We start from the raw sequence: 72,089 nt of genomic DNA on the forward strand, positions 1-72,089 counted from the left end.
TGCAAATGAAAATGAACTTGTACCACAATCTCATAAATCAAGAGTTTTAAGCGAAGGTATAACTCAAATTGGGACTGAACCTTACCTTTTATGTGGTTCTTCTCAATTGAGCAATCTGCCACAATGTGGTGAAAGTGGGGGACGAGATAAGTTGAGTGAACAAATCCAAGAAAATTTGAGAGAGGATGAATCTTGTTCATATGCTAATCAACTAACTCTTTCTTGTTTTAGTCTTTTATCTCCTTTCATGCAGAAAATTGAGGATGAACTTTGTGTAAAGGATGATGACAACTCACTTGAAGAAGACAATCTCATGGGTCAAGGTTTTAAAGTGTGGGATAACCCATTGTGGGATGATACTAAACATGAGTTTACTGTACATTTTTGTCCACTTTGGGATTCCAATGAAGGAAGCAAAGGTGATGAAGTTTCCAATAAAGACATTGAGACACATGAAGCTTTTGGTGCCGTAGATATTGAGAAAGTTGAGCTAGGTGCAGAATGTAGTAGCTCAAGTGTGGAAAAGGACAAGTGCTCACATGTTTTCAACTTCACAATATCTTTATCTTGTTTTCTAGATCCTTATTTGCAGGTTCATTCCAAGCCACTTCACAAGAAAATAACTTTTGATCCATATCATGACCATGGTATATTGAATGGTGAGGTTAAGTTGCTTAGAAAAAGCAAATATGGTATGTTTTCTAGGTATTCATATGCTTTTGGTCTGGCTAATGATCCTCTACTGTTTAAAGAGCTTATGAATTGTGTTTTTAGTTCTTGTGTTGGAAATTACATTGTTCTATTAGACGATGAAATGCTTGGATATTTAAAAGGGGTGTTTGTGCATAAAAGAACTAAGTGGGTTAAGTGGTTGCATGGTCACTACCTTGTGTTGTTTTTACCAAATGCTTGTTTTGTTTCCTTTGTTTGCTCCCTACTTATTGTGATCATCATGTTGGTTGCAGATCAATGTCAAGATTCGAGGACGAATCTTCTTTAAGAGGGGAGAATGATAGCAACCATAGAGGCTCAAATGCATTAACGAGCAAAAAAGGTCACCACCAAGATTCGGGATGAATCTTCTATAAGAGGGGGAGAATGATAGCAACCAAGGAAGCTTAATTTTCGTTGAAGACAAAAAAATATCAAGATGCTTTAATGGGCTTCATTTGGTAATGAAAACATGTCTTGTAATGGAGGAATAGCTCCAGCCCAAAGTAGATCTTTTGGGAAAGTCTTAATACTAATTGAAGGCCCAAATTGAAGACCAAGATGAGTTGGATTATGGCCCAAAACATGCCCAAAGAAGGAACAAGTTCAGCAGCCTATACTTATGTTTCTAGAAGATCATTTAATGCTATGTTGACTACATTTAATGTTTTTATTGAACAAAGTGTTGGTGGTCTTCCATGCACATTGAAACAAATGTTTGGTGGTCTTCTATGCACATTGGAACAAATGTTTGGTGGTCTTCTATGCACATTGGAACAAAGAATTGGTGGTCTTCTATGCAGCTTGGAAATTGCACCTTAATTAATTTAGTTTGACCAACTTTATTTTCTTTAGGGTGGCAACCACCATTTCTCCTATATAAAGGGGTGTTTTCTCTTTCATTGTAACTAAGTTTGAATATTAATAATATTAGCCTTGTGCTTGTGAAGACCTTTGAGGTTCTCTTTTGGGTTATGCCCTTTTTGTTCTACCTTGAACCGCAACTCGGATTCTTCGATGGTAAGATTCCTTGTTTGAGTTCCCTCCCTCCATTTCTTCTTCTTCTTAATTGATTCAACTCCTTCTTTCACTATTAAACAACGTTTTAAGTATCAAATACTTGAACTTGTGTTCTTCTTTCTCAAGAATCAATCCTTCCCCCTTTCTAATTTTCAATTCTAAAGTCTTCCGGTGACCGCGTTGTTATGAGAAAAAATATGGAAAGTTGTGAGAATTTCTGAGTATATTTAAATGTAGACCATGATCAGTTCTGATGAAAAAGAATGAAGGCAACAAAATCAAGGGATAATTATCCAATACTTTAATACATCTTAGTTGTATTTTGAAGACCCAACTTTTCATAGCATTGAAATAGTATAAGTAACCTTTGGGTGTCATTAAAAGCCTATGAATGTTGAGGGACAATTTACATCACGGTTCAACCCAAGACAATTTCTTTCCCTCAAAACATAAAGTACAGCTATGAATCTGCGTTTGTATGTCAGCTGCCTACTAGAATACATTTTACTTCGTACGTATACAGAAGAGAAAAAAATAATAAGAAAAGTTTGTCTTATATATATGCTATTTTTTACGTGATTAATTTTTCTTCTTGTAAGTCTGTATTCACTTCACTATTGTGATATATGGAAATTCTTTTTAAAGAACTGTCGGTAATACAAGTCAATATCATGGAGAGATGGCCCTTTATTGCAAACCCAAAAATGAACAAAAACATTGAAAAGAGAAGGTAACCCAAATTTGAAGAAGATTATAGAAACAATAAGAATTAGCGACGGACAAATTTTGTAGTTAAACTTCAAAATTCATTGATAATTCTAATTAGCGACTAATTATAAAAAACAGTTATTAGTTATGAGAAATTTAGCGACGAAATTCGTAGATAATTCAATTTTTTTTATAGTGATAGGAATCGTTTTATTTTGAAACATATTAAGTTCATATGGTAACATATGTTAAAAATTTGTCGAACAAATTGAGTTATCGTGACAATATTTTTTAATTTCAAAAAAGACTCCTTTTGATCATGAGGTTGATCGAATCTGCCTCAACAAAACAATACTGTAAATTTTATACCCCGATTATTTCATCTACTATGTCAAAACAATCTACTCTATTTGGTAAAAATTCATCCATATCAGTGTTTACATCGAATCAATGAATATATCACATGTGTTTGAATATATAATTATCATTGAACTATAATTAGTTAATTTATATGTTTACTTCATTAATCACTTAATCATGATAAGTTAAATTGATTTGGTATAAATAGCAACAAGTGGGAAAAGAGAAATGAGTAGGAAAATGATGGGGGATGGGGTCAGTTCCAGGAAAATAGGATAAGAAGATAGGAAGGTGAGGAAAACCAGAGACGCAGTTCTAAGGGCGCCCATAGTCCAGTCCCCCCTTCTCTAAAACCATTCCACTAAACCGGGAGACTGGTTTTCTTTTTGACTTTACCCATCTCCCACGCGCTTCATTCTTCTCTTTTCTCACCCTCCTCGTTAATCATTGATTTAGGGAGATCCTCTACTTCTTCCTCTACACACTCTCAAATTTGATTCTCTTTTCAAATTTATATGAAAATTAAATTTCAAAACTACTTAAGTTGATTGAACCATTCATGATTCAACTAAAATGAGTTTATAAAAATTGCAAGTAATTGCTACTACGATTCTCTTTAACAACTACTAGATAGCTACTATATAAATCAAATAAACAAGACTAAGGTAGCCTTCTAAATAACTTATTATCTTAACAACTGAACCAAACAAAAAGTGAACATATCAATTAAAGTTGCTTGACTATTTGTAACATAAACATGAAATTAAAAGGGACTACCTTGCTTGCTTGCATGTAAAATATATATAAAAGAAAATGTAAAAAATGAGTTATTATTACCCTTGGCCAGTTGGCCTCACATATTTTGTCGAGGAAGAATCATGCGAAATTCTCTTTCCCTTACTGATTTCTTAGGCCTTAATTTACTACTACATTTTCCCAAAGACTTACTTAAATATGTAAAAGGTGGATGATGAGTAATTTGTTTTTTTTTTCTAGTTAAAAGTAGGGGTGGGCGTTCGGTTTTTCGGTTCGGTTTTTTCAAAGTTCTGTTCGATTTTTCGGTTTCGATTTTTTTAAAGTGGACACCGAACATCGCACCGAATTAGTTCGGTTCGGTTCGATTTTTTGAAGTTCGGTTCGGTTTCGATTTTTCTAATTCGGTTTTTTTTTAGCAATTACACATCTCTCCATTTATTTTCATTTTTCCTTCTTGATTGATTCGAGTTACAGAGGTTTACGCTAGACTAAATGTTTGAAGGTTTGATGACTTTAGAATCCAACCATAGTGATCATCCACACATACAAGATAATATCTTCTATATACAAAATATAATGTATTATACAACGTATAATAAAATCATACGAGGTATATAAAATTTTATATAGTGTATAATCATATTATGTGAGTTATATCTAATTTATTATAATAGGTGAAATAAATTATATGAATATTATTCTATGTATAAATTTTTTATTATACTATATATAATAAAAATCAACACTCAAATTATTATTATACTTGTGTTCAATATCCTGTAGTGTTAAACGAAAATTGAGATTTTATTTTTTATGGAACAATGAAAGAAGTTGAGAATAAGGAGGAAGTAGAAAAGGTAAGAAAAAAACGTTGGAAAAAAATCTTGCAGAATAAGGAGGAAGTATGAAATTGTATAAAAGCAGTTATACTGTGAACAACAAATAGGTATTGGAGTTATTCACGTCTGAAGGGTTTCCTTATATACAACAATTTGATTTACTATAAAACACTTAACCTGCCATGTAATGTTTAATAACATTTAGTTGCTAAGAGTATGTAAATATTATAATATTATTGCCTACTTATGTTTTTTTCCCAAAAACAATTGTATGCATGTAGTAAATCTTCAAAACTTCGGTTAAACCGAAATACCGAAGAACCGTTGACCAGGAACTGAACACCGAACCGAAACACCGAATTTGTTATAAAAAAAATCGAAACCGAACCGAAAAACCGAAAAAACTGAAACCGAAAACCGAATTAATTCGGTTCGGTCAGGTTTTTCGATTTTCGATGTTTATGCCCAGCTCTAGTTAAAAGAAATTTTATTTTATTTTAGGCATATAAAAATGATACGAACAAGTGAACAATGCAGAGAATCATACACACGATAACCACCTAGTAGTAATTAGTTAGGGCTCGTTTGGTACAAAAGATAAGGATAAATAATTCAGAAATTATATTTGTGATGAGATTATCCCATATTTAATTGGAATAAAATCATGATATAATTAATCCCGAGATTAGTTATCCCAAAATTGTAATGTTATTTTATTTCTATGGGAGAGTAGAGTAATTAATCTCTGAATAAATGCTTATTCTCGGATAACTTGTTTCCATTCAAACGACTGTGGAGCGCGTGAAATGAACATGTGGTAAAAGAAGGAGTATGTGGCGAGCCGCCATGGGTCTGGGGCCTTTGGACTGGCATTACACGTGTTACTATGATACAACTCCTGGTTTTGAACCAACTTGCATGTCATTCTCCGCCTTATTAGGCCTTCAGATTGTGACAGAACTTTCTTTGTTTTTTCTCATTCAATTGACCAAAGTACCCTCAACATTAACATTCGTAGGTATATTTGATGTCTCTGTGCAATATATAACAGGAACAGGTTGAGATAGAATACAATTCTATTTTGGAACATCACAATTCACATAAACAAGATAAATAACATATAAGCATCCTAATTGCAAAAAAAATCTGATGATTAATGAAAGAGATCTTAAACTCTGATTCCTTAGTACACCAAATTATAGTTGATCAACAAAGGGGCAGGGGTAAAATGGAGAATGAAGAAGTAGGTGAATGAGCTTTCCCAAATACTAGAATCAGCCAAATGATTTGAAATTTCCCAGGATACCACTATTTAAAAACCACTTGCTGGCGCCCCTTATAAACTCCCTTTCACATGGAAACCCCTCCTCCATATATAACTCTTTCACTTGCAACTCCAAAAAACCAGTAAAACTTTCTCATATTTAAAATAAAAAAAAAAAATCAGAGAGTGATAATTAGCTATGCGTTTAAGCTGTAATGGTTGCCGGGTTCTCCGGAAAGGCTGCAATGAAAAATGCTCAATTAAACCTTGCCTTCAATGGATCAAATCACCTGAAGCCCAATCCAACGCCACCCTCTTCCTCGCTAAATTTTACGGCCGTGCTGGTCTCCTTAATCTCATCAACTCTGGCCCTAATCATTTGCGTCCTGGTAAATTAATTTCCATACTTTTCAAAATTTTCTACTAAATGTACTACTCGCTCCGTCTCAATTTATTTAAGTGACACTCTTTCTTTTCTAGTTAATTCAGATTTTTTTTTATATTTAATAATAATTTAATTTTAATTTTTCTATTTTATCCTTTTAATGAAATGATTTATAGACAGGTATTGAAATTTTAAGCTTAATTTAGACCATAGAAATGATAAAATTTATACCATGAATGAAGTAAGATGTAAATTTTATCTCAAGTTTAATCTTGAATTATTTGGATTGTTTTATTCCACTTTTCGAGATGGGATAAATTAATCCCTACATTATGCGATTTCATCTCATAAAATTTCAAATCATTCAAGAAAGCAAGATTTGAGATTTAAAATTATGATTTTTATATATAAAATTTGACTCATAAATTTATATTTTGTAAAAAAATTATAAATTGATAGATATATTTACTAGCTATTTATATAAAAAATTAAAAGGTTTATAAATTGATAATATATTTATACTAAAGTTATTTTTACTAATCATGTTGAAGGATTATATTAAAGAGTACTTACATTATAATTCATGTTCAATTTATATTTTATTAAATTAAAATTTAATCAATTGATATTCTATTTTTTTTGAAATAGAAATTTTTTCTAATAACTTATTAATTCTCATTTGATAAAAGATAATATAAGAATTAGAAATTTTTTGATGATTATTCACAATTTATAGAGTTTTTATCTTTATAAGAAATAATACAATTTTAGAAATTCAAATTATATGTTCAATTCCAAACGGTTCCTATATTTCCGGGTTGATTTAGTCGACGTACCAAGGGATCCTAAGTTTTAAAAGTACAGCTTCTTCACATAAATTGAGACAGTAGAATATATTCTTCTCTATATGTGTTAACGTAGTTTGTTTACTTATTTGCAGCTATCTTCAGATCCTTATTGTACGAAGCATGTGGACGTATTGTAAATCCAATTTACGGTTCAGCTGGTTTGTTAACATCTGGCAACTGGCAACTCTGTCAAGCCGCTGTTGAGGCCGTTCTAACCGGCGCGCCGATCGCTAAACTTTCACCCGACTCAGCTGCAAATACCACAAGCCCTTCACTCAAAGCATGTGATATTCGCCACGTGTCAAAGGAAAACGATTCTGGTTCGGATCTACATAAGGTTAAGACCCGAACCCGGTTCAAGCGCGTGAGGAAACAATCGCCTGAGGTTGATGATGCGGCTCGGGTTATGTGGAGTTGGTCTCATAAGGATGACGATGTTGTCGAATCGCCGAGCCGAGATTCGGGTCTGAGCCAACAAGGAGAAAGTGGTGATGCTGAAAGTGGCGGCTCGGTGGAAACTGTTGAAGCCGAGCCGGTAAAGCTGGGTGAGGATGTTGGATTGGACTTAACGCTGGGGTTGTATAGCCGTTGATGAAGAAAATGATTGACTTGGATGAGGACACGTGTATAATGGGACTGTAGATTAGCTTGAGCTTGTTTTGACGGGGTTTATATTAAAGATTAAGACAATCCTATGTGAGCCCCAAGTTTTTGTGAGGTGGTTTTTAGTTTATTAGAGTTTTATTTACATTTACTCCTAGTAGGTTTGTATTTTTGTTAATTCTTTTTGCGGGAAAGAGGTGCACGTGGAATGTGAATGTTAGATACAGAGAAGTGAATATACAGATCTGAAGTTGTGACTGCCCTTTCGTTGTTTCGAGCTATTTATGTTTTTCTCATTTTATTTTTATTTTTATAACAAACTGATACTCTTTTAAATTCAAATACAATTACTCCTAATTTATACTTACGTTACCACACAAATCTTATGTTATCTAAACACTTGGCACCTTTAAGTTGAGTAACTTTTAAAGGTTTTATTGCCATATTTATTTTATCTTATTTCGTGCCAATTCATGCTCTTTCTAATCGTTTTAATTTACATACTGGTACTTTGGGCTGTTTCTATTCTTCACACGAGTTCTTGTTAATTGAAGTAGGAATGACCTGACATTCAGTCAAGATAATATTTTGAATAAACTAAATAGGTACCAAGTGATGTGAAGGCAAGATTAATATAGGGAGTAGAAATTTTATACACCATTGAGAGGTTCGAATATAGCTGTTTCTTATGTACCTTAGGAAGTTTAGAATAATGTTTAGGTGTGTTTTCAATAGCTAGCTAGCTTTCACTTTCTTGGTAGTTGGTTTATTAGTTAATTAGAGACCTTCACAAATTTTCTGATCAATCTACTTTCTTTTCGAAATTTCTGATCAATCATCAGTATCATGCAACAAATCACAAATATTCTGACATTATCTAACCTTTAATAGAGTTAGGTAACTAAACAAATACGACTTGTCATTTTTAACATATATGTGGACAGCGTTCTCTGTAGGCAATTAAGAATACTTAATTAATCTTTGCTTTACCCAAATAGCTCGTATCAAACTATCAATATTTTTTCCCCTTACATTTGTTTTTTGGCAAATCACTAATATGTTAATGTAATTGGTTCTTAATTGTTTCTCATGGAACTTCTTTCCAATAATTATAAACAAGTTTGCCGCCTTCTGAATTTTCTGATTAAACCTTATTCTTGGTTTAGTGTACGAATTTTTGTCCAATGCAAATCTGGTAATACTTGAAGACTGTACCCAGATTATTGCGTAGTTAACTCTATTTTGTATGTCGACTGGTTTCTCCTCTAGTCTAGTTAAATCTGTATAGTGACTTTGGATTTAGCACAAAGTTTCTTTGTCAAACGTGTAGGTTCAACGATACTATATTCCAGAAAGAAATGTGATCACAACTCGATGAGCTCTCAACATGTTTCCTATCCCATCCAATTGTAGTAAAGACTGGGTTCTGCAGAACCCACTGAGTTGGGCTTTGAATGTGCATTTGTATGTGTTAATCCATCCAAAAATCTAAATGTTTCGGTGGCAAATGCCTCGAGAAATACTGACAAGGCCCAAAAACACCTCACATGCACAAGAACAAACCCATAGTAAATGCTTTTGTGAAAGTTGTTCCATTCAGTTCCAACTAACTATGGGACTTTTGTAACACTCCTTCCGGATCAAAAAGAGTGTCCGCTTAGCCTTTTGTTCTTGATTTAAAAAGAGTGTTCACTTATCAAATCAAGAAAGAATTAACCTTATTTTTTCAGATTTGCCTCTATTAAGTGTTATGTGATCAAATCTCAATACCTATTTAATTAGGAGCAGTATAATCAAATTACCTCTTTTTGTCTAGGAGTTACTATTTTTTTAAGAGGTGTGCAAATGGCTAAGTGAACACTTTTTTTTATCCGGAGGGAGTACAACACAGGCACTTCAATAAAGCAGAGCACAAAGGTTTACAAAGAGCAAGTCCTTAGTTGATGGATTCTTTCTTCTTGTTCTCTTTTTAATTTAATACCCAATTAATGTGGACCGAAAGAACTACAAAGGCTAAATATGGGAAAATATGAAGCATAAACGATTGAAAAACTAGAGAAGAAAGCAAAAGAAATTTATAATAGTAATAAGTAATCGGGCAACACACCCTCTTTATTTGGGACAAGGAAAACTGAAAGTGTCAAAATTGACCGCAAGAGCAGATACTTAAAGAGGCCTAGAGTGGCAATTAGTTGGAGTATTTGGCCTCAGGTTAATTAATTTGTGTTCCCCAAAAGCGCACGACTCATTGCTGATGTCTCTTCCAGGTTCCAACGTCTTGAAATGAAATGCGACCACAATCATTCTCCTTCCTAGTATAAGAGAAAATTGAATTAGTTATTCTTTCATGTTTAACAAGAATACGAGACATATTTAAATTGAGGAAATAGGTTTGTGAGAAAGGATTTTAAGACTGTTGGGGAGATAATACATACATATACCTCTAAATACTAACGCCGTCAAGCAGAATATACACAACAATTAATCAATACAAGATAAAAGATAGTGCGTATTAACTACGACAAAGGAATTTGGGAGTTGTACGTGATATCATATGTGAATTATGGTGTTTAACTAGGACTGTATGACATATAAGGAGGAGCTCCCTTCAGTCCAATAAGTGGATCAAGTTAGCGGAAGTAGTTGCTCCCCTGTCATGCAACTGGTTATTCTTAACAATTGCACGCTAGTTAAGTTTAACCAACATGCATGACATGGCAGCTCTTGCCGCTCCTCGATCCTCGTTGTTGGACTGAAAGGAGCTCCTCGCTAGATCTACACACTCTTGACTTACTCCAAAATATAGATGAGTAAGACTTCTCTAAAAATTTCTCAGTTCTTTTTTGTGTAGGACTTCCAAGTCTTCCTCCCTACTATTTATATAGCAGTAAACTAAAAACAATCCCTCTTCCACATGAACGCGTAGTTAAAATCGTGGGTAGCTAGGTGTAGAATCTTTCAGCTACCTAGTACCTATAGCAATAGGCAATAGGATGCCGCTTCTAATCATTTTTTGGAGTTTGAGATCATGCTTCATGGAAGAGGTGTCTGTGTATTGCCTAATGGAAACTTTGAAGAAGCTGCTCAATTCATGCCTTGCCAAATTACTACAGTGATCATAGAGACAATTCATCACACATCTGGACAAAAAAATGAATCATTTATTAACTCGGCTTTATGTGACGTGATCAAAGCTCTCACTGTCGTTTGCTTTTGTCACATGATGTGATTCTACATGGGAAAAAAAGCTGCTGCAGTACATTAGTAACTCATTAAAAAAAATCTTTGACTAAATCTAGCCGTACTAATATTGCTCTAGTAATAATGCTTGAGAGGATCGGAGTCATGCATTCCACTTTTTCTAGATGAACATGTTTAAAATTTGGGAGCATACATAGTTTATCCCTGATTTTGAGATTGAATCCTCGTGATATACATGTTCAGGGCAATCTTTTACATATTTAACTTTTTGAAAGTGTATCTAATACACATTTGCTAGGGGTCTTCATGGATCTGTATTCCTCTAAAAGGAAACCATACCAACCATACCAATTCAGTAGGTTTTTTTAAATATTGGAATCAAACTAAGCTAATTAAGTCGGTTTTTCATTTCTTCGGTTTTTGGCGGGTTTTTTTTAAATATATGATAATATACTTCAAAGTACATATTAGATTGACTATACACCATCATAACACTACCAAATAAAGTACTCTTTAAAAAAAGAAGGAACTATATATGTAATCAATTTATATAGTATGTAGCTTCCTCGAAAAAATCTTATGCTTTGTCCAAGAATTTAGCCATTTTCAAGGACCTTAACAAAAATTATTACAATGATTTTTTTTTGTTTGTGAAAAAATTAAAGAGTTGCGACTTACCAAGATATCTTGACGATAATTGAATTAAACAAATGATGAATATCAAAGGATTCAAAGACAAGTTATTTTGAGCAAGAAATAGATTCTTGGTGAATTATCAAAATAAAGACTACAAATCAAATTAAAAAGTAAAGGCAGAGAATTTGATTAATATAAAGACAAATACCTAGATTATGAACCAAAACTGAAAAAGATTAATATGTAGCGTAGAAATTTATATAAAAATATACATACATATTTCGGTTCTTTTGGTTATTTTTTACTTAAAATCAAATCAAAACTAGGGTTGAACGTTCGGTTTTCGGTTCGGTTTTATCAAACTTCGGTTTGGCTATTTCGGGTTCGATTTTTTGAAGGTGGACACCGAATACCGAACCAAACTAGTTCGGTTTGGTTCTTTCGGTTTCGGTTTTTTAAAGTTCGGTTCGGTTCGGTTTCGGTTTTTTCAATTCGATTTTTTTGATATGATATTAGAAGTGATTCCATTGACACTAATTCGTATTCTTAAAAGCAATAAAACATAAAACTGATAAATTAAAATTAAAATCAAACAAACAGGATACACAAGAACAGAACTATAATCATGATATAGGATTACTAGGTGTTATATACATACCGTAAGAATAATTAAGAAAACACATAAAGGACATACATTAATCCTAAAGACACATCCTAGTTACCTTCCTTTGTTAAGGATATTTGATTTTTTTAACTGAAGTGGAAAATTAGGGATACAAATGCAAAAGAGGACTTGTTACAATTGGGTTTTTTCTGGCTTTAAACTTAATGGGCCTGGACTATTTTAATTTTCTTGGGTAATGTATTAAATTTCAGTGCGCATTCGGTTTTTCGGTTCGGTTTTATCAAACTTCGTTCGGCTATTTCGGTTTCGGTTTTTTGACGGTGGACACCAAACACCGAACCAAACTAGTTCGGTTCAGTTCGGTTTGTTGAAGTTTCGGTTCGGTTCGGTTCGGTTTTCCGGTTTTCAGTATTTATGCCCAGCCCTAATCAAAACTAAATTTTGTCGATTTTTAAAGTTCAAATCAAACCAGGCAAAATAAGTGTCGATTTTTTCTCTAATTTTTCGGTTTTTCGTGAATAGCCCCTACATGCCACTTTAGTTAGTTGGTATGCGCTTGATTTACATCCAAAAGAGGCGAGTCAACAATCAAGTTTTTGTGTCTGCAGTTTTATATGGACGCCACCTATTCAATCTTTCCCATTTTTATTTTTTTATTTTTAATGATCGTTTCTTCTTTCCATCTTCAACCTGCCTTATATTAGGCTCTCATGTTATATTTTCAACTCTCTAGTTGTGGCGTGTCGGGGAGTGGAGATTTCTAGATTGATTGTGTATGGCCAATATGATCTCCTTATATGGCATTGCATATTATCACCTCATTCGCCGTCCAGTAGTGACAATTGTTTTTTTAATTGGTACCACTCCCGCCCTTTGGTTTGGCATTGGTGCACAACATTATAAATCCCTAACTTTTAGGTCTTTTTAAAATTTTCAAATTGATTCAATTGTGAAATAACAAATGTATATCTCCGGACGACAAACCAAAAGTATGACACAACAATCTGAGGTCGTACACACGTACAATTATATTACTCCATGAGTAATTTGTTTCCTTCGTGACTAAATCGTCCTTCCCCTTTTTGGACTGGCAGGTAAGAATGTTTAAGAATTTCTACAATGTACGTTGATATCAATTCCAAGGGGATTTTTTTATTTGTCTTTCATCAAACGTTTCAGGATTCGAATTCTCCCCTTTTCCTGAGGTTGTGACTTTACCTTATTTTGGATTACTTGTTCACCAGACGTGATCAGTTTTCTTGGATTTTTCTTATCTTTACTTCACAGATTCAATACAGTATGTAGATCTTACCATGTACCATGCTTGGTTCAATTTTATTTCTTATCGCTTGTCTGATTTCATTTCATGAGCCCTCATAAGGAACAGAAAATTGGTCTAAATTATGATAATTGACGAAAATATTTGAGTGCGAAAACATCCTATCAATTGAAATGAGGGTTAAAAAAAAAAAAAAAAAAAAATAGGACCCTATTATTTCTACATGTTCTATACATTAATCATTTCTCGTCTTTTGAATCTTGATTTCTTCTTTTTACTGAAGATTACACACTCACTTAACAAAGGCTAGTTGGGTGCCCTAGTTGAGTCCGTTGCTTAAGTGTTGCTTGTGTTAGATGACTCAGAGTTTGATTCCTAAATCTAGTATCACTTTTAATTTTTTTCTAGTGGTGTCCTCACCTTTAAATTCTTAATCCGACCCTAAAAATAAGGGAGGATTGGATTACAAGATATCCCATTTCACATATAGTTAAGTTATTTGAATGTGACACAAAAATTATATTTTATCGTTATAGTGGATAAAATTCAATTTATTTAATATAAAAATGAATAAGTTTAATTATTTTAATATGACAATAATATTCTTCAACTTTACTATTCTAGTATTGGATATTCACTGACCCTACGTGATAAACGGATACTAATAAATTATAATTACGTGATATAACGACTTAATTCCATTAATTACGTATTTTAGCAATACTTTTTCAATTATTTACAAAAAATAGCTAGATTTTCATTTTATAACAAATGTTTACTTATGTATGTACGTATGTATGACACCAGTCTATTTATATAACCGTATGCACTTACGACGGCTAGTGTATGTACGCATGCATGTATGACTGTCTGTATGCATGTATGCCCACTACTGTATGTGTGTATTTATGATAGGCTTAAGTCATGACCCTCGAACTTGTTCGTGAAATTCATTTGGACCCTTCAATTGAGATTCCTACCACCTGAACCCTCCAAAATCACTTTTACTGTGCCAATTAAACACAAAATAAGAAAATTTTGTTTCACGGCTCTTAAGCGCGTGAATGTATGTAATAACAGATTTTTCCTTTTTTTTTTCTTTTCATTTTTGTAAAACCCAAGTCTCTTCTCTTCCCGAAGTACAAACCCTAATATGGTATTTCCGATGCCTACCACCAGTGACTAACAACCATAATATAGTTTTCTGATGCCTACCACCGGTGGCTAACAACCATGAGAAAGATGAAAACAGGAAGATCTAAGCCCACTGATCAGCCCTCAAATAGGGAGAGCGGCGTAAGCCCACTGATGCCTCTGTCGCTGGTGACTAACAACGTGTCGGCTGCGTGGCCCAATTCTCTCCTTCTTCTCCAAAATAAAATTTCTTCGCCAACCCACCGTCTTAATCAGTGCAACCATTTGAATCTTTCACCATGACCAAATTTCGATTAGATTTTTATATATCATTTCTTTATGTTTTCGTGGATAGTATTGTGAACCAGTAACATTGCTTCTTCCTCTAAATGCTTTGTCTTTAGAGAAGGAGTCAAATTTGGGTCCTTGAATTAGACGGGAAAATAATTTTTATAGCGAACCTTCATATTTTCCGATGAAATCCTTGTAAAATGATGGTTTTTCCGGTGATGACATGCAATGGATTGGTGAGGGGAAATTGAGGTAAAATTGGTACTACTAAGGATTTGGGAAATTGGGTTAAAATCGGCAATAGCTACAGTGATGTTAGTTGCATGGGTTGCGAGGTAGGAGTAAACAGAGGTGATGTTGAAGAAGAGGAGATGGGTGGTAGTAGCGCTGTTCATGGTTCGATTTGGGTCGGAGATTGATTAAACTCATAACCCAGCCAATTTAGTCGGTGTTCAAATGTCTAAAACTAAACCAAATCAAATAAAATAAAAATCACCAGTTTTATTATTGTCGGTTTGATTCGGTTTGGTTCTGTTTTTCGGTTTAAGACTAGCCATGACAATTCAACTATTCTTTCTTTACATTCTTCAAATTTCTTGAGCCTTCACTGTGAATGTGAGAAAGAAACGTGAGCTTCTCTAGTTCAGTTAGGTTAGGTAGAAATGTAAAATGAAAAGTGAGATAGCAGGGTGCGAATTGCCCTTCTTTTGGGGTGGTCTTTAAATTTTTCCCCTCATATTTGAAATCTTTAAATTTTGCCCTTCGGCTAAAACCAATGTATTCCAAGTTCGAACCCCCACTCAGTCAAAAATTTTAAAAAAAAAATCGCAAGGCTGAGTTTAAATTTCGCTATGCCCCACCGGCATACACTTGTTAAGGAATTACCAAAGTTATGCCGGACCCGGCATACTTATGCCTTATGGGCAGACTTGACATAAGTATGCCGGGTCCGACATAACTTTGGTAATTCCTTCACAAGTTTATTCCGGGTCCGGCATACTTATGGGCAAACTTTTAGTTAAGCCTTAACTAAAAGTCTTTTCCTAGTTATGCCTTATGGGCCATACTTTTAGTTATGGCATAACTAAAAGTATGCCCCATAAGGCATAACTTTTCCTTAAGACATAGACTTTGTCTTATAAGACAAATTTTTAGTTATGCCTTAAGGAAAAGTTCCGCCTTATGGGGCATACTTTTTGTTATGTCTTATGGGGCATACTTTTAGTTGTGCCTTAACGAAAAGTCTGCCCCATAAGGCATAACTAGGAAAAGACTTTTAGTTAAGGCTTAACTAAAAGTTTGCCCATTAAAAGTTTGCTCATAAGTATGCCGGACCCGACATAAACTTGTTAAGGATTTGCCAAAGTTATGCCGGACCCGGCATACTTATGCCCAGTCTGCCCATAAGGCATGAGTATGCCGGGTCCGGCATAACTTTGGTAATTCCTTAATAAGTGTATGCCGGGTCCGGCATACACGCGACCCAAACCTTGTCTTGCAATTTTTTTTTTAATTTATGCTTGAGCGGGGGTTCGAACCCAGAACCTCATGATTTCTGCGTGAACGCTCAGGGTTGCACCGCGAAGGGCAAAAATTAAAGACCAGCAATATGAGGGAATAATTTAAAGACCACAAATATGAGGAGTAAAATTTAAAGACCACCCCAAAAGAAGGGCAATCCGCTCAAAAAAAAGATCAAGACTTATAGAGTTGGGCTTGGACATGTTCTTTAAGACATGGGTCTTAAACAATCATGTGAAATAAGTACACCAAAATCAAATTAATAATTAAAAGGTATAAAATATTTATAATTATTTATGAAAAGATAATATTATACATATAAATAATTATAAATTTCATGTATATAATTATCGATTTGGTTTGGTTATTTATTCGGTGATTTTTTAATATAACCAAAACCAAACCAAATATTATCGGTTTTTCAAATTTAAAACCAAACTAAAACAAATCAAACCAAATGTAGATTTTTTTATTCCGTTTGATTAAATTTTCGATTTGGTTTTGGTTTTTCACCAAACCGTTTACAGCCATAGGTGGCGGAGGTGGAGTTGGAGAGGAGAGAGGTGGTGGGGTCAAGGAAGATGGAAAGAGAATGTTTTTCTTATCTTTTTTTCTCTTTTTTTTTGCAATTTTATTTTTATGTTTAAAGCTAAAATCCACGTGTCGTTGTTTTACTTGTTATTCTTGCATGTGAATTACACGCACCATTTGCATAATGTTGCATATTTATTTTGTGTCCAAGTGGCATGGTAAAAGTGATTTTGGAGGTTCAGATGGTAGGAATCTCAGTTGGAGGGTCCAAATGGATTTCATGGATAAGTTCGAGGATCTATCGAGGACTTAAGCCTTTATGATATTCTTTTGGGGAGAACAATTCATTGTTGTGTTTTGAAAATTCAATAATACAGCAATAGTTTTTTTTTCAACCCGGTGTTCAGTACCCGCATTGAAGCCCGACTAAATTTGGATTCGCACCGTGTAGGGCCCATTCGGGGGAAGCGCTCCTTTCTAAGGATTTTTTCATACCTAAGGCTCGAACCCGAGACCTCTGGTTAAGGGAAGAGCACCCTCATCCACTGCACCACATCCTTTGGATATCGCCATAATTTGTTATTAGGAGTATAAATAGTGCTATTTATGAAAATTCTCCTAAATTATTAGTTCATGGGTCGAGCTTATCGAAGGAGGACACTATTGGGGGCAATTAGCAGGAATGCCCCTCATTCAGGGTGGTCTTTAATTTTTTCCCCTCAAATTGCTAGTCTTTAATTTTTGCCCTTCGCGTAGAAACCCTGAGGTTCTGGGTTCGAATCCCGGTTCCGACATAAAAATAAAAAATAATTTCACAAAGCAAGGCTGGGGGAAAGTTATGCCGGATCCGGTATAAGCGCCTTAAGGCATAACTAAAATTAAGCCGGATTCAGCATAAATTTTATGCCTTAAGGCAATTTATAAGGCAGACTTTTATGCCTTAAGGCAACCTCTGCCGGAGACAACATAAGTTGTCTTATGGCATAACTAAAGTTATGCCGGATCCAGCATAGATGCCTTATAAGGCAAACTTTTAGTTATGTCTTAAGGCAACATTTTCCGGATCCGGCATAACTTTAGTTATGCCTAAGCTTATGCCTTAAGGCAACTTATGCCGCATAAGACAGACTTTTCTCAAAGTCTTGCCTTGCGAAACTATTTTTATTTTTATGCCTGAGCGGGGATTCGAACTCAGAACCTCTGTATTTTCGGCAATCTTTTCAAGCGAAGGGCAAAACTTAAAGACCACCAATTTGAGGGACAAAATTTAAATACCACCCTAAAAGAAGGAAATCCGCGCAATTTTGTTTTTCGCAGATTGCCCTTCTTTTGGGGTGGTCTTTAAATTTTGCCCCTCATATTTGTGATCTTTAAATTATGCCCCTCATATTACTGGTCTTTAATTTTGCCCTTCGCATTGCAACTCTGAGCATTCACGCAGAAATCATGAGGTTCTGAGTTCGAACCCCCGCTCAAGCATAAATTAAAAAAAATAAATTGCAAAGCAAGGTTTGGGTCGCGTGTATGCCGGACCCAGCATACTCATGCCTTATGGGCAGACTTGGCATAAGTATGCCGGGTCCGACATAACTTTGGTAATTTCTTAATAAGTTTATGCCCGTGGGGGCATACTTTTAATGGACAAACTTTTATGCCGGACCCGGCATAAACTTATGAAGGAATTACCAAAGTTATGCCGGATCCGGCATACTTATGCCAAGTCTGCCCATAAGGCATAATATATCGGGTCCGGCATAACTTTGGTAATTCCTTCACAAGTGTATGCCGGTGGGGGCATAGCGAAATTTAAACTCTACCTTGCAAATTTTTTTAAAATTTTGACTGTGTGGGAGTTCGAACCTAGAACCTATAAATTTTAACCGAAGGGTAAAATTTAAAGATTTTAAATATGAGGGGCAAAATTTAAAGACCACCCCAAAAGAAGGGCAATATAACTATGACCCGCAAAAAAATGCACTAAAAAAAATGCACTAATGGAGCAATGTATTTGGCCCAAGGCCCAAGATAATAAGAACAGTAGCGCTCGAAAGAAAGCCAAGAAAGAAATACATTAACAATTATAATCTGGTTTTTTGTGGGTCATAGTTATATTGTTGATTCTCAAAGTATTTGCCGTGCATTATGACGTATTTTTCATCCAATCGTGAAACAGATTACAACATCCATGATCCATCGGACAATCAAGTATAAAAAAATCTGCTGGATAAATAAATTTATCGGTCTGTACGAGCACATCGTCCACCACACCAATATGCTTTTTCATTGTATGATCAGCCATTTCAGGCATTGCACTTGCTCCTGTCATGTTATTAGGCATTGTTCTTGCACCTGACACCTAAAAACCCCTCTATTTGTGACATTGACATTACATGCGGACTATTGTTTATTGTTACTGAACATTACACTGGCACATGTCACTAGGCAATGGGCTTGCACTTCACAATCCAAAAATATCTAGTTATCATATTGACATTGCAGTCCTTCGACTCTTAAAATAAATTTATTACTATATCTTTCTTGTAAGGGTGGCAACAGGCAGGTGGCAATTTTGGACTAAATTTGGGTAGGTGAAAATTACCTGAATCAAAAAGGAATTTTTGCACCATATAGCATCTTAACAAATTAATAATGGCCAGTAAATTTATATACAAAATTAATGTATATTTTTTGCATATTGGCTAGTGATGATAATTATTTTCGGCCAAACGGCCAAATAGGTAAAAAACCCAATCAAAAATGGGTAGTTGTCAACTCTATTCAAAAGTTAGTTGGGTCGAGATGAGCTGAATCAATATTGACTAAATAATGAATCATAGCTAACGCATTCCACTCTCATCAAATTTTAATTTCTTTATTTGTTTCTTAGATTCGTAGCTGTATCTTATATCTAAGAAAACATGTAGATAAAGTCAGCATGCAAAGTTAATTGTAGCTCTCTAATCAGTAAAGAATCTCCCAAACAAAAATATGTATAAAGAGTTAATAAATTCGATTATAAAGTAAAATAATTTAATATCCCGTATATATAGATAAAAACGAAATTTGTTTATATGTATAAAGGACGAAAACTATCTAGTATATCTTCATGTACAATTTATAAGACTGTAAGATACAATTTACAAAAGGATAGTTATATATTAGCAGTGATACACTGTATAAGATATAATTACAAAAGGATAGTTATATATGAGTGGTGATATACTATAGTGAACAAGCAAATACAGCGGGAATATCTGATTTTGACATGTTTGAAACTGTGAGTTATTTGCTTCTTGCAGGACAGGGAAAACTTAGGGTGTGTTCGGTACGGAGGAAAACATTTTTTGAAAAATATTTTTCAATTTTTTCATGTTCGTTTAATCAAAAAATTTGGAAAATATTTTCTTTAGGAAAATAAGTTCCTCAAAAATGGAGAAAATAACTTCCCTAATAAAAATAGGGAAAAAAAGTCTATAAGTGCATTCCACCAACCACCCAACCCACCCCCAACCACTTCCCCCACCCCATGCCTACCCCACCCACCCACCCCTGACCCACCCCCTGGCCAAAAAAAAAATTGTTTTGAAAAAAAAAGTTTTGAATTTTTTTTTTGCACCAGCCCACCCCACCCTGCCCCCCAGCCCACCATGCACCCACCTCCAGGGGCGGATCTAGTAAGGCGGGTGGGGATGCCACGCCACCCGCACACCTCGAGCAAAACCTTGTATATATATGTGAGTATATATGGCAAATAGTATAAATATGTAAAATGGCACCCCAACTAATAAATGATTGTTTGGTGTCACTGGTGAAGGGCCGAAACTTGTACCCACAGCACCTGGGATCGAGTCCAACTTGCACCAATTCTTTTAAAGACTTCTCTTTTCTAAGAAGCTTACAGAAGATTCGTTCTCCTTTTTTCTTATTTTTCTTTTCTATTTTGCTTCTTCTTTACTTTATTTTCCTTGTTTCTTCTTTTCTTTTTATTTACTTGCTGCTGGTTTTTTTTTTCCACTAATGAGTCACATTGACTTTTTAAAATTTTATATATCCTAGCTTCTCTTTATAGTTAATAGTGTTCATTAATTTTTTATTTTGATATCTAAATGTGCATGTAAGTTGAGTTCTAGTTCTAGTTGATTAGTCTTGAGTTAGCTGATAGCTTCAAAACATAACTCTCAATTATAAATGAATAACATATTTTTGTTGATATTAGTAATACTATTGAATTTTTATGCTTTGTTTAAAATTATCATAATTATTAAATTATTTCGTTTAATCGATGTCTATATAAATCGAAAAGATGAATAACCCAAATTGCGGCAGTAGAAAAAATAAATCAAGTTGAAATCCAAAATAGTGTGACAATCGGTTTGTCTATATAAACGGACGGAAGTTGCTGCGCTCCCCAACTCGTTTAAGTCAACTGATGCATTGGGTCATTCCCTTGTTTACGGAAATGGGCTATGGAACACGTCGAGAAAGCCGACGCTTCTGCCTTTCCACGAGTTAAAAATTGTAACAATAGAAATACTTGTAGCTAAGATGAATAACCCGAACCGAAGCTCAAAATAAATCAAGTCAAAGGCCAAAATAGTGTGATAATTGGTCGGTCTATATAAACTAGAAGGCTGAATAACCAGAATCGAAGCCCAAAACAGTGTGGCACCCGGAATCTCAAATTCCTGGATCCGCCTCTGCCCACCTCACTCCACCCCCTCCCAAAAAAAATTAATTTTGTTTTGAAAAAAAAAGTTTTGATTTTTTTTTTTTGCTTTTTGCACCACCCCACCCTTGCCCCTGCCCTTGCCCCACCCCAAAAAAAATTAATTTTGTTTTGAATTTTTTTTCTTGGTTTTTCGCCTCACCCCACCACCCCTTTCCTGACACCCCACCAACACCTCAAAAAAATTTAGGGTGGGGGGTGGGGGTTGATGTGGTATGGGTCCACACCCGGGGGATGTGGTGGTTTAGAAAATCCAGAAAAAAATTAAATACTTCAAACAAAAAAAAAATTGGGGGTGGGGTTGGGGGTTGGGGTTGGGGTGGACTTGTGGGGCTTGGGTGAGTATTTTCCTGAAAATATTTTCTACCAACCAAACGAACATGAGAAAATAAGAAATTCACTTATTTTCCGCTACCCAAACGAACATGAGAAAATAAGTAGAAATTCATTTATTTTCCAAGAACACATTTTCTTGGAAAACATTTTCCTTCATACCGAACACACCCTTAGTCTATGACAGGATATGTTACTCAAAGTAATTTCCATAGAGGAAGTCAACTAATGGATGTAACGATCAGTATTGCAGGAAAAAAATTCTAAATATAATTGTGTGTGCTAAGCCCTTTTTTACATATTATTGTGAAATGTTAGTATATATATAACTTACAACCGCCCATAAGCCAATATACCCACCAAAAGCACCAAAATCTCCATGGAATCTGGCATTTATGGAGGGACTATCGTGCCATTTGTAAGAAGGGTATAGACTAGTGACCAACGATGTGAGCACAAATTTTAGAGATTAGGGATCAAATCTCAACAAAAACAAAAAAATTAGGAAATTTCTTTTTTATCTGTATAATTTTGATGGGCAAAATTACATAATGCTTGTACTGTAAAAAATAACAGGTACTCGGAAAATAATTGAGTGCGCAACAAATTGATCTGAACATCACGATCAAAAGAAGAAAAAAAAGTATATATGGATGGTTTTGAACTGTCCATGAGCAATTACTAGTACTCCAAAGGCTGTCACCGATTTTCTGCATGCAATTATGCAACTTAACTTGGTATTAATTTCTATTTGGTAAGCTTGAGTGCTTGACTACTTTTGTATCCGATGTCTTATTTTGTGTGTGTGTGAGAGGGGGGGCGGGGGCGGTACGATCCCATGTATTAACTGACTGAATTTGAACGAACGATAGGTCCAATATTTGTCACTCTCAATTTGGGTTTACACTCTTTTCTGAATTCCCACATGCATCGGTCCCCAGGCCGTTTGGTACGGACCGGTGTAATTTCGAAGCAAACAGAGCCGGCTCGTCCGATCTCTCAAATCCCATAGGGTAATACACACGACGGGTCTCCGAACGAGGGTCCTTGGTGTTTGGACCAAATAAATGGAAAAATAAGCCGCGTCGACCCCGGAGGGCCATGTCGCAAGGCGTGGGCAGTGTTGCTATCGCTTCCATTGCTTGCCACGTTCTCTTCGCAAAACTTGTTACCGCCTCCAGTGTCGTCGATGTATCCGTGTTTAACTTGGTGGCTTCTCCGAAATTAAAGAGCACATAGCATATCAAATGAAACTTGTTTAATTCAATACGTGAGCAACGAAACAACTAATAGACAAAATATTGAGTAGTACAATTAACATAAAATGAGGTGGAAAAAATATATGTTGAAGAGGAAAAGAGAATTTGTTGGCCAGTGGGAGTGAAAGGTAAAGGAGAAGGACAGAAAGTGAAGAAAAATAGTTTTAGTTGGAAAAGGGAAAGAGGAATAGTAATTAACAGAGGTAGGTTTTAAAAATGTCAATTTTAAAAGGCGTGTCCTTTTAATTTTCTTAAGCAAATTAAATGGCAAAAAAGGAGTAAAGAGGCAAAAAAAATTGGGAAAATGATAAATAAGGTTTCTGATTTTTCAGAGCGCCACGTAGGCGAGTCTATTGCCTGCTTTTATATATATATACAAGATTGCTCATAATCAGCCTATTGCCTGCTTTTATATATATATACAAGATTGCTCATAATGAATGCTAGGTCTCCCTTGTCCCCATTAAAAATGAATCAACCTCAACAGAACCTTTAGTTTAGCTTGAGGCTTGTGTATACACTGTTCTTAAGTATATTTCACTCACATATTATCATTTGTCATTTTTGCCCGTAAAATTTATTAATAAGTCGTATCCTTAAGATTCAAGAAGCTTGTTCATATATAAATTGGGAACAAACATAACAGAATCCCATGCACGAAAGGAAATCCAGCTTAGAAGAAATTGGACAAAGAAGGAGTTAGAAATTCTGTGAATAACTCTCCAAAATACCATGTAGTATGGAGTTCATGAGGTACATTCCTTTTTGATATACTACAATTTCCTCCAACGTAATCTTGTATAATCATTTCTCCCTCGCGTGTTATTTGGTTATCATATCACTCCCCTTTTCTCTTGTTCTATCTTCCTCTTATTTACTTTGCTACTTTGATTTAAGCAAACACGATAATAGTAAGCTTAGTTTGATTTGGTGCGCGAGGTTAAGGAAATCCATGCCTTCAAAGTTGTTAGAGTTGTCACCGATAAGATAAGCATAAATACTACAGATGATACTCACTTTACGTGTTACGTATATTATTATTTCTTTGATGCACTAGCTAGGTGTTTTATAAATTGTTAAAGAGTATATTGATGTGCTTCTATCAGGAAGATGCCACTAAGCTCTTTCTCTAATGAGTATTTAGCAGCATGAGCTTTTAAATATGAAGTGGCGGATTGAGGACATCTTCTTCGAATTTCGAATTTATAATTAAGGTTTAACTCATTGAATGTTACATAAATACATATTGAGCCTGTTTGGATGGGCTTAAAAAAAGCAGCTTATAAACTGAAAACAGCCTATAAGTCAAAAAAAATAAGTTGGGGTAGCCCAACTTATTTTAAGTCAAACGGGCCCAATTATTTCTTTAGGCTTATTTTAAGCACAAAATGGCTTTAAGTTGGTCAACCAAACACTCAAAAAAACTGAAAACAGCTTATAAGCTATTTTCAACATATAAGCCAATCCAAACGGGCTCATTATATGCAAACAAAAAAATTATTCAATTTCCAGCAGTCTACTACTATAAAATCTGGTGCTTCTATGGTAGCAATGTTTTACCTAATTTTTTCCCTTTCTTTTGTGGGTAATCTGGTGCTTTGCTTCTTCTCCTCTTGTATATAAGCACTATTCCAGTTAAATTTTTCAACAGCCTTAAACTTCTCTTCAACATGACAGATCCGGGAAGATGGAAAACTAATCAAGCAAAATGTGAACTAAAAAATTATTTGTTAGAGTACATTAGAGTTGAGGCCTCAAATGATATTTAAGGCATGCTTATAGGGAGGCAAATTAATTGAGATACTTGCTGAAGATGATGTAACGAAAGCTTAATTTACATGATTTTTATTGATTGAATGAACATAGGTTATCATAAAAAGAACCTAAGTCGTTCCAGATTGCTAGAGCAAGCAAAATGGCGATGTTATAATACAAACTCTATCAACTCTACTCCAAGATCTATTCATCATCGTTTATTCATCAGGTAGGGAAAACCAGGTGCTGAAAACGATGTCCTTTTAATGAATCGTCCTTTAAGTCGAGGCCTTTTTTCTGCATTTAATTTTCTAACTTCGTACCGGATTTTCTTGGAGAACAATCTTGTCCGCCTCTTCTCTCTGTAACGCGATACCCTCGCTTCTCTTCCTCCATCGCCACTTCTTACATGTCCCCCATATCGTTGATGACCCCCTCCTTCTCCCATGCATGTTTCCTTCATGAATACAAAGAAAAAAAACAATATAAGAACGTATAAATCAAAAGATACATAAGAACGACAATGAAAAAACATGTCTCTTTCGAAGCAGGACGATTTACTGGCATGTAACAACACTATTTATAATTTAACCTGTTATAGAGATCGTTGATCTGCTTTATTTCTTATATATAAGCATGTAATTAGTTCTACTTTTGAATTAAGAATTTTTACATCGTTATGTCACATAAATGAGAACTGTTAGAAAATAGGAAACAAAATTGAAGAAGAAAGACTTTGTCGTGTCAAATTCACTGTCCTTAAAGAGATATTTCCAATATTTTCTTTAGGGGTTACAAGCAATTCCCCTTCCGAATTAAACAAAGATTTTACACTGATGAATTGCTACTTGACGTGAGTCCTTATATTTATAGTATAACCTTAGAGATACTTTTCTTTCCTATTCAATTTACTCCAAAAAATATTACTTCTACGTACTGACTCAACAATATCTACAATTAACCAACATAGAATTGAGATTAAGCACGGAAAATAAGGAACTAAAATGTTTTAGAGAAATATGAAGTATACCAAGAAATCAGACCAGCAATCATCAGGATTGAAATGAGGTCGGATTCCATTTGTCCATGGTGAAGATTGATTTGGCCAAGCACTAATAACAGCCTCATGATTAAGCCTCAAAAGCAGCCTCCTTTTTTCATCACCTTTACTACTTCCACAGTACTCTGCAAAACTAGGGACAAATTCTGTTACTGCCGCAGTAGCCATTACTTTCTGTTCAACAGTTTCTTCATATTCTTCGAAATTCCAATTCAACGCTTCTCTTGCCATGTCCAATTCTGGATCCAAATGACAAGCAACAACAGCTCTCATTTCCTCATCTTCAACCTCGACTTTTATCGCCTTATTATCTTCAACAGTCTGTTCATCTTCTTCTTCTTCTACGACTCTAAATTCTTCGCCTAACAAGGTTTCAACATCTGCAGCGAACTCAGCAAGCTCAATATCGGAAGAAAGAAATTCAGGAAGGTCCAAATCATCACATGCATGATCCTCAGTATTCAACAACATGTCCAAGTCAGTAATAGTAGTACTTTCATCTGGCACAGTGCAGAGTTCTGCTTCAAAGGGATCGAAAACTGGAACTCGATAAAGAAGCTGCTCTTCATTTTCATCCGGTGAGTTTTCTTCATTGCCAATTTCAGGGACACGATTTTCCTCGTCCTTTTTTCGTTGCCCCATTTGCGTACGCTTCTTTCCATTTCTCGGGGTTCGTGCCTTTCGAGTAAATCCCTGGTGCCAGGCAGGTTGATGAGTTTGGTCGACTAATTTGTTGTCAGTGGATTTGTTAGAAGATGTTTCAAGACGAACTCTTTCATGGCGACTCGCCAATTGGTTTGCTGAATGGACAGAAACATCGCAGGATTGACAAAGGAAAGCATCATCAGCAGGGCAAAACCAACGTGCTCTTTTTGATAAACAGCTATCACAAGCTCTAGCTGTTTTGCCTCCAATGGCATTTGCAGTCTTGCTTTCACTAGTCATCATTTACAAGTTTGTGCTATTGAAAATGAATCCGTAATTCAATGGATCCACTATAAAAAGAGGAGGAGTGATATCAGAACGAGATCCTAATTTCAAAAAAAGAAAAGAAAGGAGAATAAGTAATCACTTTTGAGTGAATTTGAACAAGCCCAAAAAATAAAGTGGAACAGTTCAATATATATAAAGGACTGTTTGGATACTAATAAGGATATATAGTTGGTACAATAATTGTTCATTGAGTGAGACCAAAATAGCCACTTTTGCTACTACAGTTGTTTCGAATTGTTGAGCCCATGCACTTTTGGCTAATATATCATCCAAGAAGAAAATAAGATTAAGCTCTTTTGGGTCCCATGAATTGTTCTATCTGAGTTTTTATTGGCTGAATTTCTGAATCCATCTTGAACAAAGTATTCTCATTGGTTAAATGTCTGTATTTAGGATTCTTATGGGACCTCTTTGTAATATGTGGGCATATATGAAGATCAATATGAATGAAGAAGACTGCTATTAGTGTGATTCACGACATTTTTGTCTCTATAGTTCAATTATTTCAGTTACAAGAATTTTAAATGTTTTCTTTGTGGTCCTTTTTTTTTTGTCTCTTTCAACTTCGCCATCTCCCACCAGTGCGCTTCCTTCTCTGATGTTTGCTTCTTTGTGCTTAATGAGAAAATCTGAACCATTCTTCTCCTCCACTTGATCCACTACTGGATGTTAATTGATAAAAACAATGGCCTCAAAATATATTAACCGGGTTAATTTATTTTTTATATGCTGGAAATTTATAATATAAAAATGGTAAAAATCTCGAAACATCTATAAGCAAAATGGGCCCTGCATGGAGTAGTGCTCCTGTGGTAAGAATTCAAGAAATAGAACATTGATAACCAGATCCACAAATTTTTACATGCAATAGACAAAATATACTGTTGAGTATTGAGAAGGGAAAGAGTAAAGAAAGATTAGTGGTTTCTCTTTCTCCATTGAATCTTTGTTGTTCTCCTTGATCTTCTCATGTTTCCTTCTTAAATAGCGTTTGTAGAATTAATGTACATTTTATAGCTTATGTTAATTACATTATAATTAACAAACTTCATTTCTGTGAATATAACGAAATTTTGTTATGATAATTCTAAATGTCCTTGCTTTGTTGATTAATAGTATCAATTATTATAGTTTGCTCGCGCACTTGTTGTCAATTGTCACATTAAAATTTTATCTAATCAAAACCAAACATCTATCTTAAAGGTAATGATGCACCCATTCTTTTAAAATTCTGAATACGACTTTATTTATTGTTAGGAAATTGAGAATTTAGATAATACTAACATGTACTATATTGCAAGTTCGTGCTTGTTATAACATTTTTTGAAGCTTTGTAATGTATCCGGCTCTCAATTCCAAGTTGCAGTACGGTAAATTTTTATAATTTGCATCGTTGTACGAAAAAAATTGAAGCCAACAAACATGCATCACTGTCTTCCCGTTAATATATGAGTAACTATCCATATAATCGCGATTAGTGTTCTTGAAAAAGCCAGATACTTGATCTGCTACAACAAATTAAAATGTATTGATAGTATAAAACTACAGTATACTTAATGTTCCTATACAAGATAGAAAGCGACGTCTAGGTAGTGGGTGAATTGTTGGAGAATTGGCTTATGGTGCTTACAAGAAGTCAGGCTCATTCACCGAAAGAATCTTAGTACAACTAAAAATTGACAGTAAAATAGACTGGCATTAAACATTGTGTAATGTAGTAGAAACATGTCGACACCGGTCCCAAATTGACGTGGTGAAGAATAGTATAAGTTGAACTGTCTAATTCATATTGTGGATGAATCTGTAAGAACTTCAAATATCATGATCTTACCTGAGGTGAAAGCTTAAGTTTAGTCAGATTAGTTGAAGCATATCCATGTGTCATTGCGTGTTATCTTTTCTAAGGACGATGATTACAGTTGTTTGATTGGGTCAATAGATAATGACACACTTCTAATCATATATAGGCTAGAGAACTATTTTTGGAACAGAGAAGACATATAGAATCTAGTTATTTTTTCCCTGACATGATAAAGTTTAATCAATTGCCACTGATGGATTGCCAAACTCCGTGGAAGAAATTTATAGAAATATCTATTGCTCTAACTATGGTAAGACTTAAGACCCTATCTTAGTTAATTTAATTCACACCACTCATTTTAAAAAGATATATATGGGTCACCCGCCCAAGTAATTAATCTTTTATTGGAGTCTGACCATTGGAAAAGGGTAGACTTAAATTTTTAAGTAAGACATCACACTTAAATATGGTATTATAGTAGGCAGATATACTAGGTTCGAGACATCGAGTTTCACTGTCATTCTTATTACTAAAAAAGAATCAGATTAGCACGTGAGAGTCTGTTGCAATATTATCAAAAAATTGAAACTTCGATCAAGTTTTAGAAGAGAATCGATTGTCACTAATAACAAAACAGCATAGGTAATTACATTATAGCACTATCCTTAATGGATAGGCGAAAACTTGTGATGGGAAAAGCAAAATTATTACAGTGATTACTGTATTTCTCAAAACGGATATTCAAGTTGAAAAGCAGAACAGGATTTCTTTCAAGTAAATGAGTTCATACTCGAGCTCCAAAAGTAGCCTATATTTTGTCTACTGTCGGGTCCCTAAATTAGAAGTTTGCCCCATTTGAAAATTCCAGTAAAGGCCGTTGGGGACCTCAGTTCACGAGTCCGGAGCCTAAAGGGTATAAAAATACACGATATTTATCAAAAGGAGATGATAAAAAATTTATATACCAAAAGGGGTATATCGTGGGCTGATCCACGATATACCCCAAAAAAAAATTCCGGCTGTCAGAGCCAAATCAACGAAAAATTAAAAAAAATAAAAATTGAACGTATAACGTGGACTGATCCACGTTATACAATATGTATTGTATAACGTGGATCAGTCCACGTTTTACAAATATATTTTGTAAAACGTGGACTGATCCACGTTTTACCTCTAAAGGTTTTTTTTTTTTTTTTGCGAGCTCTAAAAAAAAAATTTGGCACTTTTTTTTTTTTTTGCAACACTTAGTGTATTTTTTCATACTTTGATCAATGATTAATCGTGTGTGAAGACTCCGAAACGTCAATATTTTATATAGAACCTGATATTTTTTTCTGCGTACAATAATGTAGGCTCAATACATCAAGGATACGTAGACGTTCGGATCGTCATTTTAGGGGTTGAAAAGGTGCCCGAAGTAAGTTTTGTTTGAAAAAACTTAGTGTTTTTTCATACTTTGACCAATGATTAGTCGTGTGTGAAGACTTCGAAACGTCAATATTTTATATAGAACTTGATATTTTTTCTGCGTACAATAATGTAGGCTCAATACATCAAGGATACGTAGACGTTCAGATAGTCATTTTAGGGGTTGAAAAGGTACCCGAAGTAAGTTTTGTTTAAAGTTTAAGTACATTTGGTAACCATTTGGTAAACTTTTATAAGATGGTAAACTTTTTTTTTTTTTGCAACACTTAGTGTGTTTCATACTTTGACCAATGATTAGTCGTGTGTGAAGATTCCGAAACGTCAATATTTTATATAGAACCTGATATTTTTTTCTGCGTACAATAATATACGCTCAATACATCAAGGATACGTAGACCCGAAATAAGTTTTGTTTAAAAAAACTTAGTGTTTGACTGTAAGGTTATTTTAGTCAACTTTATATGTCGAGAAAATTAGTCAGCTTTATTTTCAAAAATTGAAACCGCAGAAGTGAAATTGACATTCACAGCTACATTACTCCGGGATTTTTACGTTGAAATCTATTGCGTATCATCATCTTATAAGTACATAAAACTGAACATTTCAGGCCAATTTGGGGGAAAATTGAAATTGAATGGGATAAAAGGTGTTTTTTCAAAAATCGGCTCGGCCAAACCACCTTACGGCAGTTTGTCTGCGTAGATCTCAAAAAAAAAACGCAAAAAAAACGCGTAAAACGGACGTCCGAGCGCAAAGTTATGACCATCTAAAGTTTGACCACTTTACAACTAGTTTTTCTCCCTATATTTTTTAGAATTATATTTATATTCAAAATAAAGTTATGTTGTGATTAAAAAATAACACGCTTAAATCAAAACCTTAAAAAATAAAACACTTAAACTTTAAACAAAACTTACTTCAGGTACCTTTTCAACCCCTAAAATGACTATCCAAACGTCTACGTATCTTTGATGTATTGAGCCTACATTATTGTACGCAGAAAAAATATCAAGTTCTATATAAAATATTGACGTTTCGAAGTCTTCACACACGACTAATCATTGGTCAAAGTATGAAAAAACACTAAGTTTTTTCAAACAAAACTTACTTCGGGCACCTTTTCAACCCCTAAAATGACGATCCGAACGTCTACGTATCCTTGATGTATTGAGCCTACATTATTGTAGGCAGAAAAAAATATCAGGTTCTATATAAAATATTGACGTTTCGGAGTCTTCACACACGATTAATCATTGGTCAAAGTATGAAAAAACACACTAAGTGTTGCAAAAAAAAAAAAAAAATGCCAAAATTTTTTTTAGAGCTCGCAAAAAAAAAAAAAAAAAAAAAAAAACCTTTAGAGGTAAAACGTGGATCAGTCCACTTTTTACAAAATATATTTGTAAAACGTGGACTGATCCACGTTATACAAAATATATTGTATAACGTGGATCAGTCCACTTTTGGTATATAAATTTTTTATCATTCCCTTTTGATAAATACCGTGTATTTTTATACCCTTTAGGTTCCGGACTCCTCAGTTCACTATCCTCTGAGCCATTGACATCGACCCATCACTGTGTCAATCAACTTGATTAATGACTATACATTACTAGTTAAATAAGGCATCCAAGCATTATTAATTATTTTGTTAGATACGAAGAATAAATTCAAATATTTACCAACAAAGCTTATAATCTAGTGATATCAGTAGAATTGTTTTACACAATAGGTGTAAGTTTGATTTTCATTATCCCTTTTCTCCAAGATAACCTTTTTACAGGAGTATTTCGAAGATAAACTCAAAAACCAATAAGCTTATAAGGTGTAACGCTTGAGATAGCCATTTTTTGCTATGACTAGAATTGAATCCTGATGAGTGGGTTTTGGCTGAATGTGAGTATTGAGATGGAGATGGGGATGGACTTAAATATGGTGCTATGTAACTAGTTGCTGGAGACTCCATTGATGACCCTGCAGGTTCACTCTGGTTACCTAATACCCAAAAAAAATTACAAGTAAAACACCAATATTACAACTGAGAAGATTAAAATAAAACTCAAGGACTGATATATGATTTATTACCTAAACACTTGACATCAGTTGAATTCACCAAACTGCAAACAAACAAAGAAAAATATTAGTTTCATTTTTTTTATTTGCCAAGGGATGTACCTTATGCAAATATTTTACATGAGTGCAGGGAGTTGCTCCACAACCTTGGGAACCCCCGATCAGGCATGAGTTTCGAGAACAATACAAGGTGGCTGACTTGCTAGTCAAAGAAGGCCAGAAGCAGAATTTGGATCATCATTTTGCGGTCTGGACAGTTCCTCCACAACACCCCCCCCCCCCCCCCCCACACACACACACACAAAAAAGTTTGTTTGGAGGGCATTGGAAGCAGACAAGGAAGGAACTTTATTTGTGAGGCATAAAAAGCCTGTATGTAACTTGGATTGAAATCCTAATATTTGGCCAAAACAATCTTGTGCTAGCAGTTTGCAGCCATTTCTGTTTGTAATGATGCATAATATTAAATAAATAAATATACTTTTTCAACCAAAAAAAAACATTGAAAATTACTCCATGTCTTTTGACCCTCCTACACCGAACAGGGGGAGTGTTATCTTTTTAGTAGTACCTTCGAAAGATTTTGCCTCCAAGATGTCCACGATAAATGCAGGCTGTAAAATTGCAACCAGATGTTGTATGAGTTTCGTGCCTCTCTCCAATAAATAGCTTGGAGTCTTTGCACTGTAAATGTGAACATTTATCCGCAATTCCTGAGGGTGAACAGTCTAGGCTGTTCGATCAATCACCCAAAAAAAAAAAAAAAAAACGATGTTTATCGCTGAACTTGAAACTGATAGCAAATGGGTACAATTAGAATCGAGTTTCATTGTTGGTTACCTGAGATCATTAGGTCTGCAGACACATTTGATGCAATTATTAGCAGTTAAAGCATAAGAACCATTTGGAACTATTAAGCTTTCGTTGTACCAATTCAGATTTGCTGATGAACATGCTGCAGAGAACATAGTCTTAGTGGCAGAAAAATAGAAATAGTATGTACAAAGTTCAAATTAACGATACAAAATATCTTAATTTTACTGTCAAGATATACTTTCGAGATTTTCCTGTTAGCAAAATCTTCTCTTCATTGCCCTTGACTTTCAAGGAAGCGTGAACGTGGGTGGATTCCGTGTGTCAAAAGAATGATCCTAACTTACCCGCTAGTCCTCTAGATTTGACTACAACTTAAATTTAGCAATGTTATATTTCAAGTTGGAGACTACAACTTAAATTTAGCAATGTTATATTTCAAGTTGGAACTTTGTTAGTGTGAAAGGCAAACATGAAACAATTTACTAACGAGAAGGGGATGAATGCCCCCAAGTATAACATAGGGCGAAGGTATGTGGAGGCAAGCGCTTCAATTAAATCTCCTCACCGAAAGATTATACTATAGATACAGTAGCGTATACAGTGTTAAATCTTTTTGTTATAAATGAAAAAAGGGGCTCAAATATAGCTTCAAGTCCTTTCAAGTTTTTGGTATGCATTCCATTTTTATTTTTATTTTGAAATATTTATATGAATTTCTGGTTCGCTGCGACTATAATAGATGATAAAATACGATATTTGTACAGTGAAATGGCGCTTTTGAACCTTTTCCCAATAAAATGTGTAGTACTCCTACTGCTTACTTTATAGTAACTTTTTTTTTTTTTTTTTTTTTAATTGTGAATGGGTTTTGGTTACTTACCAGCAAGTGGAATAGCCAGAATATCTCCAGTATCAATTTGAGGCTGGCCAAGCCCATTTATGATCTCCAAATTGCCAACTGTGACACCATACTCTGCTGCAATGTTTGTTAACGCATCTCCATTCTGCACCACATAAGACAAGTACACACTGGTTGCACCATTATTGCTATTATTGAAACATGTGCATGGCAAGGGAATCACAAGACTCTGTCCACTGACTAAAGGGTGTTGATCTGCATCAACCCCATTAGCACTCCCAATCTGTTCTGCACTAACAAGTCCTCCATACACTTCTGATATTGACATCAAGGTATCCGTTGCACTAATCGTGTAATGCGTGGACAAAGATCGTCGTATGCCATCGACACATGAACACGAAATGGGTATTTTTAGAAGTGTTTTCGTGGGTAAGATTTGGTTCGGTTGATTTGAATCTATAGAGTTGGCAAATAAAAGATCAGAGACGTTGACTCGGAACCTGAAAGCTACTTCAGAAATCTTGGAGTCGAATGGAAGGCGATACGAGAGATAAGAGGGGCATGAGTCTGACGCATTACAAGGTTCAATCACAGATTTTGCTAACATGAAATGTGGCAGAAAAAGAAGCAAAATTGAAAGGAAAATGGGAACAAGAAATTTGCATGTCATTTCTCTGATCTGCTTTTGTGGTTCTTTTGGTACACAAGGACATGAACTGCAAGAATCATGTTTCTCTCTATTTGTAATTCTTTTTGTTATTACTATTGACTTGGGATTCCTTGAATTAAAGTTTGTTAGGTGAGGAAATTATTAGGACAGAGAGACAGCAAAGAGAGAACTGGGATTTTTAGTAGTAGAATCATGGCATTAATATATTGAAGGACCGGCCACTACTCACTTGTCAGTCATTTTGCTCAAATAAATACGTGTATTCACACACTAGTTTTCAAAGAAGAAATTCAAATAGATTTTCATATTATTATCATCGATCTAATGTTCGAGACGGGCATCAATTTTTTGTCCTCTAGTTGTGAGACAACTAAATGAATCTGCGGTTCCTAAATTTTTTTCGCACTTAACGAAATTGGACATTTTCTAGAAGCAAAATTTAGATATTTAAAACTTATTCCAAAGTATTGTAAGTCGTAATTTTTATATTTTAATTTATGTGTCTACTAAGAATATCACTTTTTATATCTAGTATATTTTTAATTTAAATATCACATATGGCATCTTTAAAAATACAAAATTCACATTTTGATACATTATACACGACTTTTAATTATTTTATTTCTCAAAATTTCACGGCCAGTCAAATTATGACACATTAAAGAAACTGAGGATGTAGTTTTCTCGTTCAAAGTGATAAAAAGGAAAGTACATTTAAATAAGGGAAAAGGCGCAAATATACCCCCGTTATAAAAGTGGTGTAAATATACCCTACGATTTGTTTTTTAAAAAAAAATCATTTAGTTTATTTTTTAATTAAAAAAAACACGTGGCTTTAAAAAAAAAAGTCTACCCATTTTTTTTAGTAGACATATTTTTCTAAAGCCACGTGATAATTTTTTTTTCTGGTGGGTCAGGTCTAGTTGGTTTAAAAAAATGTGTAGACTTATTTTTTTTAAACGAACCAGACCCGACCCACCAGAAAATTTTTTTACCATGTGGCATTAGAAAAATATGTCTACTAAAAAAAATGGGTAGACTTTTTTTTTTAAAGCCACATGACATTTTTTTTAATTAAGAGATAAGCTAAATGATTTTTTTTTTAAATCTCGTTAGCGAAAAGAGTATATTTTCACTATTTGTGTAAGGGCAAAGGTATATTTGCACCATTTTGTAACGATAAGGGTATATATACACCACTTTTTTAACGAAAATATATCTACTTTAAATCACAAACTTGAGGGATATATTTGCACCTTTGCCTTTTAAATAACTAGTATTAGTACTCGCGCGAATTATATCCACCCCACACTCACACCCACACCATCAAATAATAAAATCTATATGAAAAGAAAGACAACGAATTATATAATTATTATCAAACAACATTTTCTTTCATACTTTTCTTTATTAGATTATTCACTATTTAAAATTATTAAATTATCAATATGAATTTTATTAGCTTAACATATGGTTTAATATACTTATATGGTACTCTCCTTATTGATATAGCATCGATATATAATTTTGTTACTGATAATTTTTTCTTTTTGATTTTTTTTATCGTTCACAACTCTTTATTTTATAAATTTATGAATAATATTTTGCGTATAATTACTTCATTATGTTCTTGAAATTAATTCAAGATATAAATATCCTCATCTATCTCCATGTTCCCCACCTCTCTCCCCTTATACATTTTTACCTATAACCAAAATAATATCATATTTTAAAACTAAAATTTAACTTTGAATTCTACCAAAGTATAAATATTTTTAATTATTTATTTGTCTTTTTCTCCTAGCTAATACTTGTTGTATTATGTATTACTTAGTATTTTTACATTATTATGTTTTAATAGCTTGCCACTTTACTTAATGTCCTTATTCATTATTCCCCTTTTAATATAATACATATAAATATGTCTTTTTCTTACTCTTGAAATTTAATTTATTTCAAAACTACAATTTCGTTGAGCCGGTCTTTGTTCCATTATTTCTTTTTAAAATTATCCAAGTTAGTATACCACACACCAAAAATAAGAGAAGTCGAGAAGTTTGAATTTTTTTCCCATCTCAAATCTCATTTAGTTAATTAATAAGTTATTTTAAATAAGATCTGTTTATTTTTTAAATATAATTATATTTAAAAGTATATAAATTTAAGATCTTATTTATTCTCATCTATCCAATATATTTCTATATAATCCTACAGTAAAATTGAATGGCGTTTACTTAAAGAAACAACTTTGAGACTCTTAACATAATTATCGAAACAGCGCATTTTGCAAAATAAGTTATAGAACGTTGCTAAGAATAATTTTCTACCTTTAAGGCTTTATATTTATATTTATATTTATATTTTGTTTCATATCAAGTTGTATATGTTGACCAAGACAATTAATTAGCCACATATTCTTCTAATTCCTTATTGATATTGTGGTACCTGAGAAGCAAAAAATGCAGAAGCAAAGTTCCCCGTTCATGAAACATAGCAACAACTTCCACAAAATCACATCAACAACCGCATTGCAAGCGCTTGTAAAAAAATCAGAGACTCATTGCAAGTGTATAATACTCCTACATCCCAGAAAAAAAAAAATTGACTATATATACATGTATGTTCAATCTTAAAGGATTATATAATATACTTTATATTTCAAAGAAAATGGATTGTATGGCATGTAGCAATCTAGAAGCTGCAACAATCGCATAAACGAACCTTCGAGTTTCATTGCATCTTAATATATAATGGATGCTTTGTGGATGTATTACCTGTTTGAAGTTGTCATGCGTGAATAATTCTCAGCATTATTATTCAATTTCGGACATCCGCAAATCTGCAGGCTAAATGAAACATTCTTATTTTTCCCGCTTAGTAACATATGCTTCTGGTACTACAAAGCCAGAAGCATGTACCTAATACAATAATATCTCTAATATCACGTAATTACAATATAGTTGCATGGACAATTGATAAAATGTACCCATATTACATATACTTCGACTATATGGGTGTGACAACGAACTTGCTGCATCGTTATCCCTAGACTCCAAAAGTTCTCTTGTCTAACAATAATTTGATAAACAAATAGTTACATCAGTAGCCGAGCTCAAGGCAAAACAATGAAGTATGAATCTTTGTGAGGATAAAAAGATACTGACATATACCGCATAAAAGATAAAAAACAGTTCTCTGTGTCAAAGAAACCCAATATCTCTCACCTTAAAAGTATGAACTTTTGATGTCAAAGATAAATATAATTCTATGAAGAGGAGATGAAAAACAGAGAGCCAAATGACATAAGATTTTCTGTAGAAATTATACCCCATAGGGATTGGTGAACTGTTGATTTTTCTTTATAACTTTATTTTCCTTATCGAATATGTCCTTATTATATTACAAGTCTTTAAAATCAAAAGTCTGTATTTCAAATTAGTTGGATTTTTTTTATCTCTAATCAGATATGTTTTATCTTTCAATTAAAATTAAATTCAACTTTTTTGTTAATCTCTATCCAATATCTTTCAAATCAATTCAAAATAGTACATCCATCCCCCCAGTGATACTGTAATAATTATTATCCAAAATAATGCAAACATATATGTTTACAATTATTATTCTTGAATTGCACGTCACTTTTATGTGGAAGATTACTATAATTAGCTAAGATTATGGTTGATTTGATTTTAAGTTAAAAAATAGTACATGCTTTTCCCCTCTACTGACTTACGGATCCTCAAGATAGTAAAAACCCTTTTTAAATGTTGAAACTATAATCTGCTTATAATATTTTAGTCTGACTATATTTGTTGAAATTTTTTTGAATTAATATTTCATTCGAAAGTGTTTTTCTATTACTCTTTGTTGAAAATTTATGAGAACTCCATCACGTGTCAAACTCTAGATCAAACTACTGTTTAAATTTAAAGAAAATGCTGATTTTAGCTTTATCTTTAACTAATTCAAATTTGAAAACTAATATTGTTATTACATTATCTGTTAAACGATACTTCAGTTCAAAGTCATAAAGGATATAGCCCTATAAATCTTGATAATATTTGTTTTTAAATAATTAGCTTTAAATTCAAATTTGAATCTTTATCTTTCAATTATCAATTCAAAAATTTTATTATTTTTTATTAGCTTTGTCTTAATTCTCATTAACTTTGTCTTAAAATTGGCAAATCGCTTGTTATTAGCTTGCCGCTTGACTTAATCACATTGCTTGCACCTCTCCTATTTTATACAGATAGATTTGGTTTGACTTGATAAAATAAAATGTCATAACTATATTGGAATGGTAGGTAGTAACATTCAGTTGATTTATTTCGACTTTGTCCCTTCAAAAATTTAACCTCTTTTTTTTTTTTCTTTCTTTCTTATATAAGAAGAAATATGACCTCTTTCCTAAAAGGACAGAATTCTTTTGCTTGACAATTCAAGTAAGGGAAAAGGGTCAAATATACCCCTCTACTTTAGTTTATTGGCTAATTTTGATCTCCGTTAGTTAAAGTAGTCAAATATACCCTCCCGTTACAAGTTGTGGCCAAATATACCCCTATCGTTAGCAAAGTTTCAAAAATACCCCTCATTTCTAACATATTTCCACATAAACAAGTCTAGTCATTGAAATAAGGTGACATGGATGCCACGTGATATTTAGCTTATTCTATGTGGTGCTTACATGATAATTTTTAGAAACAATCTGGAAAATTGATTTGTCTAAAAATAAATGTGTTAAAAATGACTTTTATTAAAAAAAACATAGGACACTTTTTTTAAAAAAATACTTTACAGTTTTTTAGATTTAAAAAAAAAATATTTTCCAGATTTTTTAATAAAAAAATCCAGTTTTCCAGAATATGTCTTTTTAAGAAGCAGGTTTTATAAAATAAAATAAAATTCAAATTTTTAATAAAAGTCATTTTTAATAGATTTTTTTTTAGACAAATCAATTTTCTTGATTGTTTCTAAAAAAATTGCCACGTAGGCACCACATAGAATAAATTAAATGTCATGTGGCGTTCATGCCACCCAATTTCAATTACTAGACTTGTTTATGTGGAAATATGTTAGAAATGAGGGACATTTTTGAAACTTTGCTAACGGTAAGGGTATTTTTGGCCCCAACTTATAACGGGAGGGGTATATTTGACTACTTTAATTAACGGAGGGCAAAACTAGTCAATAAATTAGAGTAGAGGGTATATTTGACCCTTTTTCCTTCAAGTAAGTATAATTGGATATTCTTTTTATATCATCTCAAAATTGACATGATCCTATTAACCAACCTCTGTCCCTTTCAATATCATCATTTCATATGTCGATTCAACAATTTTACTTCTAGATTAAGCTAAATTTACCCTGATCAATTAGTAGGGCACTACTTTAGCTCTAAATAAATAAATTAATTAAGGTTAAGTTGTAACTGTTTTTATATTTCATTATAGATCTATATCACATTTTAGTATGGTAGGATACTAGGATATCACATGCTTCTATAATGAAGCTATCACCTAAGTTGCTCGAATTTGGGTACGGATATCCGATGTAGTACGAATCTAAAGGTTGGATTCTTCATGATCTAAATTTTAAATTTTTTGGGTATGAACTGGGTATATATGAATACGGTGCTAAAATTTAACTAAAAATAATTCAAATATCTAAAAATAGAGTTATAAAAATATGCCTAAACTATAGTAGACTATTTAAAAGGAAAGCAATGCACTAAATTTTAGAGTAAGTTTAAATCTGTAATTATTATTAAGTACATATACATCTTCTTACTTTTTTTTTTTTTTTTAATAAACATGGCTATTACAAATGATATAGAGGTCATGATAGATTAGAAATCATTGTATTTATCTCGAATTTTTCTATCGATTTTGGTCAAAGTATTCAAAATTAATTGACCAGATTCGGTATGGATCCTACACCAACATTATAACGATACGGGCCACGACACCGAAAATAAAGAGTCCGAACAACTTAACCTATGAGAATAGTAAGCACCCTACTCAAGATCGTTTGTAAATGACAATTAAAGTTATTGAGAAGCTATTCATAGGAGACGAATTCATGATAGAAATCTAAAATTACTACATTCAAATTAATTGCGATGTAATTTCTTACTGTACTTAATTCCAATTGAAAATAATGGTCTTAATTGTCATTATTGACAAAATAGCGTGGACAACTTTTATCTAATGTATACGAAAACATAGTGCTAAATTGTAACATAGGGCGGCATATTCAGGTTCACCTATTCGTCCGATAAGTTATTAACCACGTGCCGCCCAAGGTTTAAGCACGCGCCGCCCAACATGGGCCGAACCGGCGACGGCGGTGATTCGAAGAAAAGGAGAAGCAGTCAACATGATGATATTGTTGGTCAACACCGTAGCAAAAAAAAGAAGCAAAGATTAACAACTGAGACTGAAACTTCAACCCTAACCCTAAATCATACTAGTTCCACTTCTGATACTCATCATACATATGCAAATTCGTACAAAGAAAAGCGGCATAAAGGAAAAACAAAGAGGGCAATTGTTGTTGCAGATGATAAGCGTAAATGGGTTTACTCTACTCACATTGTTTCCCCATATCAAGGTTATCAACTTTTCACAAATTTCTTCATTCTTTTACCTTTGTCTACAATCCATTAGGGGTCGCTTGTTTGCTTAGAGTTATGCAGGTATTAGTTATGACGATTATTTATTAGTAAACATCTTCTATGTTGCATAAAATAATACATAGAGTGTTTCATAACTTATACATGTATTAGTAATGCGGGTTTATACATTGCAAACCAAACACCGTATTAAGAGCCTGTTTGGATTCGCTTTTGGCTTATTTTTGTCATTTTAGCTTAAAAACACTTTTCTTTTTTTTGAAAATGAGCTTAAAAACACTTTTCTATTTTACCCAAATACTACAAAGGTGCTTGAAAACACCTAAAATAAGCTAATCCAAACAGGCTCTAAGTGTGTTTGAATTTTATACATAGCAAAAGAATGCTACTGAACATGGTATTACTTATGCAGGATTTAATTCATGAATAACTTAGCTCCTAACCAGCTACCAAATGACCCCTTAGTGTTTGTTCTGTTAATTCTGCAAATGTGTAGTCGCCTTTGCTGTGTCTGAATAGTCTTCTTAACTTTTGCAGATAGGGTTGTTTTTATGTCGTATAATGTACTAGGGGTAAACAATGCAGCAGCACATGAGGACCTGTATCTTAATGTCTCTCCAAACTATTTGGATTGGGATTACCGGAAGAAGCTCATATGCAAAGAAATTAGGAAGTATAATCCGGGTATAATGTGTTTCCAGGTAAGTTTTAATTTCAAAGTTTCTACCTTTCTTTATCTTTATTCATTAAAAAATGGAAAGGGGAGGAAAATGGAGCTAAGAAACTAAGTAAGCTTAATCTATTCGTAGTAAAAACAAACATTCTAAACTTAAGATGTGTGGTAGGCCCACATCACGTGTTTTGAATCTTGTTATGATGCAAACATGGTATTTAAGCGGATAAGGATAGAGGCGCAAACGCATTATCCATCGAGTTGGAAGTTGTAAGCATCTGATTTCTCGATTATCCAAACAAAAACATTGTGAATGGAATTATTGTTTTAGTATCTAATTAGCGAGAAAGTTTTTTTACGGGCTGAGCACGTTATGAAGATGTTCAGTTATTTTAGAGAAATTTATTTCTACTTATATACCTGCAGGAGGTTGACCGTTTTGATGATTTAGAGTGTCTCCTCCAGAAAGAGGGCTTCAAAGGGGTTTATCAGGTGCATTATAGTGGAATTTTTTAATGGATGACCTTCTGTTGAACTTTTTATCACATTTTGAATTAAATGCCTGTTTTCTCTTCCCTTTACTAGGCTCGTACAGGTGATGCATGTGATGGGTGTGCAATATTTTGGAACAGCAAACTGTATGGTCTTGATTTTTTATTTTTTTTAATTTCTTTCAGATTTTGTTGCTTCCTAAGCTAGGTTCTTTTTATGGGATATGAAGATCTATGCAGTTTTTGCTCGTCATATTTGGCTACGTCTATGGAGATTGAAAACCGACTGCTTTTCTTTTCCATCTAGTTTATCCAATTTATTCTACTCATGTTACAAATATATCTTGTTACAGATTTGACATTCTGCATGAGGAGAGCATAGAATTCCAGAAGTTTGATCTACGCAATAATGTTTGCCAACTTTGTGTTTTCAAGGTAAACCTGCTATGCGTTTAATTAATATTTCTTTTGTTGTTTTTGCACTAAGGATAACATTGCCCAGTGTAGTGATGCCACGCTTGATTTATTGGTCCTTAGGTATCTTTTAGTTTGTCTACTCTCTTTCTTTGGCACTTCCAGTATGTTTCTTATTGATTTAATAATTAGTAAGTTTCTTTTGGTAGTTTGTACTTAGCAAAGTCAGAGATTAAATAAAAACAGTGGTAGTTAGTAAATCAACAAAACTTTGTGCTGTAGTGCAGAACAACATCATGTCGTTTTATGGATTTACTTTCTCTCTAAGAGAACTTCTTGTTAAGCTTCATCTTATCAGACATTAATCTTTTTAAAAATAATAGGCTTCTAATCTCAAAGGCAAGTCCAGTGTTGGGTTCCTTTAGTTAACTGACTCAACCTTCCCCCAAATGCCCCATCCTTGCCAAGAATAACAGCGTGGTGTCATGACATGCATGCACTCTACCCAAGCTGCACATGTTATCACATGACGCGATTGGTTCATTATCTCTGTGCTGGACATGGATGTTATGGGAAATATCTTTGAGTATCATGCAAACCTGTGCTTATTTCTCCTGCAAACTACTAGATGGTCACGAAGAGTTAATTTTACTCGAATGATCAGCTGGGACCTATTTTGATCTGGAGTTCTTTTCATTAACTTTTCAGGTGAATGTGAAAAGCTCAAGTAAGGATATGAGTGCTTCAAATTCGGAGTAGGTCTGCTCTATTTTATTGTTATTCTCAACATGTTGAGTTTTCGTATGTTGCTTTGTGTTTACAGTATTTTATGGAAGTTTTAGTTTTAGCTTGTCAATTCTTTGTAGTCAGTTTGTTATGGTTGTTCGAATGTTTGTGGTTAGGAGTTTATCCTCGCAAAGCTTTCTGGTTGGGAATATTCATGTCCTCTACAACCCCAATCGTGGAGACATTAAGTTGGGACAGGTATATTTTTTCAGCAAGAACCAACGTTTAATTGTTTATGATGAATCGACTTAGAACTTTGGATAATAGTAAACACTTGGATGTGTAATCCATTAGTTCTAGCTTTTTTTATTTTGTACTATTTTTTTGTTTAGGCGCACAGGGCTGAATGGTATTTTGTCAGGAATGTTTCGTGTCTTTTCTGCTTGGGAAGTTAAGTAACAAATGTTTCCATTAATTTGGCTGTATCAAATTCCTCTTTGACGGAGGGTGGTTTAACTTTTCAATTTCTTACAAGAACATCTTCGCTTTACCTGTTTGATTTTGCATCTGCCTCCTTAACAAGGCTAGTGGTGTGACCGTTTCATTGAATTTGGCTCGAGGATCAACAATTTGATTTTGACAGTTAGTCCTGGCAGGAAAACTGCATCCCTTCTCTGTCCCATCATTCTCCTGCACGAACAGTTATGCATAAACCAATCCTTCTTGGTTGTTCAGAGTTTTGCATAAACCAATCTTCAAAAGAACTTTATGGTTTTATAGCATCTCTCTTTTTCTGATCAGTAGTTTACTGGAAGAAGACAATGTTCCTGTCAGTCGATCCTGAAATGTGATAAAATTTCAATTAAATATTATCTTTTGATCAGGGAAAAGTTTCTATGAAGTTAGTCGTTATTGTTTTAGATTAATTGATTGTTGCAACTTATCTTTTATTGTTATAGGTTAGACTCTTTCTCAAGAGTGCCCAAAGGCTATCACAAGAATGGGGTGATATACCAGTCGTGCTTGCTGGAGATCTAAATAGTATGCCCCAGGTACTGTACCTATTCTAAAAGTTGGAAATGTCATATTGAAGCTCGCAGATCTAATTTTATTTTTGTTGCTGCTCAGAGTGCAATGTATCAGTTTTTGTCTAAAAATAAGGTGAGCCTTAGCTACCAGAACTTTGTGATTCTGATGCTTTGTACACTTAGTTACCTTTTAAAATTTTATATTTTTTGCAATTTCTAAATCACTTGGCATATGGCATAGTTGGACATCCAAATGCATGACCGAAAGCAAATCTCTGGCCAAATCTATCCATTGCGCAATAGAAGCTTCAACTCAAGGTTCTTTTTTATGTGTGGTCTATCATTTTTTTCTTCTATCATTTCTGCGCACCTAACTGATGCTTTGCCAATTTTAACTAACAAATGGTTCTAAGTTCAAACTTTCACAATAAGTGGCGAATGTATCATTCACTTGTTGAGTAGTAATTGCACATGCATGAAATCCTATAAGCCTTGAACAGACTAAGTTATAGATGGAGTGATGAGGAGCTAATGCTTGCTACCGGAACAGGAGGTAGTCACCTGATACATCAGTTACAGCTGCGCAGTGCCTATGCTGGAGTTCCTGTATGTTGTCTTCTTTCCAAATTTCCTAGATTACTAATATCTTTAATTAATCTCTGCCATTATTTAGTTGATAATGTGAAAGATTTATCTTCAGTTGTTGAATTTGAATTCAGGAAATTACCCTGTGCGCACCCGAAGGGTAGCGGCTGTAGGTTCCCTTGTCATCAAAAAAAAATTCAGGAAACACAAAAAATACTTTCGACGGCAATTAAAATCTTGTGATTTTTTTAAGAAAGGGTAGCACCTAAAGTCCTAAACTTTTGATTCCCTTGGTCACTTCTGTTAATTTGTCGATCCGGAACTGTTAAAATTTGGAGCAATAAGGGAATATTTCCCCTTGGAAGTGAAAGTAAAGAAAGGTTGGGGAGAAAAAAGGAAATTGTTATAAGGGCAAAAGGAAGAGAAAAAAGGACAAAAGGAAGAGAAAAAAGGGCAAAACCAGAACAGATAGAGAAGAAAGTCGGAAAAAGAAGAGCATGAAAAAGAAGACCTGGGCAAAAGAATTTGGTGGCTGTGGTATTATGGCGGGGACAGTTTCCTTTACCTTCTTATTCTTCATTATCCCTTTTTCCTTCTTATTCTCCTTTCTTTTTTTTGTTTTCTGTCCCCCTTTTATCCTTTAACTATAATTTCCCTTTTTTTTTTTTGGGGGGGGGGGGGGAGGGGGTGGGGGGGCACCTTTTTCCTAGTTGTATTTTGCGGTTCGTTTAGCAGTAAGTTTTATGAGCCCAAGTCTGAACGTCAAATACCTAAAGAATTGTGAACTTGGAGGGGAGGAGGGGTTTTAATATGTTCCTTCCTCAAGTTTTCTTAGCTGATTATTTTACCAGTGTCGATCAGGTTTCAATTAATACTACTTCAGTTCCACGTTGTTGCTTATAAGTCTTTGTATTTTAATTTTTAGGGAAGCTCTAGAACCAGGGAAAATTCTGGAGAACCCTTGGCGACATCATATCATTCTAAATTTATGGGAACTGTTGACTATATATGGTACTCTTTGAGGAGCAGTACATTTGCCCTGAAATTGAGAATTACTGTCATACGTCAATGATATTTTCCTTTTTAAACCTTGTGAGGTGATGCAGGCACACAACAGAGCTTGTTCCAGTAAGAGTTCTTGATACCTTACCTATTGATATTTTAAGGAGAACAAGAGGGCTTCCAAGTAAGGTATAGTTAGCTATTTGATTCAAGAATTTCTTCAGGAAAACATTTAAGTGCTTCGTCAGTTATATCTGTTGAGAATGTGATATTGATTAAAAAACTACCACTATGCTAAGCATTCCCTTAGCATGTGGCTGAACTTGGAAGCAAAGCATGAAATTCCATTTGTGTAAAATCACCTTGATGTGTAACTATGTCGGCTATGCACAAGTTGCAGCAATTATTTAGATGGAATTCCACTAGCCTACCTTGACTCTTGGTTATTCTAGGCAACCAATTTAGTAGCATCATACCTTGACTCTTGGTTATTCTAGGCAACCAATTTAGTAGCATCATAAAGTATAAAACCTTATTCAAATTTTTTTATTTTGCAGAAATGGGGAAGTGATCATCTTTCTCTAGTGTGTGAACTGGCTTTTGCTGATGAACAGAGTGAGACTTGACTATTCCTTCCTATCCAAGTTAAAGTTTGAAATACACTGCCGAAGGGCCACCATGCATGATATTATGCCCCAGTGGTGCTTGAACTTAAGAAAACTGCTTCATGTATCCACTCAGCATCCAGACTCTGCAGTGATATGCTTGTCAGCTCAGGTGCATAGAAGATCTCGAGCAAACAGAAGGATCTGAAGTACCAAGGAGGAACATGGGGAAGTAGGACGAAAGGAGGAGCAGAAACCTGCGAACTCATAGCACAATCTTTAGATTCATCCAATCAATTTTATTGTTTCTGAATAGATTATTTCATACAATGGCAGGGTTATGAGAGTGGAGGGAAGCTGCTTTTATTTAGTACTCGTAATACATTGCAGGAAAGAAAATAACCATGTCATTTACTTTCAGTTTTCGGGGAGAAGCAATGGACGCCGTTAGTCAAAGCATTGGAGACTCGAGTCTTCATTTTAGTTAGTGTTAATAAATAATATGGTTTAATTCCTATCTGAATTATAGTGGTGGATTGTGTTGGGTGCAGCTTCGCCTCAAGAAAACGGTTTTCGTTCCCGACAAAAAAAACACTATTATTCATTGTAACATGTGAAGAAGCAAGGGAAGTTGCAACCTTAAAAGGAGAGATTTGAATATCTTTTGGTCGTTCAAATATCAAGTGAGCTGCTAGTTTAAAATGTCTTGAACATTTGACCTTGTGAATTCTGAAAAAGCTGCAAAATTTGAACTCTATTGAATAATGGAGCAACCAGCCAGCAGTTTCCTTTTTTGGCTGATTCTAAAGGTATCATTGGAAATAGAAGTAGAGAAAGTGCATTCTCTATCGAAAAATGAAGGTTAATGTTTTCAACGCTCTTGGCCACATACAGCACTCGACGTTGTATATTGAGCTTCGCTCACAAATTTGAAAATCAATTAAAAAGCTTTGCATGGCAAATATTATTTTTATTTACTTTGAAAATCAATTAAAAAGCTTTGCATGGCAAATATTATTTTTATTTACCATTAGACAAATATCCTGAGCATGAGAGCCAAGTAGAAACAAAACAACAGTTTTACTGAAGAAAGCTTGAAATATCTTTGTAGAAATTTTGACTGATGGTTCAAAAATTCTAGTGAGAAAAGACATTTCATTAACATATTTAACTTGTTTTTGTAATTTTCCGTTAATTCATCATTTTAACTACAGATGAATTGGACGTTAATTGTTTGCCGGATATGGCAGTTAAAATTTTAAAAATTCAATTCTTGAAATACTTTATGTGCTTTTTACGACATTTACGAGTTAAGAATAATTTGAGTATATGACCTTCCAATGCAACAGCAGTCTGTGTCAACCTCCTCCACTAGGTGATTCTTTTCCACTTTTGATAATTCTACTACTTACATTTTCTTTGTCAACATGGTAGATATCCATCATTTTCAGAAAATATTTCATAGCATCGAAGTAATTCAATTCAGGTCGTGCCACAATTTCCACCACCCACAACTAGAAGCCTAGAGGGAAAGCAAAAGCTCTATCGCATACAAAATACATATTCTGGTAGATTTTTTTTAATTTTCTTTTTTGCTGGAAGCATGAAAAAGGTCCCCTAATGAAAGACAAAAGAAAAAGCAAAACAAGGGGCTCTACCTTTCACCTTCAGATTCTCCACATGAAATCAAGAAACCACAAACTAAGTGCATAATGGACCATATCTAGCATACACAATTGCCTCATCAATAGCAACAATAGCTAACAACACAAATAGAATATTTCATCTATTCTATAAGTTCCTCTTCCTTTTTCACCTCAATGGGGATAGAGTAGGAAATAAAAGCGGGGTGGGGAACTAGAGGATTTTGAGTTAAAAATCCTGGGAACATCTTTTGAGCAAAAGCAAAAATCCCAAGAAAAAACCCTCTCATTGCTCACAATTTTCAACTTTACAAACAGTCTTTTAACTTACTCGTCGTACTTACGAAACTGATTGATCTTGTAACAAAACATCATTTAACCATCTAAGCTCAACTTCATCCAATTCTGGTGAAGTGGCAGCTCCAACATCATCAACTTCGTTTACGCCGTAAACAAACTTCTCCAAACCATCACAGCAGAGAAAATTGCTGTCCAAGCCTATAAAATCTGTATAAGGATCACAAGTTTGTGCTAAATCCTTATCAAATAGAGCATTCTCATCAAAGCCTAGAAGTTTCAAGTTATTCCCCGTAACTGCACTTTCCTCAAAGTTCAAGTTATTAAGCTCTGCACTAATAGAAGGAGACATGATGAGAGGATCGTCTAATACACCAAGAATAGACTGGCCATTGCCCTTTGTAAAAAATTTACTAATTTCTATCGTCGGTTGTCGGGCTTTCTTTTTCTTCTTGATATTGACTGCAGTCATCTCCACAAGGCTATTGCTTATGGAGCCTTGTTCTATTAAAGGATCTTCGATCAATCCTGAAATGCCCTGTTCTCCCTTGTTAACAATGCCACAAAGCATTTGATCTTCCAATCTCAAATTAAAATCTCGACAACCTGAAGGCCGTAACAATTGCTTTTCCACAACTGGCATTTGACCCGTCTCTTTCATTGGAATGTCAAGCAGGGCAGCTGATGATGTGGGTACATCTAGCACCGAGGATGGGGACGGGTGTGAGTACAAACCATGGGTCGTCCCCTTTGTAGGACGAGATGAACAGGCTGCCATAGAACACTCAGCAGGAGCTCTAACAGAACTCACATTTTTACCCTTTTCTAACAAAATCGTTCTATCAAACTCAGCCCTCTTTGCATCGTATGCTCGTGCAGCACCTTCCACGGTGTCAAAAGTCCCGAGCCATATTCTTTTCCCTTGTGAGGGGTCTCTGATCTCCGCTGCATATTTTCCCCATTTCCTCATCCTAACTCCTTTAGGCAAAGACGACGATTTTGTCTGCACCCTCTTATTTTCAACATTCGTCTTGGAAGAATTTTTCATCCGAATGTCATCAACTTTATAACATTTTTCGGAGTTTTTCTCCCACGAGGCACTGGGAATAACGACTTCCTTAACAACACGCTTGATTCCAACGACATTTTTATTTGCACGAAAAACATTCTGATCATCCTCACTCTCAGATTCAGTAGCATCAGGATCATCATATATGATCCTAACTTTTCTCACTGAATTAATGAGACCATCCATTATTACCCTCTCCCTCTTCACATTCTTTTCTAACTTATTAGTCATATCTGGACTAAGCCAGGGCTTCTGTTGAACAATTTGGGAAAAAAATAGATAAACCCTAAACCCCTCTCAAAGAATTCTAAAATTTGTGGTCAAATTGTCAGTCCCAAGAAAAACCAAGAAATTTTGTAGCCAAATTAGAAAAGCAGAAGCTTTTCTTTGAACAAGTCCTGCAAACAAAAAAACACAAAACCCCCTTTAAACCCATAAACCCATAAATGCCATGTCTTTCAAGAAATCATGTAAATCTTTTCTTTGAAAAAGTACAAACAAAACAAATCATGCAAATCATACAGAGCAAAAAAAAAAAAAAAAAAAAAACTTTCTATTTCTCATCACACAAGAATTCTCCAAAACATGCAAAAATGGGTTGTAAACACAAATTGAAAGATCAAGATCATACCTTTCTGGTCTGAAAAAAATCATGAAAGAAGGCAAGTGACACTTTTCTTGCCTACAAAATTGAACCAAGAATGAAGAAGGCCAGAGTTTATATGTAGCTCTAGCCAGATCAGTTACACCTGTGATCACACAAGACATATAATTCTTTTCTGTCCTTTCTCTACTCTCTGTTTTGTCTTCTTTTTTTAACAAAATTGCAAAAGAGAAAAAGAAGAAAAAATTTTCAAAAAAGAAGATCTTTTAGAAGAAGTAAATATATTGGGAAAAAATCTCACTGGAAGTAGAAGTGTAGAAGCAGTAGAAGATGAGTCTGTTTTATTTTCCCCCCAAAGAAAGTGGAGAAATTGGGGTGGGAATGACAATTTCAAGAACCATATAAAGTGTCCGCGTGGACTCTTTATGGGACCATAATATGTTGGACTATAATTTTTTTTAATTTAATTTAACCAAAGTCTTTGATACTATTTGTATTTATTTTTTTTTAAATGTAAAACAAAGGTGACTGCTATTTGTAATTGGACTTGTATTTTTTCAAAATTTTCCTTTTCTTACTTTATTACCGGTTGAAAGTTTCTATGTTTATGGTATTTGCTTACTTTTTGCCTTTTCAACTTTTACATGGAATTAAATTTCTTTACTAATTTGTGAAGTTTCTATAATTGGCTTAATTAATGTTTGAGAAATAACGTCCTATTTTTGGGAAGAACAGGCGTTTCCTTATTTCTATTGCTTCTTTTCTTTGGTGATTCTTGGAGGAAAAAGAAACACGTGGTGAATTTATATCTATTAGAGAAAAGGAAAGAAAACAGAGTAAAATCTTTTTTAAAGTAAAAGTAAATTAGTTATTACTATTTCATGGTAAATTAGTTATTACTATTTCATGAATATTGCGCCAAAAAGATACCTTAATTCCATATGCGCTTGGTAAATTATTGCTAATGTTGTGTTTGGAACTTGAATCAGCATGTATTTTTAATTGACAAACATGTACTCCCTCCGTCAATAATAAGTGTCATCTTAGCTAAAAAAAATTATCTCGTAATAAGTGTCACCTTAGAAAACCAAGACATAAATTGACTAGTTTTTTTCCAATTTTACCCTTAGATAATAAAGTAACATCTAAATGATGATTGGAAAAGTCACATAGTAACTTGATATTGTTGGATTCCTAGTGTCAAAAGGTCTACTTCTTGTGCATGCTCTAATCAAAAGGTAAAAATAATTTATTTTTATTACATAGGGGTAATTTGATAAACTTCACATTGCATTATTGGTTTCTTAATATGCGTGTTTTTGGCTAAGGTGATACTTATTATGGGAAGGAGGGAGTATTAGCTTTCAATTATTTGCACGGATTGCCCCTCTTTTGCGGTGATCTTTAAATTCTGGCCCTCAAATTGGTGGTCTTTAAATTTTGCTCTGCGCTTGAAAAGGCGGCCAAAAATACTGAGGTTCTGGGTTCGAGGGCCAAAAATTAAGACCACCCCTAATGAGGGGCGTTCCTGAGAATTGCCCATTAGCTTTTGGCTTGTAAATATCATATTTTTCCATAGTTGAAGAGACAATTTATTGGCCGGTCAAAAATTAAATATTGTTTGTCAATTTTTTATCACAGGTTTTAGTGTAATTAATTAGTTTTTTTGACAAGTATATATTAAATTAATTTTAGAGAAAATACATGAAAATCTCCCTTTAACTTGTCCCCAAACCTCACTTATATAGCAACTTAACTTTAGAGTGTTTATTCACCTCCTAAACAGCTTTCAAGTGAATTAAAAATATCACTTTATACATGCAATACAGGTTTCATAATTGGGAGGTGATATACACGCGCGCCACATGAGCTTCATCTGGTCTAACACGTCGATGACGCGTCATATAGCAAACAAAATCACTTTCTATTTGTCCCCCCCCCCGTCATTTTTTTCTAAGTTGTCGTATTCACTTTCCATTTGTGTTTTCTTCCCCGCGTCATTTTTTTTTTCTAAGTTGTCGTTTTACCTATTATCTCCGATGAGTTCTACTCCATGAAGGTTCTTTAAGCGGCCGTTACTCCGTTGTCTCCGGCCAAACACCACAACTACCACGCTTCACAAGTTCCCCTTTCCCGTTCTCTGAGCTCCGATCAACACCCACAACAACACCAGCCCCTTTGCTTTCCTTCGTAACTTCCAGGCCTCGCTAGAGATGCCATTTCCGACGAATCTCAGCCATTAACGAAGCCACCAGCCCCACTTTTGATTTGCCCCATTTCAGACCAACATGTTTGCTTTATTATGGCATCGCTCCGGCGTTCGCCGTTGAAGCGACGCCACTGACCCTGTAAACTGATAAGTTGGTATATTACCAACTTATTTCTTATTTAGTCTTAAATTGTTGTTATGTTTTGATTGAGAAAATAGTGCATTTAATGTCATTTACTTCCATTTTATAGGTTCATATGATTGAGAAGAGCTTTGGAAGAAACCAAGTGAAAAATAAATCAAAAAAAGGCCAAATTGAAGAAATGACAAAAACTGGACAGTTTTGCAAAAAGCAGACAGTTATGCAAAAATGGGAGAGATGTGCAAAAAATAAAAATCAAGGGCTGTTTTGGTCTAATTTTGAGTGGGAAAATTTTGGGACTACAAAAGTAAGACTTGAAGACAACATTTTTCATCTTTGGCCATTTTCAACACAAGTTTTGGAGACTAGTGTTCATTAACTCACACTTTGGAAGAGAAAATTTGAAGACTTAGATGATAAATTTCTTATTCTTTTACTCATTTCTTCAATTCTTTGTTATGTATTGAATATCTAAGTATGTAGTATGGAAATATTCCATGAGTAAAGTTTGGATTGAAACTCTTGTTTTGCTTATGTATTGAATGATTTTTATTGCTAATGAAGTGAGTTAATGTTGTTTTAATTAATCTTGTTCTTTAATGTTTATTAAGGGATTAGCTAACCCTAAGACCCGCCCATTTACTTCAATTTGAGATCGAGAGAGGAAAATTGAGTTTGAGAAAGATTAATTAACAAGAATTTGGGGCTTTGAAATCCATCTAATAACTTGAGCTAGAAATAGGAAAGTTACTTGAGATTATATTGATTGTTCATATTTTCCACATTTTAAGGCTTGAGAAAGCTTAGCAATGAGATTCATCAATTTGGTCGAGAGACTTTTGATGATATTTTAGAAATCATTATCTAATTAGCATAAACTCACTCATAGTTGTAAAATTGTGAAATACATTAGATCGTTACTTAAGTGTAATTTCCTTTGTATCCATACTTGTGGTCATTGATCATTTTATCCGCTTTCTAGTTAGTTTTATCTTTGTTAGTTGTTAAAACAAAAATCAAATATTTAAAAAGTGTTTGACTTAGCGTAGTTGATGATAATTCCTTACTTGTTTAGATCGCCTAGTATATTGTTCCCTATGGGATCGACCCCGACTCATAGTTGGGTAAATTATATTACATTCGATCGTGTATACTTTCTCTTTGAGGAGTGAATTTGTACATGATCATAAACGTTGCTCTGATTTTTTGTGATATTATGCCGGAAACTCGTTTGTCCTATTTCTCTTTAAATTCACACTACTACTACTACTTTAAATTGGCTAACAGATAGTAAAAACTAAACTGGGGGTGAAGAAAGGAAACAGATGAACAAGAAGAAGGTGGGTTGTGTGTGTGGGGGGGGGGGGGGGGCGTTGGGGTGCGCAGGAAGAAGAAGGGATGGAACAAAGAAGACAAAGTGGGGCCACTTATTTTTTTTCTCTTCAATTTTTTGCTATTTACGCGCTGAGATTTTTTTATCTGCCGCGTCAACCATTAAAGATGGTATTACTTCACTTTAAAGTTGTTTAGGGGTATATAAACATTCATAAAGTTAATATAAACTGAGTTTTTGGGAAAAGTTAATAGGGGATTTTATTTATTTCTCTTAATTTTACTTAATTCCATATGCGGTTGGTGAATTAGTTATTACTACTTCATGAATATTGTGCAAAAAAAATAATTATCTTAATTCCATATGCGCTTGGTAAATTATTGTTAATGTTGTGTTTGGAACTAGAATCAGCATGCATTTTAAATTGACAAACATGTATTCGAGGAGCTATTGGCCTGTAAATATCATATTTTTTCATAGTTGGAGAGACAATTTATTGACTGGTCAAAAATCAAATATTGTTTGTCATTGTTTTATCACACGTTTAGTGTAATTAATTTGTATTTTCTAACAAGTATGTATTAAATTAATGTCACTACCATATTTGGCATATTTTCAAGCATTATAACCAAAGGTACAAGCAACACAATATATGACTAGAATTTTTTTACATTTTCCCACACGGTGTTTGAAATTTGTACTAAATTCGGATTCGTACCAGGATGTCCCACATTGGGGAGCAAAACGCTCCCTAACAAAGGCGACTCTATACCTAGAGAGACTCGAACTCAGCACCTCTTATTAAGGATGAAGAAGTATTTATTACTCTACCTCAACCTTTGTTGGTGATATATGCATAGAATTGTTACCTTTGTACGTGTACGATGCAATTGAATGTCCACAAGGTCATCAAAGTATCATTGTTTCTGTTGTTCTTGTAATACTAACAAATTCATTGACACTTCAAATATCAGAAGAGACAAAAATGTCACTTGATTTTTTGTCTAAATTTTAATAGATAGAATATTCGATATCCTACATTGACAAAATCATCCGGTAATTCTTGTGTTTTTTCATTTAAATTTGTTCGGTATTGCTTGATCCAACGAGTGAAGTTTATGAAAGAAAAAAAAATTAAAACTTATCATTTTAAACATGTCATAACAATTGTATGACTATAAAAGTTTTTCATTTACAGTGAAATGAAAAGTTTAAAGTAAATTATTTGTAAATACTAGTGTCTCCGCACGTGCATTGCACGTATACGCCGAATCATATAGTACATAATTTTGTTATAATATTAGTATTGTTAAAATAAAATTTTGAATAGATATAATATACATGAAATTGGCTTTGGCTTCGTAACGCTTACCTTCCTTGTAACTTATGATATTAAATTTATCTTCCTTGTAGTTTACGATATTATATTTACCTTCTTTATTTTATTATGTTTTTATAATAATTGAAATTGCGTCAGTGTAAGAGAGAGAAAATTAATGGAAGATTTGGTTTATGAGATTAATTATCTAAATCTTGTGCATTGATGAAGATCACGTGAAAGGCGCGTGAGCAGAAAAATGGTCAAAGAATTGGGTGATATTTTTTAAATCTCATACAATAAACAAATAGAAAGGAAAAATAATCTCTAAGATTGATGAATATCTATGACTTTAAATGATTGAGGTTGTTCCCTATTTATTATAAAAAAATGTCTTTTAAAACGGTTAGCTATGAATAGTTTTTGCATAAATAATATCCCCGGACCTGTTGCACGTCTATGCCAAATCATTCAGTACATTATTTTGAATAAATACAACATACATGAAATATATTTGGTTTTGTAACGCTTGCCTTCCTCGTAATATATGTTATTACGCTTATCTTCCTCGTAATTTATGATATAACCAAGGCCACAAGCAACTCTATTGATATTTGCATAGAATTGTTACCTTGGTACAGTGCAATTGAAAGCCACAATGTCATCAAAGTATCATTGTTTCCTGCTGTTTTTGTAATACTAATAAGTTCCGCGAGAATTCAAATTCCGAAAGAGACAAAAAATGTAAGGTGAATTTTGTCCAGTCGTCTGAATTTTAATTGATAGATATTCGATATCTCAAACTGACAAAGATGTCCGATAATTCTTGTCATTTTCCATTTAAATTTATTTGATATTGCTTGATCCAAAGCCTGAAGTTTAAGAAAAAAAATTAAACTTATGATTTCAATATTTTGTGGTTATATGATTTTTGATACTTGTGATTTTAAAAATATCATAATAATTGTATGGCTACAATAGGATAAAGTTAATTTTTCAAATATAATTATGAACGTACTAATACGAAAATAGTATCAAACAAATTAAATGTACAGAATATATTAGTTTATGTGCACAAAAGTTTATACTCCGCATTTAACAAAGAAATGCAATACCGCCCCATTTCAAACACAATGACGGTGAATAATGAGTGTGTTTTCACGGAAAACGTTACAGCAATAAAATATTTGTTGTTGATGTCACAACACTAATGTGCTGTTTCAATTTAAATACCTTATCTCCCTTTTGTTAAAGTTTATTCCAAAATAATTTGAATTTAAAAAACTATTTAATCATTTAAAAGATAAAATTTATAATTTTTAACTGCTTATAACAGTAAAAAAAATATATAGGATAAATGACTTTTGACTATCAAAAATAAACTAAACAATTTACAAGTTCGTATGGATGTCAATTTTGGTATTGGGCATTTCTTGTTCAACAAGTAATATCGACTTTCAACTTGTACAATGGAGGTGGAAGAACAAAAGGCAAGAAAAATCCTGAAAATGTTTGATTTAATACTTCTAAACTGGTATGTTTTTGTAAATGCCATGATTTTACGTAAAAATCTCCCGATTAGACACATCCATAAATGAATTAGCAAGTTCATTCTTATTCTTGCCAATGATCTAACTTTATTTAATTTAAGAATTATATATAATGAATATATAGGGCAGGAATGAAATATATGGCATAAGGCTATTGAAAAGTATTCAATTTATATATGTCCTCGGCATAATTTCCGGCGAAGAGTGTTAAGTTGAACACTCTTTTGCCAGTAACTCTCTCCATGCCATCATGACCATGAGTATGATAAAAATAATAATAATTCCAGTCAAACAAAAATTATAATAAGAACAATAGCAATAAAAATTTGAAATTCAGCTTCAAATTGGAATTGAAAATTTTATAATGAACACTAATTTTAAAATCGTGTACGATGAAATTGAATGCCCACAGGGTCATCAAAACATCATTGTTTCCCGTTGTGCTTGTAACACTAATAAGTTCTATGACAATTCAATTTTCAAAAGAGACGAAATGTCACGTGATTTTTTATCTAAATTTAATAGATAGAATTTTCGATATCTTAAACTTACAGAGATATATATCTGGTAATTCTTGTATTTTTCCACTTCAATTTGGTTGGTATTGCTTGATACAACGCGTGAAGTTTAAGAAAAAAATAAAAATATTAAAGTTATAATTTTAAGCATGTCTTAATATTTGCGTGGTTATAAAACTTTTGATACTTTTGATTTTAAACACGTCATAACAATTGTATGACTATAAAGGCATCTTATTTATAGTAAAACGCAAAGTTTAAAGTTAATTCTTATTAAATATTAGTTTCTCTGCACGTGTGTTGCACGTGTACTCCAAATCATATATTAAATTATTTTATAATAATATTCATATTATTGATAGAATTTTAAATAAACATAATATACATGAAATAGGTTTTTGCGTTACCGTCCTCGTAATTTATGCATTACGCTTATCTTACTCTTAGTTTATGATACTATGTTTACCTTCTTTATTTACTTTATTTTTATAATAATTCAAATTGCGTCAATGTAAGAGAGAGAGAAACTAACGGGAGACTCGAGTGATGAGATTATCTCTAATCTTGTGCATTGATGAAGATCAGGTGAAACGCGCATGAGGAGGAAACTTGTCAAAGAATCGGGTGATATTTTAAATCATACAATGAACAAAGAGAAAAGCGAAATAATTTATAAGATTGATGAATATCTATGATTTAGCGATTGAAATATTCCCCTATTTATTATAGGAAAATGTCTTTTAAAACAGTTTGCTATGAATAGCTTTGGTATAACTAATGTCTCCGCAAGTACGTTGCACGTGTATGCCGAATATATTATTTTGGATGAATATAGTATACGCAGAAAAAAAACAAATTTTCTATTTCTCATCACACGAGAATTCTCCAAGACATGCAAAAATGGGTTATAAACACAAATTGAAAGATCAAGATCATACCTTTCTGGTCTAAAAATCATAGAAGAGGGTAAGTGACACTTTTCTTGCTTGCAAAATTGAAGCAACAAACAAAAAGGCCAGAGTTTATATGAAGCTCTAGCCAGATCAGTTACACCTGTGATCACAAAAGACATATAATTCCTTTCTGTCCTTTCTCTACTCTCAGTTTTATCCGATCCTCTCTTTCTTTTTTTTTTTTTTTACAAAATTGCAAGAGAGAAAAAGAAGTTTTTTTTTGAAGTAGTAAAATATATTGGGAAAAATCTCTCACTGGAAGTAGAAGTGTAGAAGCAGTAGAAGATGAGTGTTCTGTTTCCCCACAAAGAAAGTGGAGAAATTGGGTGGGAATGACAATTTCAAGAACCATATAAAGTGTCCGCGTGGACTCTTTATGGGACAATAATATGTAGGAATATAACTTTTTTTTTTTTTAATTTAACCGAAGTCTTTGATACTATTTATATTTGTATTTTTAAGTTTTGTTCAAGTATGTATTAAATTAAGGGGAAATTTCATAAATATGCAATTTATCACTTATGATGTAAAAAAATAGCCCAAAACTTACATTGCAAAGCTTTAACTCAAAAACACTTTTATAAAGTACTATACACTTTATATACAAAAGACAATTACATTATGCATATAGGTGTTTGAAGGTGTATACATATTTATACGCCTATATACATAAACACCCATATACAATATTATAACTCATATACCTATATACACCCATTTACAATATTATAATATTGTAGTTCAAAGAGCATCATAAAGTAGGTGACGTAAAAAGTTAGATGAACAAAACGGAGAAAAAAGATAAATAGGATCATTGTCAATAGAGAAGTGTTACATCACCTTGTCTATGCCTAGCTTTATATTATATGTAGATTAATTTTAGAGAAAATATATAAAATTCCGCCTTAACTTGTCCCCAAAACTCACTTTATATAGAAATTTAACTTTACGGGTGTTTATATACCCCCTAAACAACTTTCAAGTGAATTTAATATCAACTTATACATGCAATACCAGTTTCATGATTGAGAGGTGATATATACGTGTGCCACATGAGCGTTATCTCAACAACATGTCGATGACACGTCATATAGTAAGCAATTCACTTTCCATTTCTTTTTTCTTCCCCCACGTCATTTTTTTTCTAAGTTGTCGTTTTACCATTGCCTCCGGCGAGATCTCCGATGAGTTCTACTCCACGGAGATTCTTTAAGCAGTTGTTTCTCCGCTGTCTCCGCACGTGCGTTGCACGTACCAATCATATAGTACATTATTTTGTAATAATATTAGTAATATTAAAATAAAATTTTGAATAAATATAATATACATGAAATTGGTTTTGGTTTCGTAATGCTTACCTTTCTCGTAATTTATGATATTACACTCATCTTCCTCCTAGTTTATGATACTACGTTTACTTTCTTTATTTTATTTTATTTTTATAATAATTCAAATTGTGTCAGTGTAAGAGAGAGAAAAACTAATGGGAGATTTGGGTTATGAGATTATCCTAAATCTTGTGCATTGATGAACATCACATGAAAGGCACGCGAGGAGGAAACTGGTCAAAGAATCGGGTGATATTTTTAATCTCGTATAATAAATAAAGAAAGGCGAAATACTTTCTAAGATTGATGAATATTTATGACTTTAAATGATCAAGATTGTTCCTTATTTATTATGGTAAAATGTCTTTTAAACGGTTTTCTATGAATAGTTTTGTATAACTGATATCTCCGCACGTGCGTTGCACGTGTATGCCGAATCATACAATACATTATTTTAAATAAATATAACATACATGAAATAAGTTTGGTTTCGTAACACTTGTCTTCCTCGTAATGTATGATGTTACGCTTATCTTCCTCACAAGTAATGATATAACCAAGGCCACAAGCAACTCAATCGATATTTGCATAGAATTGTTACCTTTGTAGAGTGCAAGTGAACGTTCAGAAGGTCATCAAAGTATCATTTTTCCTATTGTTTTTATAATACTAATAAGTTCCGCAAAAATTCAAATTCCAGAAGAGCAAAAAATGTAAGATGATTTTTGTCCGGTCGTCTGAGTTTTAATAGATTGAATATTCAACTTCAACTGATAAAGATGTCCATTAATTCTTGTCTTTTTCCATTTCAATTTGTTTGGTATTTCTTGATCCAAGACGTGAAGTTTAAGAAAAAAAAAATTATGATTTTAAACATGTCATAATATTGCGTGGTTATATAACTTTTGATGCTTGTATTTTTAAACATGTCAGAACAATTGTATGACTACAATAACTTCTCTTTTAGAATGAAATGAAGGGTTAAAGTTAATTTTTCAAATACGAAAATAGGATCAAACAAATTAAAAGACACTGAATATAATAGTCTGCGTGCGCAGAAGTTTATATCCCACATTTAACAAAAGAAAAATGGCAATACCCGCCCCACTTCAAACACAATGACAATGAGTAATGAGTGAATGTTTTCACGGAAAACGTTACGGCAATAAAATATTTGTTGTTAATGTCACAACTAAATGTGTTGTTTCAATTTAAATACCTTATCTCCTTTTGTTAAAGTTTAATTCAAAATAATTTGAATTTTGAGACTATTATAATTTTTAACTGCTTATCGAATAAGTGACTTTTGACTAGCAAAAAACTAAACAAATTTCACAATTAAGTTCGTATGGAGGTCAATTTTGGTATGAGACATTTATTGTTTAACATGTAATATCAAGTTATCAACCGGTGAAAATCATTTAACCCCCCCCCCCTCTTCAATTTTACCTTAAAAATCAAAACTCCCCCCTCAACATTGAACAATAGTTATTCTCCCCCTTTTATGTCAATTGACTTTTTTAAATGTCTATTTTACCCTTATATTATAAACTTTTGTCTATTTGTACTACTTTAAAATCGTGATTTTCTTTTTCTTTTTTATGTAGCAGAATACCTGACGAAAATTAATATTATTTTGAAAGAAAAAAGAAATATGAGAAACATCGATTAAGTATATAAGTTAATGACATTCTATAATGAATAAATGACCAAAATATTAAAAATAAGTTTATTAATAGCAAGCACAACGCTAATATCTATTTACACAATTGTAAATATATATATATATATAAAAAAAGTGAGATATTTATAAGCTTATTTCAGTGTAGGTAATAAGAAAAATAATAATAAGAACAATGGTAATTTTATAAAAAGACCATATATTTGTATTGTTAAATTAAAATTTAGATAATATTAGATTAATAACAATTAAAACTCGTTTATCTACATAGACAACAACGAATCAGAGAGTTGTAGAATTTAGTTATATGTACATGTATGCACACATTTACAAACATACGTACATGAATATATACATATTTAATGCACTTAAAATAAAAATAAAAATCATAAAAAACAGCGGTAGATTTTGCAAGAAAATTATAAAAGGATTATTCTACATGTAAAGCTAATGATATAAAAAAAAAACTATAAGAAATTATAAAACTATTTAAGCTATAGAGAAAATACCTAGGTAGAAATATATTATATGGTATAAATATATAATGTATTACATAGATAGAGGATAATGATGTCAATGGCATAATAGCGAATTGGTCGCCATGACCGATTATAACTGAAGCCTCGAGACTGAGAAGATTGGCCTTAGCCGAGACAAGGCCCATTTTTCGTCGAGGCTGGACGAGCTGGAGACCACCGTATCCCAACTCTGGGGGGAACTGGATTTGGTGAAGGCCGATGCAGCGGGCCTAGCCGAGAGGAACCGGCTACTGGAATCCGACACCGCTCTGTATAAAGAACGTATGAGCGTTTTTGAAGGGAAAGCCGAGGAGCGGTCTCGGATATGTGAGGGCTTGAAAGCCGAGCTGGAGGAGGCGGTGAGCGCCAACGATGTTCTTAAGGCTGAGCTAGAAGCTGCTGTTCACATGAGGAATATTGCTGTGGCAAACCGGGCCGAGCTGGAGACTAAGTTAGCTAAAGTTGAGGCTGATTTAGAAGAAGCCTGGGAAGGCGTGGAGGCGGCCGAGGCTCATACTGCCATCGTCGCCGAGTACGAGAAGTGGAAGTCTCGGCGGCTCACCCTCGAGGAAGCCGAGCACGGATTCTCCGATCTCCCGACCCTGATAAAGCAGGCCAAAGGAATGGAGGAGGAGGCAAACCACGCCCTCGGGTCCGATTCAGACGATTCCGAGAGAACCGAGTCCGATTATTCTGCCTCCAGTCATCTAACATAGGATTTTTACTTGGCTTTTGCCTTTTGTCTTTGCTGGCTTTTTGACCTTTGATGTGAAAGTGTTCTTTGTAAAAGTACCTTATGTATATATGAAAGTTGCACTTTTCTTGTTTCTTCATTTGAGTGCTCGTTTTTATTTTTCTTTGAATTATCGGTCCTTTTTTCGGACAAGATGACCCATAGTCATTGATTAATTCTGCCCGTAGGGCCTACTAAGATGTTTTGTGACCTCGGATCTTTCCGTGCCCGTGATAGGCGCCTCTTTAGGACCGGCATTTTTTGTGGCCGGTTCGTAATGACCTCGTTGACCTTGTCGAATTTCGACCACAGTGCCCGGTGTAGGGCGTATAAATTGAACAACGCCGAAATACGACCAATGCCATGGTCTTTGTATTGTAAATGTTCGTACATATGAGAATTTTTATTTCTTGTATCTTTGCCGTAGCAAACACTAAATGGGACACGACTCATTATGATCGTTTGGTCCTTACATCGAAGGCGATGACCGGTGGCCAGCATTTATTTTTGCCGTGGCAAATGCTGAATGGGACACGATTCATTATGATCGTTTGGTCCTTACATCGATGGCAATGACCGGTGGCCGACCTTCGTTTTTGTCGTGGCAAATGCTGAGCTTCTTCGTTTCTCTTTATCGTGGCGTGCTTCGATGTGGGTGTTGTGCCCCCTAACATTTATCCGAGCTTTGAGGTCGGGTGAGTGTTATCAAGCCTCCACTCGGAAGGTGTAACCTCGTGTGTCCGAGTGCTGGCCCTTTATCTTTGTTGCGTAGCACGTTGTACTTGTTGCCTCATTAAAAACCTCGTCGGAAAACCCATTTCGGGACAAAACCGCACTAAGGAAAAGAGTGCAACACGTGCTTTCAGTCCTAAATTTCTAATTTTGTGCTGTCCTTGATTTCCTGCAAAAGAAAGATACGGTTAACAAAAAACATGTGGGGAGATGATACCTTAGCAGTAGTATCTCTTTAGATGGGCTATGCTCCAGTTGTTGCGCAGGCATTGCCCATCCATGGACTCCAGCTGGTATGATCCTTTGCTCGTTACACCGGTTACCCTGTACGGTCCTTCCCAGTTCGGTCCTAGCTTTCCCTCGTTGGGGTTCTTTGTATGTAATGTGACTTTTCGAAGCACCAAGTCCCCCACTTGGAAATGCCGAAAGTTGGCTCTTCGGTTGTAATACCTTTCCATCCTCTGTTTTTGTGCCGCTATGCGGACCGACGCTCCTTCGCGTAGCTCATCCGCGAGGTCGAGCTTCACGGCCATAGCCTCCCCGCTTGATTCTTCGGTGGCATATCTGAAACGGAGGGTCGGTTCGCCAACCTCCACGGGGATGAGGGCTTCGGCTCCGTAAACCAACGAGAACAGGGTTTCCCCCGTGCTTGATTTGGATGTGGTTCTGTAAGCCCAGAGCACCTCCGGTAGTATTTCCTCCAATTATGCTTCGATACCTCAAGTCTCTTCCTCAGATTTTGGATTATCGTTTTGTTCGATGATTCTGCCTGCCCGTTTGCACACGGGTGATACGGGGTTGACACGATTTTCTTGATCTTCAAACCTTCGAGGAAACTGTTGACCTTGCCACCCACGAACTGGGGGCCATTATCACAGGTAATTTCAGACGGGATGCCGAAGCGGCAGATGATGTGGTCCCATATGAAGTCGATGACTTCCTTTTCTCTTATCTTTTCGAAGGCCTGCGCTTCAACCCATTTAGAAAAATAGTCAGTCATAAACAAAATGAAACGGGCCTTACCTGGTGCCCGAGGTAACGGACCAACAATATCCATTCCCCACTTCATGAAAGGCCAAGGTGAGATGACCGAATGCAGCAACTCCCCGGGTCGATGAATCATCGGAGCATGCTTCTGACAACCGTCACATTTTTGGACAACATTTTTCGTGTCCTCGTCCATCCGGTTCCAGTAATAACCGGCCCTGACGATTTTTCGAACCAAAGCATCTGCACCGGAGTGGTTGCCGCAGGTCCCCTCGTGCACCTCTCTTATCACATATTCCGTTTCACCGGGGCCCAAACACTTAGCTAAAGGACCGAGGAAGGACCGTCGATACAGTTGACTATCCACCAAGCAAAAACGGGCAGCCTTGGTCCGTAGCGATCGTGACTCCTTCGGGTCCTTTGGGAGCTTCCCCTCACGCAGGTAGTCGATGTACTTATTGCGCCAATCCCAGGTCAAGCCCATTGTGTATATTTCGGCGTGCCCGGTTTCTATGGTCGTGTTTGATAAGTGCACCGTTGCCCCGAGGTTGATTTCCTCCCCCTCAACCGAGGATCCCAAGTTTGCTAATGCATCGGCTTTGCTGTTCTGCTCCCTCGGTATGTGCTGCATGGTCCACTCTTTAAATTGATGAAGCACCACCTGCGTTTTTTCGAGGTACCGCTGCATCCGATCGTCCTTTACCTCGAATACGCCGTTCACCTGGTTCACGACCAGAAGCGAGTCGCACTTTGCCTCTATTGTTTCGGCTCCCATGATTCGAGCCAATTCCAAGCCTGCAATCATAGCCTCATACTCGGCTTCATTGTTAGTCAATCTAGCAGTTCTAACGGACTGTCGGATGACCTCCCCGGCCGGGGTCCTAAGGACAACCCCAAGGCCGGAACCTCTAAGATTCGAGGCCCCGTCCGTATGTAGAGACCAAATGCCCGCGGTCTTTCCCGAGGTCAGCAAAAGTTCTTTCTCGACCTCGGGGACCATGGCCGGGGTAAAATCTGCCACAAAATCGGCCAAGATTTGGGATTTGATGGCCGTCCGAGGCTTGTACTCGATATCGTAACCGCTAATTTCTATAACCCATTTTGTTAACCTACCGGATAACTCAGGTTTATGCATGATGCTTTTTAAAGGGTAAGTGGTTACCACACATATGGGGTGGCATTGAAAATGAGGTTTGAGCTTTCTGGAAGCGCTTACCAATGCTAAGGCCAATTTTTCCAAATGGGGATAACGGGTCTCCGCATCCCCCAAAGTTCTACTTACATAATAGATAGGGAATTGCGTACCTGATTCTTCTCGGACTAAAACGCCGTTTACCGCCATTTCGGAGACTGTCAAATAGAGGAAGAGTGGCTCATCGGACTTCGGCGTGTGCAGCAACGGGGGGCTGGAAAAATACTTCTTCAATTCCCTTAGGGCTTCTTGGCACTCCGGCGTCCAAACGAAGTCGTTCTTCTTTCTGAGCAAAGAGAAGAAACGGTGACTCCTGTCCGAGGACCTCGAAATGAAGCGACTTAGCGCCGCTATCCGCCCGGTGAGCTTCTGTACCCCCTTTATGTTGTTCACGACCTCGATGTCCTCGATGGCCCTGATCTTATCCGGGTTGATTTCAATTCCCCAGTTTGACACCATGAATCCCAGGAACTTACCTGACCTGACGCCGAAGGCACATTTCTCGAGGTTGAGCTTCATGTTGTATCTTCGGAGTACATCGAAGGTTTCCTGCAAATGCTTTAAATGGTCCTCTGTTTCCAGGGACTTAACAACCATATCGTCAACATAAACTTCCATCGTTTTTCCTATTTGTTCTTCGAACATCCCATTAACTAGGCGTTGGTAAGTTGCACCGGCCTTTTTTAATCCGAAAGGCATGACGTTATAACAGTAAGTCCCATAACGGGTGATGAAGGATGTTTTCTCTTGGTCCTCCGGGTGCATCTGGATCTGGTTGTACCCGGAGTAAGCATCGAGAAAACTTAACATTTCGTGCCCGGCCGTCGCATCGATCATTCTGTCGATGTGGGGCAATGGAAATGAATCCTTCGGGCATGCCTTGTTTAAATCCTTATAATCGACACACATTCGAAATTTATTACCTTTTTTGGGCACCACCACCACGTTAGCAAGCCAATCCGAGTATTTCACTTCCCGGGTGGAACCTATATTCAAAAGCTTCGTTACCTCGTCTTTCATGAAGGCGTGCTTTGGCTCCGACATGGGCCTCCTCTTTTGCTTGACCGGGGGAAACTTCCTGTCCAAGATGAGTTTGTGTGATGCTATTTCCGGTGATATACTTGTCATATTTATATGCGACCATGCAAAGCAATCGGCGTTAGCTCGAAGAAATTCAATTAACTTACGCCTGAGCTCCGGGGTCAGCCCCGTGCCCAGGTATACCTTTCAGTCCGGTAAGAACTCAAACAAGATGATCTGCTCCAGCTCCTCCACGGTTGACTTGGTCGCGTCCGAGTCATCCGGCATGACAAAGGATCTGGGCATCCCGAAGTCGTCCTCCTCGTGCACTGGACCCGGTCCAGTGTACCTTAGTTGCTATTGGGGGACCTCCCCTCCGGTTGTACCCTTCTCTTCCTGAGCCGGCCTCTCAGGCCGGGAAGCCGCCTCATCTACTGCGAACATTTCCTTTGCTGCGGGCTGCTCGCCCCGGATGGTTTTCACCCCCTCTGGAGTGGGGAATTTCAACAACTGATGCAGTGTTGAAGGAACCGCCTTCATACCATGTATCCAAGGTCTGCCCAATAACGCGTTATATTTCATGTCCCCTTCGATCACATAGAACATCGTTTGTTGAATGGTGTCATCCATGTTTACGGGCAACGAGATCTCTCCCCTCGTGGTTTCACTTGCCATATTGAACCCGCTTAACACTCGGGCCACTGGTACGATCTGACCGAGCAGTCCCAGCTGTTCAACCACTCTCCATCGGATGATGTTGGCCGAGCTACCTGGGTCAACCAAAATACGTTTGACCTTAGTTTTAAAGACAAGTACAGAAATTACCAACGCATCATTGTGGGGTTGGATGACGCCCTCCGCGTCTTCTTCATTAAAGAAGATGGATCCCTCGGTCGAATGACCTCGAGTGCGCATCTCACGAACAATAGAAATCATCGTCCGCTTCATTACCGCCCCTCGAGGGGCGTCAATCCCCCCACTATCATGTTGATTGTATGTTGGGGTTCGACAGGTTCGGGCCTTTGATAAGATTCTCTTTCCTTATAATGATTTTTGGCCCGCTCGCTCAGCAGATCTCGAAGGTGGCCATTATTCAATAACCGGGCTACCTCTTCTCTCAATTGGCGGCAATCCTCGGTTCTATGACCGTGGGTTCCGTGGTATTCACACACTACGCTCGGATCCCGCTAACCCGGGTCCGACCTCAATGGTTTAGGCCATCTTACATCGGGAACACGCCCAATGGCCGAAACAAGTCCCGAAGTGGTAACGTTGAAGTTGTACTCCGAAATTTTTGGCGGAACCTTGTTATTGGCGGAACTTCCGGCATCGCTCTTAAACGAGAGTCCCCGACTGTTCGACGGGCGCTCAACCCAATTGCTGCCCCGTCCAGAGAAATGGCTTGGACTCTCGATTAGTTTTTCTGACCTGACATTTTGTCTCTCCGAATGGGGATACGGCCGAAATCTTTCTTTCAATGATTCGGACTTCGTTTCGTATCCCTTCCTTGGTGCCTCGAAACCTCTATTTACTTTGATCCTTACCGGTGGGAGCTCGAATTGATCATCCTCCACCCGAATCTTTGACTCATACCGATTGTGGACGTCGGCCCATGTTACGGCCTCGTATTCTAGCAAACTTTCTTTCAATTTGGCCGAAGCCACCGAATTTAGCATGTTGAGGCCCTTTGTGAAAACCTGCGCGGCCCACTCTTCTGGCACCGGGGGGAGTTCCATCCGTTCCCTGTGGAACCGGGTGACGAACTCTCGCAGTAGCTCGTCGTCCCTTTGGGTTATCCGGAAAATATCAGCCTTACGGGTCTGCACTTTTATGGCACCGACATGGGCTCTGACGAAGGCGTCGGCGAGCATTTCAAAAGAAGTGATCGAATGCTCGGGTAGATGGTCGTACCACGTTAATGCCCCCTTCGATAGGGTCTCTCCAAATTTTTTCAACAATACCGACTCTATCTCATCTTCTTCCATATTGTTGCCCTTTATAGCACAGGTGTACGAGGTCACATGCTCATGCGGGTCCGTGGTGCCGTCATATTTCTGAATATCCGGCATCTTGTATCTCTTCGGGATCAACTTGGGGGCCGCACTCGGAGGAAAGGGTCTTTGAATATACCTTTTTGAGTTTGGCCCTTTTAGCAAAGGTGGAGCCCCCAATATCTGATCCACCCGAGAGTTGTACGTCTCGACCCTCTTTTCGGTGGAATCCACTCGCTGTGCCAAAGTTTCGAGCATCTTCAGAACCTCGGTGGAGGATCCGGCCCCAGAATCATCACTCTCGACCACCCGTGGCTCGTTCCTTCCGATTTCCGCTGTACCCTTAGCTTTTTCAGGCCCAGCTTCACCATTTCCGCTCTGCAGCCGGGCAATCGCTAATCCCTGCTCGGCGATTGCCGCCCTTTGTTCCTGCAACATTTTAAAGATTAATCGCAAGTTAATGCCATCGTTTGGTGCATCCGGTTCTCTCCGGACGCGATCTTGGGACAATGTAACGGAATGATGAGTGTTTAGGGGGTCGGTTGCCGGTGGGACGGCGTTCTCTTGATCTACGGTATTTTTCCGGTTGAGTCCTTCCCTCGAATCAACAGGGTTCGGATCAGCGGGGTTCGGCAATGCCCGCAGTCCGCTCCCTTCGTTTTCCGCCACGATCTCGGCATTATTGACATGACCGGATTGCTCGACGTCAGCCATTTGAACCGTTTTCACAGAGATGGGTAGGGACGTTTTTGGCTTTGATGAATATGGTAGAAATCAAGGCCAAAGACCACTATTATCCTAGCCCCACGGTGGGCGCCAAACTGTTTACCCCGGATTCGGGTGATCAATTGAATTTATAGGTGGGTATAGGATATGTGTTTTGCTCTTGATATGTACTAGGCAAAGTAAACAAAATATTTGAAGGTTAGCGATATATATAGGTTTGTGAGCAATGTATGATACTTGATAGATGAAATGCGCTAATCACAATAACGGGCGGCCTTGGCTGAATTAAATGATGAAAGAATTAGTATACAAGAGTTCCTCTATTACAAATGTTCTTGGAAAGTAAGAAGAGCCCAACCCCTTTAAGGGAGGTAGATATGCCCTATTTATAGCAGTGAGCCCATCGGCCTCATACAATAGGAATTAATAAAATAACAATAAAAAGGACAGCCCCTGCACGGATTTGGTGAGATTGGACTGACGGCGCCGTCTGACACACGCATAGTTGGTGGCCGACCATGACGTGACACCACTGGTGCGCTTCAGCAACGGTCATAACGGACCAACGGATACACGGGCAAAACGGTGTCCGGATCAACGGTGACGAACCCTCGGGTAGAGTCCCCGAACCATCGGTGGCACAGAGACCGGACCAAAGGACGCCCCTGCTCAGCTTCGATTAAAGCGCTTATCCGGGAAGGTGTGACGCCCCTCGTGCGAACTCCCGGCCCTCTTCTTCCTCCGGTCCATAGTTTCTCCGGATATGACTCATATCCGATTTCTACCGTATACAGGGTTACTTTAACCTCAATAAGAAAGTTTTGTTCTTTGTTTTTAAACTAGTACCCTTCATTAGAAAGTATAAAATCCTTGATAACTTTGTAGGATATTGGCTTTTGATTTCAATGCATTTTGACCTAATCTTTTGTAACCATTATGAAGTTGCGGTTAAAGATGAAGTTGTGTTTGTTATATTTTTTACAAAGATGGAGTTGGATTTCAAATTTGGAAAAGTGATCCCTAATTTCCAACTATATCTTCATAAATTTCAAATAAAGTTTTCTCTTCTTCCCTTTATAAAAAGTATAACTAAACGCAACTTCATCTTTTAATGCAACTTCATAAATTTCAAATACAGTGAAACATATTTGAAATCCATGAAGAAACGCTAACTTATATTGTGAGTATTATTTGAAATCATTTAAGGGGATAATAATTGGGAAAAGGATACTACCTGGCCATTAGGAATTTGTTCGGCCCATGTTTGGGCTTCATATCACGATTTGGCCTTTCTACCCAAACTATTCTCAGGCGCTAGCCCAATAGCCCATTCAAAAAAAAAAAAAAAAGACTTTTGTGGTTACTAAGATCAAAAGTCGCCACTACAGGTTCACAACTAAAGGTCGATGAAAAAAGTTAATATTAAGCCTTAAAAAATATCCCAAAATATGTATAATATGTGTATAATTAGTAAGTATAAGTTGATGAGCCTTCAAAAAATATCCTAAAACATGTATAATATGTGTATAATTAGTAAGCATACGTTGATAATACATTTATTAAACAGAAATTATACGATACGTTTTCTAACAGATACTATAGGGATACATATAATATACAAAAATGATACAGTTTATATACATAATAGATTTTCTATACAACAATAGTTCAATTTCTATACATATGCTGAAATTAGTTTAAAAAAGGCTAAAAATAGAATTACTTTTATAAAGCTAAAAATGCCTTATAAGATTATTGAGCTATCCGGTTGTCAATAGTTCGGGCCAGATGGCCATTTGTATCCCTTTCCCATAGTAATTCGGTCATTCAACAAAGACGAGAGACATTTTGACATTGATGGTTATATATGGAAATTGCATACACGCATTAGAACAAGTCCCACAGAACGAAGGTCGGGAATTCAGTTTGTGTTTTTTGAACTTTTCTTGCAAACTTGACAATTTTCCATTCTTTCTCGTCCTCGGTATGCTTCATTTTTTTTTTTTCTGCGCGGAATGTCCTTCAAAGGCACTGGTCTTTAATTTTTGTCCCTCAAATTTGAAATTTTTAATTTTTGACCTTCGCCTAAAACTCATGGATTCTGAGTTCGAATCCCAGCTCAGTCAAATCTAAAAAAGAAAATCGCAAGGCAGAAGTTGGTAACAAAATTTGCCTGAATATGCCTAACTTTTGCCTAAAATTAGGCCTATTTTGGCAAAAATTAGGCCTTAACATAGAGTTTTGCCTTCTAGTAAGGTAGAGTTTTGCAAAACTCTGCCCTTGAGAATCCAAACTTTACATTGCGATTTAAAAAAAAAAAATTGACTGAGCGGGGATTTAAATCCGAAACTAAGAAATTTTTAGCGAAGGCCAAAAATTAAAGCCCACCAATTTGAGGACGAAAAATTAAAGACCAGTGCCTTTGAAGGTCAATCGTGCAAATGACCCGTATGTTTTGATTCTGGGTTAGACTATTTTGGGCCATGTAGCAATACTGACAATATTCCATTGGATCAAGTACACATCTATTGCTTTTATAAGACTTTATTGCCTTGGTTTTAATATAGACATTTGACATCCTTCTACAACCTTGCCATTGAAAAATATTCCTCACCCCTGAAAATGCTTGGTTAAAGTAAAAGAAAGTGTCATACTAAAATCCAAATATCAGCAAAAAAATACATGGAAGTCAAATTAATAGCATTATGTAGAATAATACTACTACGTATCAAATATTTTGAAATGTTCCAAACCAGAATGTGTCTTACTATTTTAAGAGTCTGGACGCACATATCTTCCTAAAATAACAAAATATTAAATGGTGCAAATTGATGTTTACAGCTTTGATCATTATTTAAACTTTAACTGAAAGGAATCCGAAGTTGAAAATATTTCAAGTAAA

The 72,089-nt window shown here is 35.3% G+C and overlaps 4 protein-coding genes and 1 pseudogene across 5 annotated transcripts; 2 read left to right on the plus strand and 3 right to left on the minus strand.

Annotated features, from left to right (window-relative positions):
- The first annotated feature begins 5,783 nt into the window (after positions 1 to 5,783).
- On the plus strand, positions 5,784 to 7,756 carry LOC132633283 (LOB domain-containing protein 41-like). Its single transcript, XM_060349589.1, has 2 exons — positions 5,784 to 6,047; positions 6,984 to 7,756. The coding sequence occupies exons 1-2, from the start codon at positions 5,858 to 5,860 to the stop codon at positions 7,481 to 7,483; spliced, it is 690 nt and encodes a 229-aa protein (XP_060205572.1). The 5' UTR covers positions 5,784 to 5,857; the 3' UTR covers positions 7,484 to 7,756.
- A 17,098-nt stretch (positions 7,757 to 24,854) lies between these two features.
- On the minus strand, positions 24,855 to 27,074 carry LOC132633284 (zinc finger protein CONSTANS-LIKE 16-like). The gene is made up of 2 exons (XM_060349590.1): positions 25,816 to 27,074; positions 24,855 to 25,242 (listed from the first exon to the last, which is right to left on the minus strand). Exons 1-2 carry the CDS (start codon positions 26,791 to 26,793, stop codon positions 24,997 to 24,999), a joined length of 1,224 nt encoding a protein of 407 aa, XP_060205573.1. The 5' UTR covers positions 26,794 to 27,074; the 3' UTR covers positions 24,855 to 24,996.
- A 4,700-nt stretch (positions 27,075 to 31,774) lies between these two features.
- Positions 31,775 to 34,345, minus strand: LOC132633285 (lysM domain-containing GPI-anchored protein LYP6-like; annotated as a pseudogene).
- Positions 34,346 to 40,690: 6,345 nt separating this feature from the next.
- Positions 40,691 to 47,303, plus strand: LOC132633286 (carbon catabolite repressor protein 4 homolog 5). 2 transcript variants are annotated; one of them, XM_060349592.1, is made up of 14 exons: positions 40,691 to 41,097; positions 41,657 to 41,820; positions 42,219 to 42,284; positions 42,378 to 42,430; positions 42,637 to 42,718; positions 43,406 to 43,452; positions 43,600 to 43,681; positions 44,383 to 44,475; positions 44,552 to 44,584; positions 44,693 to 44,769; positions 44,964 to 45,057; positions 45,962 to 46,047; positions 46,143 to 46,227; positions 46,596 to 47,303. In XM_060349592.1, exons 1-14 carry the CDS (start codon positions 40,812 to 40,814, stop codon positions 46,662 to 46,664), a joined length of 1,317 nt encoding a protein of 438 aa, XP_060205575.1. In that variant the 5' UTR covers positions 40,691 to 40,811; the 3' UTR covers positions 46,665 to 47,303. The 2 variants fall into 2 exon arrangements, with proteins under 2 accessions (XP_060205575.1, XP_060205574.1); XM_060349591.1 differs by having other exon boundaries at positions 40,692 to 41,097; positions 44,952 to 45,057.
- Positions 47,304 to 48,083: 780 nt separating this feature from the next.
- Positions 48,084 to 50,999, minus strand: LOC132633287 (uncharacterized). Its single transcript, XM_060349594.1, has 2 exons — positions 50,284 to 50,999; positions 48,084 to 50,050 (listed from the first exon to the last, which is right to left on the minus strand). The coding sequence occupies exon 2, from the start codon at positions 49,881 to 49,883 to the stop codon at positions 48,627 to 48,629; it is 1,257 nt and encodes a 418-aa protein (XP_060205577.1). The 5' UTR covers positions 49,884 to 50,050; positions 50,284 to 50,999; the 3' UTR covers positions 48,084 to 48,626.
- Between the last annotated feature and the right edge of the window lie 21,090 nt (positions 51,000 to 72,089).

The sequence above is a fragment of the Lycium barbarum genome, chromosome 3, assembly GCF_019175385.1.
Source record: "Lycium barbarum isolate Lr01 chromosome 3, ASM1917538v2, whole genome shotgun sequence".
Taxonomy (NCBI): Eukaryota; Viridiplantae; Streptophyta; class Magnoliopsida; order Solanales; family Solanaceae; genus Lycium; species Lycium barbarum.

What these genes read in the sequence shown, in the direction of transcription:
- LOC132633286 (XM_060349591.1), top strand. Translation starts at nt 40,812, where the DNA reads ATGGGCCGAACCGGCGACGGCGGTGATTCGAAGAAAAGGAGAAGCAGT. An exon ending in GCCAACTTTGTGTTTTCAAG is followed by an intron (nt 42,719 to 43,405) that starts GTAAACCTGCTA and finishes TTAACTTTTCAG; the next exon opens with GTGAATGTGAAAAGCTCAAG. An exon ending in GTGCCTATGCTGGAGTTCCT is followed by an intron (nt 45,058 to 45,961) that starts GTATGTTGTCTT and finishes TTTAATTTTTAG; the next exon opens with GGAAGCTCTAGAACCAGGGA.
- LOC132633283 (XM_060349589.1), top strand. Translation starts at nt 5,858, where the DNA reads ATGCGTTTAAGCTGTAATGGTTGCCGGGTTCTCCGGAAAGGCTGCAAT. An exon ending in CCCTAATCATTTGCGTCCTG is followed by an intron (nt 6,048 to 6,983) that starts GTAAATTAATTT and finishes ACTTATTTGCAG; the next exon opens with CTATCTTCAGATCCTTATTG.
- LOC132633284 (XM_060349590.1), bottom strand. Translation starts at nt 26,793, where the DNA reads ATGATGACTAGTGAAAGCAAGACTGCAAATGCCATTGGAGGCAAAACA. An exon ending in ATTGCTGGTCTGATTTCTTG is followed by an intron (nt 25,243 to 25,815) that starts GTATACTTCATA and finishes GTATTCATGAAG; the next exon opens with GAAACATGCATGGGAGAAGG.
- LOC132633287 (XM_060349594.1), bottom strand. Translation starts at nt 49,883, where the DNA reads ATGACTAATAAGTTAGAAAAGAATGTGAAGAGGGAGAGGGTAATAATG.